The following is a 72,089-nucleotide window of genomic DNA, read 5'->3' as shown; positions in this document are numbered from 1 at the left end:
CAACAAACCGTATCTCACCCTGTAGAACATGGCAGGATGCAGTCCCAGAAGCAACGTTTCTTCAGGGGAAAGTGGTCCAGTTAAGTACAATGCATACCTTTCACTTTCATTAGAAAGACTTACTGTTCTTAATATATTACCAAAGTCAAGGTGCTGAAGACATCTGGAACGCGGGAATAAAATTAACCCTTTCATAGCTTCAGGTATTTTGTAACGCTTGCCAGGGAGGAGAGGTACGTTCAGAAACCAAGAGGATTTTTCTCAATTATGTTTCAGAAAGCAAACCCTGAAATGCTATCCACGAAACTAAAGTGAATGTGAGTGGGGCTTTCGCGAGGGCTAAACAGGGCATTGTACGTAAGAGACTTTTGACGCGTTTCTAATTCTAGACACGGGGAAAACAAAATACCACCGAGCGTTATCAGCACGCCTCACGAAGCGTCCAGCAGTTCCATACATTGCAGTTGTTTACAGAGCTTGCGAGGTAGATATTAGCTTCGCAAACAAGGAAGGAGAATCTCAGAGAGGTTCCGTAAACGCCACAAAGTGGTGATTCACTACAGAAGCAGGGCACCAACCTAGACCAGTGTGAGGAACACACTGGGACTTATCTGCCACCTGGCTGCCCAGAGATAAAAGTATTGTCATCTCTGTTATGGCTGCCATTGTCCACTTTTGCTCAAAGGATTCATGCTTACCCGGGTGTCCTGAGCTAGAAGAGAGGAATATAAATCTGTACGCGTCGTGTTCTGTCCTGCTTTTCTCCGGTTACAGGCGGCATCTAGTTTGGGGCCAGTACCCAGTGGCTTCTCAGTGGCTATTAACTGATTAGACATTGTCTATGCCATCTCCGAATGATTTGTGTCTCTACAATAGGACCTTTTATAACAGAGAAGAGAGGGATTGATACCCTGGACACTGCCTGGGCTGTGTTTGCCTCTTGGGGCAAATAATTTTCATTGGTGCCAGGAGCAGCTCTGATGTGGCTGCGCTGCCCTTATGTGGCCCGGGGCTTTGAGCTTGGAAGAAAAGGAGCAGCCTGGTCTTGGATGAAACAAGAGTGTACCAAAGGGGAGCCAGGGCGGCCATGTTGTTTGTCAGAAGAGACGACCACATGCGTATCGGTCTCTGGGTGATCGGCAAGCAAGAGGATACCCGTGGGAAAAGATCGAAGAGCCTCCGAGGCGATAAGCTACCGGACCAGTACACTGCACAGCGCTAGAAAGAAGAAGAGGACTTTCACTCACTCCCCTACAGTTTGGGAAAGCAGCCAGAAAGGCTGTACCATGAGGTGGAAAAGGGAGCTTTTGTGTTGGCTGTTTCTTGTAAGGTCAGAGTTTGGGGTCTGTCAGGTTGCAAGCTCCAGGGTGATACACAAGGACTTTTAAAGGACTTCGAGTGGGTCCTTTTGACGTGGTGTGTAGAGCAGTATCTGAAGCAGGCACCGTGCTTCTTGATTGAGGAAGACGCAGCAAACCAATTTTCTTAAAAAAACAAACAAACCGGATTTACTTATTTTACGTGTATGAGTGATTTTTCTGCATGAATGTTATGTGCCCCATGTGTATGTCTATGCCCAAGGAGGTCAGAAGGGAGTGTCAGCATCCCTGGAACTGGAGATGGTTGTGAACCACCATGGTGTGCTGGGAATCCAACCTGGGAGCTCTGTGCTCTGACCCAGGTAGCCTGTGGTTTCCTCTTAGTTTTAAGGAAATACAGATTTAAAAATTATTTTGTATAGTTTAAAAACATTAGTAGAGACATCAATTCAAAATATCTTGCCTGGAGATTGGTGTGTGTGTGTGTGTGTGTGTGTGTGTGTGTGTGTGTGTGTGTGTGTGTGTGTGTGTGTGTGTGTGTATATTTGTGTGTGTGTGGGATTGGGTCTGTGTGTGTGTGTGTGTGTGTGTGTGTGTGTGTGTGTGTGTGTGTGTGTGTGTGTGATTGGTGTGTGTGTGTGTGTGTGTGTGTGTGTGTGTGTGTAGTTGTAAGCAGTTCATATTTTCTACTTGAAACACTGGAAGTTTCTTTTAAGGGAGTTTAAGGGAAAAAATCACTTATTTTTTTGACTGGGAGATTTACCACCACAGGATTGTCACATTTGGTGATAAGCCACATGAATATGTCACTAACCTAAAAATACGTTGGCAGGTTTATTTTTTTTTCTTCATTTCTTTCATTCTTGTAGTTAAACTCTACTTTGGAACTATTTAACGAGAAGGTAACATTGGAAAAAGAAAACAGAGTCCTTTTTCTCCTAATGAAAACAGACAAACCGGGCACCAGTGAGAAATCAGCCGTTTGTCACCTCAAGGGTTCGCCTTTTACATGATTTTTGCACTGTTATTCTAGTTCCTACAAACGGTTCCGCTCCTTTTCATAACAGACACTTCCACCCTTGGCAAAGGAGAGGGAAGGGCACAGTAAGGAAATGTCAAAAGCCAAAAATCAAATGATCTATTGTGGTGTTTCCACCAGTTTGGATATACTGGTCGAAGCCTGAATGCACGAGGGTCACCCTGGGCTTGAGGTTTCCTGAAGTTGACTCCACATCCTCCCTCACGCTTACTGTAGACTTCAGTCTACACGCACTGAGGGTCTTCAGTCGAGACTGTGTTTGAGGGAACAGAGGAGAGCGTTGGGGATTTCGATAAAGATTACATGTAACCCTTCAGGTAAAACTGCCCGAGCCTCTCCTTCCTGACGCAGTCACACTGGGTTTCAGGAAACAGCAGGTCTTAATTAGCCCTCGAGTTTATAGTTTCACCTGAAAAAATACATTTAAAAAATCATATATAGTTGGCTGTCGAGATTTTTCAAGTCAATAAATTCTTGCTAATTAATCACATTAACGGTACTCCTTAAAAGTTGAAACAGAATCAGAAAACAAACGAAAATCCCCATAAATATCCTACATAAAGGCCTATTCACGGATCCTTTTTCAGATTTGAAGACTTTTACAAGTGTTTTTCCCTTCCTGACAGGACACACGCATGCATGAGCACAGCAGCACACACACACACACACACACACACACACACACACACACACACACACACACCGACTGTGTCACGCTCCATAGCTGTTATTATCTGCACAGGAAGGTGGTTCTGGGACAGATTTGATACCTCAGAATGCACCACTGTAACTACCTTAGTGCTTGACGTTTGTACTTGTGACTGTTTTAAGGGACAATCTATCTCAATCAAGCAGAGTGGCAGCAAAGTCACTTGTCTCTGAGTCCCCTCCCCAGAAAGTTACTATATGGTGGGGAAGATAGGATGTTCCACTGGGACTACAGGAGCTGAGGGGACGGCGGACTTTTTGCTCACCATCTTCTAAAAGACCCTAATTCTTAGTACACCCATGCCCCTCTCATTCTACTTGATACCTGGATCTGTCACAGAACACAATGTCCCAAAACAGGATTGTTTAAATCCACTTTAGAGACAAAACCAGACAGATCCAAATTTCCACCTCTCTCCATGGTGTGTGTCATGAGACTACTGTTCCCAATGGTGATCAAAATGGCTTCTCCTGAGCTAGAGAGATGGCCCGTTGGGTATAAGCACAAGCTGCACTTGTAGAGGACCCATGTACAGTTCCCAGCACCCAAGTCCCACAGTTTACAATCCTGTGTGACTCCAGCTCCAGGTGGGTCTGCTTCAGCCTGCATGTACCCACTGGACGGACAGACAGACAGACAGACAGACACACGCTGTAAACCATAGTTCTTCAATGTTTGTTTGTTGGTTGGCTTCCATTGTTGTGATTTAGAATTCTAGGTAGGAGCTGCCCCTCCCACGATGCCCACCTGAGACTTGGAATCTGACCCTGGAGTTTGAAGCAGAACTTCAGTGCGTCGCTCCTCCTCCACGGAGGAACTTCTTCTTGCAGTGGATGGCAACTAGCCCTGAAACCCACAGCTCGTCCACACGCAGAGGAAAGGAGACTTGGAAACCCTTCACCCTACATGATATGTCTCTATCACATCCCTCATTTCAAGGCTAAAATGTCTACCCAGAAGAGGAGGCAGAAAGAATCAGAGGCAATGGATGGCTTCAAACAAAGGATACGGTCCAGACAGAGCCGAGCAGGTGCACATAGGAAGTCACGGAGAGTGGATAGCATGCACAAGACCTGTACAAACTCAAGCTAGACAGACTCTCGGCACACAGGAGGGGGGGAGGTGGGCACGGCACACAGGAGGGGGAGGTGGGCATCGGCACACAGGAGGGGGATGGGCACGGCACACAGGAGGGGGATGGGCACGGCACACAGGAGGGAGGTGGGCACGGCACTTTTTGGGAGGGAGGTGGGCATCGGCACACAGGAGGGGGGATGGGCACGGCACACAGGAGGGGGGATGGGCACGGCACACAGGAGGGGAGGTGGGCACGGCACACAGGAGGGGAGGTGGGCATCGGCACACAGGAGGGGGATGGGCACGGCACACAGGAGGGAGGTGGGCACGGCACACAGGAGGGAGGTGGGCACGGCACACAGGAGGGGAGGTGGGCATCGGCACACAGGAGGGGAGGTGGGCATCGGCACACAGGAGGGGAGGTGGGCACGGCACACAGGAGGGGAGGTGCGCCCGATGTCCTGCTTACACCTAAGGAGCTGTTGGTATTTCATAGCTGCTGGGAGATGAACAGCGAATCTCCTTCAATGGCATGACCGCACTCCAGTAAGAGTAGCTAGCCAAGACAACCTGGACTCCATTGGTTTTGTTTTGTATTTATGGTGGGGGTGGAGGGAGACAGCACAAGAAGCTAGGTGGGTAAGGAGGGAGGAGAGTCTGGGAGGCATTGAGGGAGGAGAATGAATATGATCAAAATGTATTAGAAAGACTTCTCACACAGTGAAAAAAAATGTAAGAAACCTTAGCTGCCGTTTCTCTGTAGTGGTCGGCCATTTTTCTTGTAGGATTTCGGAATGCAGGTTCTTTTTCAAAAGGAAAAATGGATCAGTTCACCTCAGTTATTAGTTCTGACAAACAACCAATTTCCTATCATTGAAACAGGATAGCAAGAAAGAGCTTCAGAACAGTTCTGTTTGTCTCTGCGGCGTGAAGGATCAAAACCAGGACCTTGTTCGGGCTAAGCAAGCATTCAACTACTGAGCTACACCAGCAGCCCTTGTTTTTGGGACAGGCTCCCTCTATGTAGGTCAGTCTGGCTGCGAACTTCCTATGTACTCAAGACTGACCTGGAAATCTCCCCCTCTCTACCTACTGGGAGCTGGGATTAGAGCTGCGACGACCTCAGGTGGGTACATTTTCATTTCCAATGATAGTTCCATATATTATTATCAAGATGGCCTAACTTTAATTTTCCATTTCTGTAGGGAAAATGTTTATAAACATTGTGGTGGAAATACAGCATTTAAAAAAAAAATCCCCATGTAGGGATTTTAGGATTAAAGACCTTATAGTACATAAAAAAGAAAAATAAAACTGTATTTAGTTACAAACAATTGTCTTTGGCTATCTTTCATGAATTTGACTCTTCGCTGATGGAGGTTTAATTTTCTTTGTCTTCTTCTTTCCCTTCCTGGTGTACCGCCATAAACTAACTATACCGCTATCCACTTAAGGTATGATAAATTAAAAATGGTTCTTCACCTGGTCCCCTCTAAACCTCTGACTGTTCGATATGGGTAAAACATTACAATGAATTCTCTTCAACTTAGAAATTCAGAAAGTTCAATTCTTTGCTTACTCCGTCAACTTCCAGTGAGGGTCAACCACAAGTCAACATTTGACTATGTGCTGTTCATAAAAAAAATAATGGGCAGCAGTCACCATCTCTTGGGAGTCTTAGAGCATTGTGTGATCAGACTTGTAGGGGACTGGAATGGAGATGAGAAATACAAATATATTTCCCTTTATTCATCAGCGTGCTGCTCCTAATTGTCACGTAGATGGTTTCAAGAGGGAAAGCAAGCAGCACACAGCAGTTCCGGGTAGGATCCTAAGAAAGAGGGCTTTGGAGAGATGGAGCAGCGCTGGCTGTTCTTCTAGAGGGCACCTTCCCTGGTGGCTTACCACTGTCGTTCTGATTCTGTAGGACCCCATACCGTCTTTTCCCCTCTGCAGACACTGCATTCACATGATATATATCTATGCATGCAACCAAAACATCCCTACACCTAAGAGTAAACACATTTTTAAAAAAAATCTGAAAGAGGGAAAGAGAGAAGTAGGAAAGGCCTTTGGCCCTCCCCTATCTTGTAGAAGACACACAGGAAGTGAGTGATGACGTATAGATAAGATGCAGGGTAGGAAGGTCTGCATCACGGCTGGAGTGTGAGAACCTAGTGGGGACATCAGCTATTCAATGTCACAAGCAGGTGCAGAAAGGATAGAGACCAATACAGAGGCAGGTAAAGTGAGGTCCCTTCCATTGAGGGCTAGTCCAAAAAGAAGTGGGGGGCTGATTTAATTCCAGGAGACCGGCTTTGATGTTGTGTGAGTTGACAAGCTCCTTCTTGTACTAACCTCATCTAGGAGGCAGGGATTCAGCTGAGACAGTCTGGTAGGGGGTTCTACTTTGCTGTATTCCTTGCTCAAGAAAGGCTGAAAGAACCTAAGAGATTAAAAAAAAAAAAACCCTCTGAAGTGTTAGATTCAGTGTTTTTCTGCCCCCAAATTATTACAGTTGAGAAGAAAACAAAGCTTGGCATGGATTATGTGCACATTTTCTCCCCAAATATATTGTATAGGGTACAGATGTATTCAATTTTATGATGAAACAAAAATAGCTTTTGATGGTATGTTCTAGTCCTTCACTTCTGCCGATGACTGTTTTATTATTTCGCTTTATGTGAGAAGATAGGAAAAGATGTTGGAGTTTGCAATATATCCCTCAACGCCACAGGTGAGAAATTTGAGGTTTAGTGAAGTCAGATGGTTCCTCTTTATCTAGAAAATGGAGATAATAGTGTTGGGCTGAAATCTCATGGGCTTTATCTTATCTATGTATCTATCTATGTATCTATATCTATAATCAATCAATCTATCTATTATTTTTGAGGTTCAAATAACAATAGAGAGGGTCTAAGGAGATTTGACTTAGAATTTAAATTCAAATGAGGTGAGATTCTACTGTGAATGCCATCAAAGCAGCTAGGAGACCAGGAGGCCTGAGAGGTTACAGATAAATGCTTTACCATGTGAGAATATTTCTAGGAATGTTTTGATAAAATCCAGTTCACACGTTAAATGGACTCACGGTAACTGGCATGTAAGGAGCTATAACTGGATTCAGTGAATAGATTTTTTTTTTGTTATTGTTCTTGGAGAGAGAGAGAGAGAGAGAGAGAGAGAGAGAGAGAGAGAGAGAGAAAGGAAGGCTTCCAGTGTTGACCATTCTATTGGAGCTGTCTTTTCTTCATTTGAAGAACTTCAAGTGTGATAGGAATGTTATTAAATATTTTTTCTCAAAGTTCAGATTTACACTTTCCAGGTATCTTAAATATTATGAATGACTAAATGGTTGCACACATCTAAAGAATGTAATTTAATCTATACCTACGACTTTTGAAGATTAGAGGAAATAATGTTGCTAAATTATTCATAAGCTTGGTGAAGATCAAGACTACCTCTGGGCACTGCTGCCTTGGTCTAAGCCTTTCATGGATCAAGGGATAAAGCATCCTTCTCCTTTCTCCAACAGAGCGCTGAATCTGGTCACCTGTGGCATTGCAAACTTGATGTTAGATTCCTTCTATTTGTTGAAGGCATGCTAGTTACAGGACCTGCTCTTACTTCTTGAAGGAAATCTTTGATTATGGTTTTTCCCTCTGTGAGAAAGGTCTCCCTAGAGGTTTGGAGTAATCTCATATACCAAGGTCCAGGATGAACGCGTTCTCCTCGGTAAGCCTTCTATAAATATTCCATTTGAGAACAGCCTGATTCTATTCTTTTTCTTCACTACACTCTTTATTTTTTTTTCCACATGGAGAAGTTTAATGAGAGAAGAAGAATAGAGAAGAGGAAAGGCCGGCCATGAGCACGTGGAGGGAAGGGGTGGGGGTAGAGAGAAGGGACAGGGAAGAGAGGAAGAGCAGGGAAGAGAAGAGAACCCACTACACTCTTTATATGTCTTGCCATACTTTGCAATTATTTGAGGAATAATAGCTATAAGTAATACTACATTTAGAAGTGCCTGTGGGTATAAACCACTTTGGGAAATTTAGTATTGTCTTTAACATTGAGCTGGAGGATGACTTTTATTCTAGAAACTCCTATTTGCTTGTGTAGAACTTAGAGATACCACCACAGAACCCCTGAGAAACACACATAAGAGCAGACCCCTGGCTTGGCGACTCATGCTATAATCCAGTGCTCAGAAGGTGGAGATAGGGTGCCAGGAATTCATGACCAGCTATGACTACAAAGCAAGTCTGAGACCAATCTGTGGGACTAAGACCCTGTCTCAAAGAAACACACATACTCCCTGTCTCTATCTCTCTGTCTCTCTCTGCCTTTGCCTCTTTTTCATGAACAAATGCACACATGCATGCACATACACACATAACATAGCAAAAAAGCTATATTTTAGTATTTATAATAGCTAAACTATTTGATGTGTATCAGTTTCAGAACTTCACAAAACTGTTTCAAAAATTTTATTTTTCTTGAACTTAGGTATTATTAGAGAACAGGATTTGGTTTGTGTTTTATGTTTTTGGTTTTTTTTTTTTTTTTTTTGTGTGTGTGTGTGTGTGTGTGTGTGTGTGTGTGTGTGTGTGTGTTTAAGATAGGGTCTTACTACATAGCCCTGGCTAGCCTGAAATTTGCTGTAGAGACCAGGCTAGCCCACACAGATCTGCCTCCTGAGTGTAGAACTAAGAAAAGGCACCACCACACCCATATGAGAAAAGTTTTTATGGCACACATTTTCCAAGGAATTGGCATTTCTTTTATGTCTTGATACCCGTGTGATTTTCAGAAACAATCTATGTGTTCATTTTTTTTTTTTAAGGTCCAGAGTTTTCTATAGATCTATTAGATCAATTTTACAAGTTAATCTACTTGGCTGTGAGCCAGTCTCTCGCCTCTCACTACAGCAAACAGTAACTGTGTTGACTTGTCTTTCTTTCATCCTGTTCCTTCTCTGAAAGGTAATTTAAATATCTAACGTCCTAAAAGCAGTGTCCCTCTTCTCTCTGAATGACTTGGATGGGCTTGTGTCTGTTACTGAGGAGGGATCCGATTCTTTTCAGGATCTATACCTGAGATGCTCAGAGGCCCATGTGGAGAACACCTTCTTCCCCGACAGGCACTCTTAAATTTGGATCTTCATTTCTTCGTGTAGGGCTGCTCAGACCATGTAAAAGGCACTCGTATCTGAACCTTAGGCCTATATGAAAGCTGACCTCGGTTGCAGATTCTGGCTGGCTTTTCTTCCCACTCAGTGTTTTGCCGAAAACAACAACAGAAAAACAGGAACTGTAACTTTGTAGATGTTTTTGCCTTTCACTGGGTTTTTCTAATTTATGGTTTTGTTGTTGGACCAACTCCCCGGATCCTGACTTCGTGTAAAGAAGTTCTTAATTCCAAACTCTATATTTTGTTTTCCAAGGGTTGTATCACCAGGACTTCATTCCATCCTTAAAACTAAACCTTCAAGATTCATAGCTTTCCTAAAACTACATATATCTATATATTTATATCTCTGATTCTCTGTATTTCTGTATCTCTGTATTCTGTTTTTCTGTATCTATTTCTACCTATATCTAATCTATATCTATATCTATATCTTTATATCTTTATATTGCCCTATTGGTCTTAGGTTAGCTTCCCGGTTGCTCTCTGTTTGAATCCATGTGTATTTCATATATTATTCTGTCAAATAATGTACGCATGTCTCGGAGTCTGTATTAACACGCTTGACTTAATATTGGTGTGACATATTTCATTTATCTTCTTTACATTTACTCGTTTATTTCGGGTAACATGTGTACACATGTGAAGGAAACAAAGAGACAGAGAAAAGGATACAGAGACGGCCACTGATGCACTCCACAGCGCATGTGCTGGAGGTCAGAGGCCACGTGGGAATCGGTTCTGCCTACCGTGTGGGTTTTAGAGATTGAACTCGGATCTGCGGGCTTGATGGCAAGAGCCCTTATATACTGCACCGTGTTACCGGCCCCTCCATACAAAATTAAATTAGAGGATCCATGTATAGCACTTAGCTCATTGCCTGAAATATATGTAAATCTAGAAGACAGGGTTTTAAAAATACTGGACTGAAAGAAGCATTTGTCATGTTCTCTTAGCGACAAGGAGTTGTGTCTGTTTTTAAAATTTTTTTTCTTCCTAAAACCGTCTTGCTCTATTTTATGAGCCGAGTGCACAGTCAACATTCAGTTTCGCTTGTGATTTTTCTCCGTGCACGAGCAAATGTAGCCGTGCGTAAGTAAGGAGGAACAACTGCTTAACAAATTTCATCTCCCGGCGCCCAAGGACTAACGGAACCCGGAAAGGAAGAAGCTATTCGGAACAATACGAATATTTCTTGGCCCTGTCTCTCTTCAATCTAATTTTCTGTCCATTGAAAGCAGCTGTGCCTTTCTCACTCTGACAATTCTGAAATCAGGGTAACTGGTTCCTCATAGAGACTAGGATGCGCTGGCAGGAGCTGCCGCTGCCAGGAGCTGCTGAATGTTCAATGGTGCTTGATTATACAGGAGGTTAATGAGACCACTGTGATTATTTCCTTCTTGGTGAAACTGCCCCTTGTCTTATTACAAAACCGCTAATTATCCCTCAAACCAGAGATTCTTTAAATAAGCGCGAGAGGCAGCATTATGTAACCAGTGCAGGGCCTCTTTTTCTTTTGTAAGGTGGATGACTTAAAAAAAAAAAAAAATGAAGACGTAATTCTCAAACTGCATGATTATGCAGTTAAAATGCACAGCACACATTGGCTTCGACACCGTCCCTGTTGTGGGCGCCGCAGTGACCACGGTTGTTTTTAAAGTTTTGTTACCCTAAAAGGAAGTTCTGCCCTTTAGTGATCGCCCCGAGCTGAGTTTTGAAGGCTCGGACGTTCTGTGCAGGAACAGGATTGCGATACAGGCTGTGGTCTGTAGGAGGCGCCACGTGGACTTATCTCTGCGATTTGGCGTTCTTACAAAAAGCTTGACAACGCAGTTTCTCTTCCTTCCCTTCGTCTTCCGTCATGCGAGCGAGGCTGTAGAGTTTCTCTTATCCAGTCGCTCTGTAACCCAGGACAGCATCCTGGAAGCAGACCAGACCCTTCTAGATAATGAAGCTTCCGATGCCTTGATCTAGATTTTACAAACCACGGAACTGTGATAGACATTTTGTTTTTCCGCAAATGGTGGTGATTTGTTACAACAGCACAAATTAAGACAACTCCAATCGAAGCACTTTCTTATTTCTGGATTTATATTTGAATAGAATTATATAGTATGTGGTGCTCTTTAATTGCCTTTAAAAATGTGTGTGTGTGTGTGTGTGTGTGTGTGTGTGTGTGTGTGTGTATGCCACATGTGTGCAGTGCCCACAGAGACCAGAAGAGGGTATTGGAAGCTTTGGAACTGGAGTTACAGACTTTGGTGAATCAGCCCATGTAAGTACAGGGAACCCAACTTGGATCCTCTGAAAGACTAACAAATGCTGTAGCCGTGGAGGCATTGCTTCAGACTATAAAATTATCTTCTTTTATTCAGCATAATGTTTTCAAGATTTAATCAGACCACGTATTCGTATTTCATGGCCAGATGCCATCCTATTGTGTGATGATGCCACATTTAATCTATTTGTCAATTGACGGAAATTTGTTTCTGCATTCTGAATAGCATGATGTTGCAGTAACGATAATTCATGCAGCTTTTTTGGGGGGGTATGAAGATGAATATTTCCATTTCCCATGGGCAGAATTGTTAGAGCTTACAGTAACTCTGTGTTTAATGATTTGAGGAACTTTGCAGCATTTAGTTAAAATAATAAGAATATTTACAAGCTATACCTATTTTTAATTTTAAAAAGGGTTGTTTTCTTAACTTATGAATTTTTATAAAACCTAGCTGATAAGCATATATTTAATAACATTCCTAAGAACTCACACACACACACACACACACACACACACACACACATATATATATATATATTTACATACACACACCTAGCAGGGGATTTATTTGTTGGTCTTCTGGAATAGATATTCAAGACTAGCTGGAATATATAAATATTCTTTAATGTCAAAGAATTTAACCTTTGGAAGACCACACACACACACACACACACACACACACACACACACACACACACACACACAATTCTTTTACAAAATTGGCTGGCCACGGCAGGAGCTCTGCTGCCTCAGTTCCTGTGCAGACATTGTTCTTACCCAATCACACCAATCAGAAGCAAGTGATATAAACCTTGGTGTCTTAGTCAGGGTTTCTATTCCTGCACAAAACATCATGACCAAGAAGCAAGTCAGAGAGGAAAGGATTTATTCAGCTTACACTTCCACACTGCTGTTCATCACCAAAGGAATTCATGACAGGAGCTCACACAGGGCAGGAACCTGGAGGCAGGAGCTGATGCAGGGGCCATGGAGGCTGCTACTTACTGCCTTGCTTTCCCTGGCTTGCTTTCACCTGGGCCCTCCCAACTTGATCACTAATTGAGAAAATACCTTACAGCTGGATCTCATGGAGGCATTTCCTCAAGGGAGGCTCCTTTCTCTGTGATGACTCCAGCTTGTGTCATACTTGGCATTTCTGGTCAATTCTACTTCGAGTAGCTATTTCTTTCTTTGTTTTCCTAAGATGACATCTCCTGTGTCTCAGGCTGTCACTGAACTCTGCTGTGTAACTGAGACTGATCTAAATGTCCCTTTCCTTCCACCTCCACCCCCGGAGCCCTGGGATTACAGCTTTGTAGTACCACAGCCCGTCCATGTGAGCTGAGCACGAAACCCCTCATCCCACGCATGCTAGTCAAGTACTTAACCAGCAGGCTTACAGTTCCAACCCCGGATCACTGCACAGCGTGTAAGTATATGAGCTTGCATTCTACATCATTCTAGAACTTTTCTACAAATGAAGCTTAAGTCCATTTTAATGATTTTTTTCTGATTTCATATTTTATCTGTGCTTCAGAAAATGGGGTTCTCTTAGCAAGAACACTAAACCCCCAAGGCAGGACTGGGTACACGTAGACCCTCTCAGTCTCTCAGCTCCTCCTTTCAAACTAATACAGGTTTCATTAAATGAAGATTATACATACAAGGGGATTTATTTGTTGGTCTTCTGGAATATATATTCAAGACTAGCTGGAATATTGATTTTAATGTCAAAGAATTTAAACAGTTAAAATGTCACCCATGGGAATTGACATGTGAATTCCAACTCAACCACACAATGTACTAATATACGAACCATTTAACAATATGAAATTCTATACTTACGCTATGAAAGGCTTCCAAACCTTTGGATGACAAAGTATAAAATATTGTATGTAGCAGGTCACAATGTAGGGAGATACATGCATGAGACCCCACTAAAGTTAATGGAAAGTAATGGTATTTGTGGAGCAGAATGGTGTCTGGGACACAAGAGAAGAAGATATTTGAGACTGTGTACCAGATAGTTTCTCTCCATCTATTTCATTTAGCCTTTCTGTGTACATTAACCTTACTTACTTAATCTTACTGAATCTTACTGGTCTGTCTATGTCATTTCCCATGTAACACAACTTCTTGGCAATATTACTTCTAAAATTTAGACAATCACTATTAACTCCTTATGTTTAATCTTTGGTTATCAACTTCTCTGACCTTAGAGGTATACTCAGGAGATATACTCAGTGTGCATGTGTTGCGTGTGTGTGTGTGTGTGTGTGTGTGTGTGTGTGTGTGTGTGTGTGTTCCAGAGACTGTTAATGTGATGGGAACCCCCACCTCAAATATGGGTAGCTCTCTTCCGTGGCTTGGGTTCCATACTGAATAGGGTGCCATACCGGAGCTGGCGGGGCAGCAGCATTGATCTCTTTCGGCTTCCTGGTTGAAGGATGTGGTATACTAGCTGCTGCCCCTTCCTGTTTCCATGCCTCCCAGCCACTGTCCCCTCAAACTGAGCCAAGACAAACCTGTCTTCCTGAAGCTGCTTCTGTCTTGTATTTTGTCAGCGATGTGACTAATGCACCTTCCTCGCTGGAAGCATTTACTGGGTTTCAGAAACTCTGCCGAGGCTGCCGGCTTCACACTTGAGCTTACTGCACCGAGCACGCCTCTCTTGGAGAGGAACATACAGCAAGGGCTTAAACAAATCCACTTCCACTCAAGGATTTCTCTGCTATTTCTCTGGTTATTTAAGGAGTTGAACAAGGAAGCCGAAATTAACTGGCACCATATTTCTGATTTATTCCAGCAGGATTTATTTATTGACCTTTCAGTCTGGAGCCCTGGGAACCTGCCCCCCTCTAGCACCTTCTTAATCCTACTGTGGTTTCACACCAATGTAAGAGTTTTGCTAATGTTATATTCCTTAAAACTAAGTGGAAAACAACGTAGGAGAAGGTTCAAAACTTTGTTTCCGTTTCAAACCAGACAAATACTTGAATATTTGAGGCTGCTTAAAGAGGGCACCAGCTGTCTAAATCCAATCCAAAATGTGACCATTTAAAAAATTTTTTAAAGATGACATTTGAATTAAAAAGATTAAAGGACATGTAAAAGAGTCTCTGTTTAAGAAACGCAAATATACAGCTGCCATGTTTAAAACTAAAATGAAAGTAAATTGCAAGGATACATACAAATGTCAGTAACCAAAACTAAAGACACGCCTACAGCTTTCCTTTCGAGAGCTCTCACGAAGTATTTTATGCTCCCAACGTTTACAAAATGGGACATGGGCCAGAGAGATAGGTCAGTTGGTAAAGTGTTTGGCCTGCAGGTATGGAGAGTTTGGAGAAGTTTGAGCCCCTGAACTCATAAAGAAACCAGGCATGGTGGCTTATAAGCCCAGTCCTAGGAAGGCAGAGACAAGTGGTTTCCTGGAGCTCACTAGCTGGCCAATCTACCCTGCCCCACTCAGTTCTAGGTGACTGAGAGTCTCAAAAACAAAGATGGAGAGTTCCCAAGGAACAAAACCCATGCTGTCCTGTGGCCTCCAGAGGATTCACATGCATGATCCTGTGCACACAAATGAAAAAAGCGCGCACACACACACACACACACACACACACACACACACAAGATAAAATGTAAAGCATTAACCAACCACAGGGAGGACAACATCTGTCAGAAAATTAAATACTCCACACAGCCCAATTGTATTCTGAAATGTAAATAAATTCATGGTGGCTGTAACTGTTGTAGGCTACGGCAGAGGGGTGTGACCATATAAGGTGGTTTTGAAAACTACTTTGGAGCGTCTAGTGTTCTGTTCTTATGGACTTTCTTTGAATAATCGTGATTATTTGTCTCATCCCTGATTCTTTTATACATGACATTTAGGTGTTGACAGCAAAAGTTCAGGAAACTCAAACATTCCCATGGGGTCCTGACTGAGTCTTCCTCCTGATGAAAATAATTGCAGCAGAGTATAAAGTCTTGCATTAAATGCAGAGTCTTTCATTAAGGTGACTCATCCTAAGGAGAGTCAATTCAGGATATACTAATATTTTCCCACTAACAGATAACCCCAACTCCTGTAAGATAATAAATCAATCTCATCTCTTTAAAATAAAAAGATAGAAGTGATTTCTTCATTGCAGTTGATAACTTAAAAAAAAAAGTACACAGGAGAGAAATGAAGGAAACTACTTGGAACCTTCCTAATAGTTAACTGTTAACTGAAATATTAGGTTAATAAAGCACAAATTATAGAGATGGCGGGACAGCTCTGCACACAATGGAGCTTGCTGCCAAGCTGCTGCCTGAGTTCTAATTGAGTTCTGTAACTTACCTTCTAAACTCCAGATTGTGTGGCATGTATGTGTGGACACACTGGACACACATAAATAAATGTATTCGAAAACTTAAACACAAGTTATGAGTCAAACACTGATAAGCAGTGTAGCACATAGGAAATAGTCTTGTTCATCCAAACCCTGAACTCTCACCTTTGGATGCCATTCAAGATTATCGACAGAACAAGGAGGGTCAGAGAGGTATCACTGCCCCACAAGTAACTTATTCTGAGAAGACATGACCCTCAATTAGCCCACTGCAGCCTGTGGCAATGGCGATGTCAACTCTCAGAATTAGGCTAAGTTGCTTTTCCTTTGTAAAGAGAAGCCATTTCTGAGTTGCTCCTAACAACAAGTAGGAATTAAACTCTCAGCTCTGACGAAGGACGGCTTCCCAGGTGAGATATTCACATGAATGATGACTCTAAGGAATCAATGTTGTTTTTCTCTCTTACTCTTTTTCTCCTCCTTTTGGTATTTCAGCTGCGATGTAGTTCTTGGATACAGAGGGATTCCCCTAAACTATTTTAACCTTATTTTCTCTTTTAGTTTTAGACGTTTTTAATCAACAAATCATCATCAGCTCTGTCAGATCAACTACCAGCCCACCCAAAACATTCTTCATATTGGGTTGTAGGTTTTGATTTCGGTTTCCATCTGCGTTGACCTGTTCTTAGGTGCTCAGTCTCTTCAAGCCAGCCCCACCCCTGCTTCTATATCAGTAGGCTTCAGGATCAGAGTGCTAGGGTTCATGGTCTGGCCCCGTGATTTGCCACAGAATTAACCGGCTCCTACCTGCTGACAGCTGAACCTGCGAATTTCTGTCTACCTCACCCTGAGATGAGACAGAGTGCTGGAGGGGCTACAGTTGGGTCTTTCCTCTATTTCGTTTGGAAGGTTCTAGACTCCTGGAGCTGTGCATTTCCCTTCTCCCAGTTTCGTGGCTTGGAAACCCCCAACAAATTAGCCAGTGGAATGACAGTCTCTCTTGAGGCCAGTAGGAAAAGCAGATTCTAGAGGGCTTCGAAATGGCCACGTGCCCTTTCCTTGATGGAAAGACAAAGAGGTCTTCTCTGATGTTCACTGTGAGGAGATGACAGGGCACCTGGGGAAAAGGTGTTCAAAGCTGCAGACATCCCCAGAGCAAGGTTCCCAGGCGTGTTCTTTCTCAGGTGTGTCTACATGCCATGTCTAGCATGACATTACATGTCTAGCATGTCAATATCGTTCTCTCCAACTTCTGGGACGGTGAGGGGTAGCAGCGTGCCTTGTGCTCTCACTCCTCTGAATTTAAGAACAACTGCAAATTTTCAGGGGGTGGGGGCAGTTTGGGTATTTTTGTTGTCAACAGAATGGTTTTCAGCTTCTCAAGACAATTAGATAAATTAGATATGGGTTTGCTCCCTTAAAATAAACACATTGCCCATAACATCTGTTAAACCTTACCAGAGGTAGCTTGCACTATTTGGATTTTCTCAAAACCTAGACCCTGAACCATTTAGAGATATTTTTTGTTCCTATTATCTGATATATCTATTCGTCACTTTATTCTGCAAACCAGAAGTATCAAATCCTGCTTTTTTTTTTCCCCCCGTGAGACAGTCTAGGTTTCACAGAGCATGACTCTGCCTTGACTGTCCCTTCCAATAAACAATTGCTCACTGTGGGCCTGGAGTCTCCACCCAAGGTCAGTGACTAATTTGCAATTTCAAAAATAGCCTAAGCAAGCACAGAATGTTTGTGCAGTGAGATAGAACAATAAATCGCACTTTTAACCAAGTTATGTCTTCCTGAGTTACACAGTGAAACCCAATAAAGAGAATAAAACAGTATCGCTCCAAGCAATGGCAGATCCTACTCAATGGTGAACCTTGGCACTATCTCCTGCTTTTATTTTCTTCGCTGTAGGTTGTCCCTGTGCTGATCTCTCTGTGGACTCACGTCTTCATCCAACATACACTGCTATGCTTCTAGTGGCTTCCTCATGAAGTATGGAAGCTATGCTCAGCATTGATTTTATTCGATTGCTGAGTTCACCATTGAGTTCCTGGGTAACACACTATTGAGTTTCATCCTACTTCAAAAATATGTAATTACTATGGATCAACATTGACCAAACATAAATATTTTGTACCCCATTGATTCACAGTGGCAGAGACCGAATTACAATGGCTCAACAAATACTCTGGGAATGGCTGATGCTTAGTGGGCCAGTTCCTTACCTTCTCTCCATCCCCCTTAGCAGATTCTGCAATGCCTTCTACACCTGCTCAGTGTCATCATCTCTAGGAGAGTTTTCCTAACTTTTCCTGTGAATACGATCCCTCCCTGTCCCAGAAGTCTCTGCAAATATCACAGTAGCATTTACCTGGGCGCATGCTGTATCACTCATATGACCAGGTTCATCCAAGAATGAGAGCTGTGTTTATCACCCACCTTCGAGCAGTGTGAGCTTCTCCTTCTTGTAAGAACCATTTACTATGTCAAGGGATTTCACAGTCGAGAAGATATTAGTTTGGGAATGTGCCACCTGTGTTGCCTGCACTCCAAGTGATACTGTTAATATCCTCACCAATCCCACGCATGGGTCTTCTTTGAGCTTTTCTCTAGCTAAGGCATTGTAGGTGATCTATAAGGAGTTATACTTATTATACTTTCTGGAATTGGAAGAAAACAAATGCCAATTCTTTGATAGGCTATTTGTAAAAAAACTTTCCCCCTTCATCGCCACTTAAAGGTGCTACTAATTCACTTGCACTTTGCTCCTATCGAGTAGAAGTTTGAACTAAATGGCTTAATCTATGATATGACTTCAAACAGTAGTATGCACACACTTCTTAGCTCCCGGAGGGCAAGGAAGGTACAAGTTTATCTTGCATTACATAGTACATTAAACAGTATGGGAGTTAGAGCTGTTTCTAAAAGTATTCTTTTACGACAGGGCTGAATCATAGGGCTGTGGAGAGAGCTGTGTCTCCACGGCTCAGAGAGCAAAATGCAGAGTAGGGCAGGCATGCTTTTAATATCATCGAATCGTCTCAAACTCACGCTCTTTGCTTCCCTTTCTATGTGGGTGGACCAATCCAGCAAAGAGAGAGTTGTTGGCCCTCTCTAGTCCACTTGCCTTGGCAGTAGATCCAGTGTTAACTTATCCAATGGTCTGAAGACCAGACAGACTAGAGGTCACCTGCAAGTTATTAAGGATTTAGACAGGAAAAAGTGAGCTGTAAATTTTCAAGTAAGCACGCTGAGGTGGACTCAGGAAAAGCCCCCTCTTCCTGGAGAGCCATTTGAAGGATTTTTAATGACTCATTTTGGCCATTGCCTATGTGCATTCTGCCTTTGTAGACAGCTTGGGAGAATTTGCTTTGTGTATGTCTTTTTGTGACAGGGTCAATAAACCTCTTTCAGCACTTTGACACCTGGCTCATGGTCCTTCTCTCCAGGCTCAGATCTAACCTCCTTTAAGGGGACTCCGGATGCCTAATGTTTGGCTGTGGGTCTCCGCATCTGTTTTATCAGTAAATGGATGAAGCCTCTCTGATGTCAATTATCTACATATCTTTTTAAAAAAGACATCTGTATTTAAACTATATGACCACACTTGTACTTTACATATAGTTTTATTTTAACACAATATTGTGTATGTATAGTAACAGGGGAAAATATATAAATTTTACAATTATCAAACTGCTAGCTAAACTGAAATAACTCCCTTAAATCATAAAGAAGTTCTTATTTTTGAAATCATAATGGACAGTGTGCTTTATATTCCTTTAACTAGAGCCCATGCTTAATTATGAGGAATAAAATATATCTTATTTAACTTCAAGCTTGTGTTGTGGCTCACAAAATTATACCCAGAGTGGTGGCACTTTGAAGTACTCTGAATTAAAGGGGACCAGAATGCCTCAGAGCAAAGTTCTCCTCTGGGTGTCTCTACCCACTATCTTTCTCCTTACCTCCCTGAAGCAGATCACAGAATCCAGAAATACCCTACATTACCTCACAGAAATGAAAATCTCTCTTCCCCAAAGCAAGTCATAAAACCCAGAAATACTATTCTAAGCTTCCCCCACCATTCTGGTTGAAAAGAGCCATCCGACTTGATAGTTCTGATAGTAAGTCATAAGCCATGTTTCAGGGAAATTTTGCCCTTCACCTAGAAGAAAGGGATGCATGTGGTTTAAATGCAAAAGTTTCCTCCATCTGCTCCTGTGTTGGGATACTCGGTGCCCAGTTGATGGTGCTGCTTCGGGAGGTTGTGGAACTTTTAGGAGGTGAAGCTTCACTGGAGGAAGTGGCCACTGGGGAGAACACGTGAGCGGCCTCCACTTGCTGTTTGCTTTCTACTTTCTGAGTGAGGACGTGATGTAAGCAGCCAGCTTCCTGCTCCTTCCAACAATGCCTTCTTCACTATAATACAGGACTGCAAGTCCAGATGAGCCCCTTCTCCTGTAAGTTGCTTTTGTCAGAGTCTTTGATCACTGCATGACAAAGTATCCACAAAGTGCCGCACTGAAGGCAGGCCTTGGTGACTGTCCTTCTGAAAACTATTGCTATCAAATGGTGCATTTTGTCGCAAATTATCACATTTCTACATGACTGTTTATTCTTCATCAAAGCTAAGCAACAAAATAGACAGTTTCCCAAAGGTCTTTAAACGTTCATTTCTGCAAGCCCTCATATTATGTAAACTTTTGACGAAATAATTTGCTTATGCTTTTCTCTTCTGACCCTGTCTTTGACCATGAACTTTTCTGACTGAAAAAAAAAAGACATCCATCATGATTTTATCTTTATGCTCACAAACATTTGCTTAAAAAATCATTTTGTTGCAGAAATTCTTTACAGAATGTCTAATAAATAATTTGGTATATACATTTAAAATTCTAGGTAGCACAAAGAATTCAACTCCATTAGGATCTATAAGTTAAGACTTATTATTCCCTAGGAAGTTGTAACAAATTTCCCTGCTCTCTAGTTCTGTAACTGTTCTTAAGAAGATCTTTGAACACAATACAATCTTTTACTGTTTTATTCAGAAGTTCAAACCATTCTGTAAGGGATGGATCTATGTAACATTTAAATGTTCTGATGTGCACTCAAATATTACTATTTCTTTTTTTATTTTTTCCTCTTTTTTTTCGGAGCTAGGGACCGAACCCAGGGCCTTGCACTTGCTAGGCAAGCGCTCTACCACTGAGCTAAATCCCCAACCTTACTATTTCTTAAAATTTGCTCCAACAGTGAGTTTAATACATGTTGGAAAATAATACTAAGGATATTTATACACATGTTCTCCAAGGAAAAATTTAGAAATTTAAAATTATAATTTTTTTTTCTGTTGGACTTAAGCTTACTGGGCCACCAAGCCAGTTTCCTAAAGTAGTTTGCTAAGTGTTTGATGTTGTTTATGGTAACACTCAGAAAATTTTCTTTGAATTGGGAGCTGTAAATTATTTTTTCCTTAATATATAGGTTTCAATACTTAGAGACCCTAACCTGTTAAAAGAAGTTCACAAAAAGGCCAACTTAAGAAGGGAGAGGGGGAAAGAAATCAAAAAGAGAAAAGTGGTTCTTAGGAAATAGGGAGGAAGGATAGAAAAAAATCAAAAGGATCCAAAGGAGAAACAGAGCCGTGAGTATGGTCAGGGAAGGAAAAGGTTGCCCAGCTCTGCTTTTGGTGGTCCTCTGTGGTAACAGCCCTGGAGATCACAGACTTTGGTTCTTGCATATTAAAGACAGCATTGAAAGATTCTTGACCCTGCCCTGAATCACTGGCACTCAGGGCATGACCATTGTCACCACGGTAGGTTTTATCTCCTGGTTAAGTTCACTAGCTTCATCTCGTGGATGAGAATATGCATTAAACCTCAACATCTTTAAACTTTAAGTGGGAAATTACTCTGGAAGGTACTGTGAGATGTTCAACTGTTCCGCTGGTGATTTTTGAATTTCCTACATGTCAGGAATATTCTAAGTTTTTGAAAGTCAGTGAAAAGTGCCTACAGCATGCATGGCATTCACTTCTGCCCAGCGTTCCACTGTGTACTGTTGATCAGCTTTACCTCGGGAGATGTGAGGGAAGTGTTTGCTAACCACAATGCACCAATAAACCAACGATTCCACCCAAGTCCAGCACGGGAAGCCAGTGAGTTTATTGGAGGAAAGGTTACTTAGTAAATATGACTCAAAAGCGGCTGCATCACCAAGTTCCCACCCCACGGGGAAGATGACTCATGAAAGTTACATCACTGGAGACCCACCCTCAGTCATCCTCAGACCTTTGCAGACTCTAATATTTCCAAAGGCCAAGTGTAGCTAAGAGACAGGAGGCAGCAGCAAAGGGATCTCAGATAGGGGTATGCTTACACTCCCCCATACCCTCTATAAAGGAATGAATAACTTTGCTACTACTACCACTTGTTGTAATTTTTATTTTATCACTGATTATATTTGTTGTTCCTTCATTGCCATGACCGTGCAGCCAAGGGGTTCTTTAGGCTACCATAGCAATCTCTGCTTCATGATAGTGATTGCCATGCTAAGCCAGGGAAATATAAACAAACGAGCGTCTGTGTTATTACATCCGTATTACAAGTGTTGTACACATTCCATGAGCCTGCCTCCTTTCTCTTTATTCTTTGTCTTGAACGTGTGGGGAGTGCATGTGTGTATTCATGTGGATGTGTGAACAGATATGTTCAGGCCAGAGGTTGACAATGGATGCCGTCATAGAAGTTGATTCCATGACTTTACCAAAGTCACACAATTAGCTAAATGGTAGATCCATTAACGAGTTAGACCAAGAGGGAAAATAGCGCAATAGCTGAGGTGTGATGAGTACGGGAATACATAAATGAATGCTTGGCAGATACATATTCACACTTGCCTAACATGCTGTACATTTAATATAATTCATTTAGCCTTCACTATACAGGGAAACAATTATTGTCCTCAGGTTACGTGAGGAAATAAAGCACAGGATGATCCCATGACTTGCCCAACGTCATATAACTATTTATGGATGTGGATCCCAGGACCAAGAAGGGAAACCCTTAGAAGTCGTAAGGTCAGAATTGAGAGTGGCCACAGAAGCAGCACAGTCTTGGCGGGAAGTTGGCAGTCTCGGTCATGGACTTGAGATGTTTGAGGCAATGATTTAGTGATACATATAGGTCAAAGATTCAGTGGTCTGATGCCTCCGTTGTTGAACCTGCCAAATGGATTTAAAAAAATAAAATGAAATGAAACGGAAGCCTTCACTGAAAATAGTCCTTGAAAGGAGCACTGGATTTTTTTTTTTTTTATAAAAATACAACCGAGAATTAGTGCAAGTCGTTACTACAGCTAGGGAAAACTACACGTTTGTGTTTATTAAATTTTCTGGGGAGACCACATTTTAAAACTTTCAATTATGTGGTCTTAGGGTGCTAAATGTTTCCTCTCATCATTCTTTCTTGCCTAACCTCACTGTGTTGGCTCTGAAGTGAAATACAAAAACCTACTCATGCCATGTAAGCCCCTGAGTGGTTCCTCTCACCACTGATGTGGTTACGTGTCTGCTCTTCATGCAAAACCTTCCCCAAAGCCGCTCTGTCTCCAAGGACCCATTTGACGCTGACCTATTTTTTTTTCCTTTTTTTTTTTTTTATAAAGTTAGCTCATGCTAATTGTATAAAAGAGTGGGTTCCATTTTATTTCATACTTGCATATAATGTACTTTGAATATATTCATTCCCGCATTACTGTCTTGTCTCCTTCCTTCTGATGACCCTTAGAACCAGAGTAGAGACACTGGTCCACAGGGGTCTCTTTGTCCATCCTCATGGATCCTTCTCAACAGCCTTGTTGAATGGTTTCTACGTCGTTGATAAAGCCCAGGATTGCCACAGCTGTAGAAACATTGATGCCGTTGTCGCTGCTCTCTTGGCCGCAGTACCCGTCATACATGATGCCATTATAAAGTGAGCAGAGTTTTTTTGTGAGTCTTTTCTTAACCCCACCCCTCCCCACCACTCAAATCATCCATTTATTTCAAATTGTAATTCGTTACCTAAACCTTCCAGGGAGAATTGATCGGAGCTTGTATCAACATATTTACCATGTTGAGGATTGACACCGTTGATCTTGAGTCTTCCCATCTCAGAGTATGTCCTTTTAGGCGAAGGACGAGCCACTGAATGGACTTCACCTCTCCTTCCTGCTCAGTACTGTTAATAACATCAGTGGACTTCATGTTCTTAGGTACCTTGGTGATCACAGTTCCATGAATTCTCTTGATCATTCTTTCCAGAAAGTCTTGGAGTCCTTTTCCCTCTTGAGAAATGGCCCATTCACTTACTGTCTAATGATTAAACCTTTACCACATAAACATTTCCCAGAACAAACAGATCGCTAAATCTAGGCAAACTATCTCGGCCTCCAGCTGCTGAGCAAATTGCCCGCCCAGGATTTGAGAGAACAGAGGAAGTAGGTTGCTGTGGGAGCTGGAGGGTGTCCCAGGCAGGCATTTGGACAACCTCCAAAACACTGATCTCTTCCACCTCTGTCCCAGCTACATGATCACTGTTGGGCCCTCAAGGAAATTCATCCATGGCCTGATATTTGGAGTCACAAAGCAAATGGAGCATTTGATACCTCATTCTGGTCAAAGGTGGTACCCAGAATATGCCCATGATATGTGTGTGTGTGTGTGTGTGTGTGTGTGTGTGTGTGTGTGTGTGTGTGATGTTGAGTTTCTATCTGATCCCTCTCCACCTTAGATATTGAGGTAGGATCTCTCAATGTACCCAGAGCTTGCCATTTTAGCTACCTGGGTAGTCAGCATGCTCCAGGGATCCCCTCTCTGCTTCCTCTAGACTGGGAGTGCTGGCAGACTGCCAGATCAACCCAGCTTTTGTTTGGTTGTTTGATCTGAAGTCTGGTCCTTCTAATACTTGAGCCCCAAGTGCCTTACCCACTAAGCTGCAGCCCGTAGGTAATTTCAGTATTATTTTAATTGCATATTGGCATACTCGGAAGTTTTATTCCTTTTTTCCACATTTTACTTTAATTTTATTTTGTAACAAAGAGAGAAAATGGAACCTCAGGACAGAACTTCTGTCATACAGATGCCCCATCTACATAACAGCAGATTTCACCATGGACACTCTTTTTAAGATGAATTAGTTATTTACCTGACATCCTTAAAGCCTCTCTTCCCAGTCCTTCCTTTTCATCTTGCCTCCCCCAACCTCTTCTGATTCCTCACTCTTCAGAAAAGGGGAAGCCTCCATGGATATCACTGTGCTTACATACCAAGTTGGAGTAATCCTGGGTACATAGCCATCTTCTCCTACTGGGGGGGAAGAGCCTACTCAGTAGGGACAAAAGGGCTCTCAAAGCAGACAACAGCATTAGAGACAGCCCCTGCTCCCACCTGAGAAGTCTCACATGAAGACAAAATGGCTCTACAGTTACTATGTGCAGAGAGCATAAGACAGTCCCATGCGTGCCCTTTGATTGTTGGTTCAGTGTCTGTGGGATCCAATGTCCCTACTTTGGCTGATTCTGTAGGTTTTCTTGTGGTTTATATAATTCACATGGTTCTTACATTCCTACTTTCCCCCTTTTTGCAGGATTTCCTAAGCTATGTCTAATGTATTCCTGTGGGTCTCTGTATCTGTTTCCATCAGTTGCTAGGTAAAGTCTCTCAGATTCTGGAAAGAAGGTATATTCTTTTGTTTTAGGGTGAAATGTGCTATCGATAGCTGTTAAATCCATTTGGCTCATAACTTCTGTTAGTTTCACTGTGTCTCTGTTTTGTTTCTGTTTCCATGATCTGTCCATTGATGAGAGTGGGGTGCTGAAGTCTCCCGTTATTATTGTGTGAGGTGCAACGTGTGATTTGAACTTCAGTAAGGTTTCTTTTATGAATGGGTGTGCCCTTGCACTTGGAGCATAAATATTTAGGATTGAGAGTTCATCTTGGTGGATTTTTCCCTTTGATGAGTAAGAAGTGTCCTTCCTTATCTTTTTGATAACTCTTGGTTGAAAGTCAGTTTTATTTGACATTAGAATGGCTACTCCAGCTTGTTTCTTAGGACTATTTGCTTGGAAAATTGTTTTCCAGCTTTTTACTCTGAGATAATGTCTGTCTTTGTCACTTAGGTGCGTTTTCTATATGCAGCAAGATGCTGGATCCTGTTTACATATCCAGGCTGTTGTCTTTTTATTGGGGAATTGAGTCCTTTGATGTTAAGAGATATTAAGGAAAAGTGATTGTTGCTTCACTTCCCATTATTTTTGTTGTTAGAGGTGGAATGATGTTTGTATGGCTATCTTCTTTTGGGTTAGTTGAAAGAAGATTACTTTCTTGCTTTTTCTAGGGTGTAGTTTTCCTTTTTGTGTTGGAGTTTTCCAACCATTATCCTTTGTAGGGCTGGATTTGTGAAAAGATATTGTGTAAATTTGGTTTTATCATTGAATATCTTGGTTTCTCCATCTATGGTAATTGAGGGTTTTGCTTGGTATAGTAGCCTGGGCTGGCATTTGTGTTCTCTTAGGGTCTGTATGACATCTACCCAGGATCTTCTGGCTTTCATAGTGGTGAGAAGTTTGGTGTAATTCTGATAGGTCTGTCTTTATATGTTACTTGACCTTTTCCCCTTCCTGCTTTTTTCTTTGTTTGTTTTGTATATTTGTTGTTTTAATTATTATGTGACGGGAGGAATTTCTTTTCTGGTCCAATCTATTTGAAGTTCTGTAGGCTTCTTGTACATTCATGGGCATCTCTTTCTTTAGGTTAGAGAAGTTTTCTTCTATAATCTTGTTGAAGATATTTACTGGCACTTTAAGTTGAGAGTCTTCGCTCTCTTCTACACCTATTATCCTTAGGTTTGATCTTCTCATTGTGTCCTGGATTTCCTGGATGTTTTGGGTTAAGAGATTTTTGCATTTTGTATTTTCTTTGACTATTATTTCAATGTTTTCTATGGTATCTTCTGCATCTGAGAGTTTCTTTTCTATTTCTTTTATTCTGTTGGTAATGCTTGCATCTATGACTTCTGATGTCTTTCCTAGGTTTTCTGTTCCCAGTGTTGTCTCCCTTTGTGTCTCTCTTTATTGTTTCTATTTCCATTTTTAGATCCTGGGTGTTTTTTTTCAATTCCTTCATCTGTTTGGTTGTGTTTTCCTGTAATTTTTAAGGTACTTTTGTGTTTCCTTTTTAATGGTTTCTATCTGCTTATCTGTATTTCTTCAAGGGAGTTATTTATGTCCTTCTTAAAGTCCTTTATTATCATCATGAATGTGATTTTAAATCCGAATCTTACTTTCCCCATGTGTTGGGGTATCCAGGACTTGTTGTAGAGGGAGAACTGGGTTCTGACGATGCCAAGTAGCCTTGGTTTCTGTTGCTTAGGTTCTTGTGCTTGCCTCTGGCCATCTGGTTATCTCTGATCTTAGTTTGTATTGCTGTCTCTGACTGGAGTTTGTCTCTCCTGTGCACCTGTTATCTTATGTGCATCAGCACCCCTGGGAAACCACTTCTCTCCTGGCAGGATTTGGGAGTGGAAAACTGTGTCACAGGGTTAGCTCTGCAATGCTCATGAAGACAGGAAGAATTCTGTTCCCTGATGCTCTGGGGTTCCTGTGCCCCATGCCCTCTTGGCGAGTCCCTCTTTGGACAGTTATTGGAGCAAAAGTGGTGGTCCTACCTGTGACTTTAAGAGTGACAGTACTCCTGGGAGACCAGCTCTCTTTGTGCAGGATTTGGGTATGGAGGGCTGTGGTACAGCCTTAGCTTCAGGGCTCAGATGGAGACTGGAAGCTAAAATTTTGTTCTTGTACCTTTTGGGCATAATAACTCTTAAATTCCATAGAAGAAGCTGTTTAAAATACAGCCATAAGTACATTGTGCATTGTATTCTCTACTGTCCCTGTGATTGTACCTCGAGACACTTAAGACTACATTAAAAATGTTTCAAAGACTTGTTATCAGAGCAAAATATCACTACCTAAAACTGGTTTTTCTCAGACTTTTAAACCCTAAATTTGTTCCCAAATGTCAAATGATAGCCTCTAAAGGTATATCATTTTCATGGTTTTTGTGTCAGTTTTAAAAAAAATTAAAGCATGAGGCTGAGAGACAGCTCAGGGGGTAATAGCATGTGCTATGCAGGCATGTGGATTCGAGTCTGAATCCCTCTCACCCACCTAAAATGCCAGGGATAGCCCCATGGGCTATGGCTCCAGAGCTGTGGAATGATGATAGTCATATTTCAGGAGCTACCTGGCCTGAAATCTTCTTCTTCTTTCAAGTAATAGACTTCTCTTTCAGTAAAAGACCCTTTCCTAAGATAATATGTTTAAACATGACTGAGTAAGACATTGGAAATCTTTCATGCTTTGGCTTGTATACTCTTGGGTACACGCACTTGACTCTCATGCGTATTCAACACACACACACACACACACACACACACACACACACACACACACACCATCTAATTTGTTGATTAATTGAAAATTTCAAAAGAGTTTTTGGACTAGAAAAAAGCTCAGCAGGGGACTTGCTTAGCACTCGTAAAGACTTGGATACAGTCATCAGCACTGATTGAGTGCAACTTAAACTATTCCAGATAGCAAAAGGGAAACATAATAAAAAGAACTCCCAGTACACCTTGTGATTGGCCAGGTTGGCCTAGAACTGACAGAGATCCCCTTGCATCTACCTTCCAAGAGCTGGGATTGAAGGCACGTACACTACGCCTTGGCTCATCTTGTGATTTTTGTGCTCGGGCGTTTTGACAGTTTTGGTTTCCAAAATCGTGGAACCATTAGGTATATGGCTGTGAAACAAATACGGATGTCAGCACCTTCATTGGTAAATGCTCACTGCGGTCCTGGAATACATGCCAGTGCCAGGAGGAGGGACGAGAAGATTAAAGGAGCTGCAGAAACGACACGTTGGAGCTGAATTTCCTGTAGGAGGTGCATGCACGCACACAGAGAAGGATGTCAGCAAATGGTTTCAGACAGCCTTAAAAACCTAGCAAAGGAAGGTTTTACCCATCTGTCAGGCCTGAGAGTTTGGCCTCCTCATTTGCATGAGCTGTTTCGTTAATTTGCAAGTGACTGAAATGATGTCTGTGCACATGTTGGGTCAGAGTTCCTGTTCTGAAGGAGAGTTTTCATGTCAAAACGAGTGTCCCCAGGTTTATGAAGCCTTCCTGTAAGCTATGAAACTGTTCCAAGGGAATACACGTTTGTTGGTTTTATTTTTTTCATTAAATGATTCCACCACCCTCCCCATCCCCATTGAAAGAAAGTGAAGAAAAGAATTTATTTGGGTTGAGAAAAAAAATGAAATCCTAGCATGATGCTTGTGAAATATATGCTCAGCGTGACCACATGATTTTGGGTCTTTCATGGGCTTATCCCTCTGAGAAGCTTGAGGAACTTCAGCACAGTGCCTCACCCCACTTGGTCTGTAGCATTCTTAAGATATTAAGAGAAACAAAATTGTTAGAAGATCAGTTCTTGAATGAAATCTCTCATGGGATGAGAAAAATCTCTGGCTGTGAGGTCACCTTAATGCTGGGAAGTGCACCATGACTTGATTTATTCAGAAAATGCCATTGACAGCTCTACTATGTGTGGTGGTTTGAATAAGAATGGCTCCCATAAGCCCATATACTTAAATGCTGGTCATCAGGAAGTGACACCACTTGAGAAGGATTAGAAGGTGTGGCCTTGTTGGAGGAAATGTGTTACTAGGGGTGGGCTTTGGGGTTTCAAAAGCCCAAGCCAACCCAAGTGTCTTCCTGCTGCCTGCAGATCTATCTATACGGAGCTATACATTCTCAGCTACTTCTCCAACACCATGTCTGTCTGCATGCCACCATGCTCCCTCCCTTGATGACAATGGCCTAAAACTCTGAAGCTATAAAGAAAGCCCCCAATTAAAAGCTTTCTTTTATAAGAGGTGCTGTGGTCATGGTTCGTCTTCCCAGCAATAAAACATTAAGTAAGATACTATGAAAGAAAGGGGGAGGGGGGAAAACTACTATGGTAATTGGCAAAGGAACTGAATACTAATAGGAAATATTCCATATTCTATACTGCGAATAAAGTGATGGCTTCGTGATTTCTTATGATCACTCAGAACATCAGCATCCTTTTGCTCAGCTGTACTGTAGTGCTGTATTAAACAGGTGCCTGTCAGAAGGAAGAGATTCTCCTAATGGGATTTCTCACTTTACACCATCCTCTTATCACTAAATTCTCTTGATGTGTCTAGGAAAAAATGATTCAAGTACCTGCAGGGGCTGCCATGGTACTACTTTTGTACTGGACTCTGGTGGGAAGGAATTTGTCCAGATTCTGAATGCCCAAATCCAGGAAGAGAAACCTGCATTGGATCCCTCTGTGGTGTAGGTAGAAGAATCATTTTGTCAAAGACATGGTTGGTTGGCAAAGGAAATTTGAAGTTGTTGACCCAGACCGGAATGCGTGTGAACCTTCAGATTTTTGTGCCGTCTCTGTCAGAGCTTTTCTCTCTACCTAACATTGGTGCTAGTCTAAGCAGCTCGTTTTATCTCTTTTTCCTGAGTACCAGTTCTTAGTGAAGGCTTCACTTTTCTCTTGGTTCATCTCAACATACCTCCCTACAAGCCTAAACTAGGACGCAGTTGAGAGTAAACAAGCTATGACCATTAAACTCCGGCAATCTCTAAAGTTTTGCTGTAAGCAGGAACCTTTGAATCTAAGGGAAATGACTAAACACACTGTCCATCCTGATGAGTACTGCGGCTTGCTTTTGTTGTGCTAGGAGTAGGGTGAAGAATGAATGACGTTGGATTTCCCAAGTCTTCTCTCTATTGGATGTTTTAACTCTTCTGGTCTCTGTCAGAGCTGCCTCAGAGATGCCATCTAATCCTGTAAGCCACGAAAGCAATATTGCCAAAAATGAATCTAGAAATGATTGAAGTGACATATCAGAAAGGGAAAACATCATAATCACGACAATCAAGGCTATTACAATATTAAGGCGGACAACCCAGGAAAAGTCAGCATTCGGGGAGAAGACTGGTTAAAAGAAAACAGTAATACAAAAATGACTCTCAGAATGTGTTGGAAGATGGCAGAGTATGTTCAGAGAAATTTTATCTTCCGTGCTTCTGAAATGGCACAGAGGAAACACAAGAAAAGCACAGAGGTAGCCACTCAGGCAAATATCCAAGATGAAAAAGATTTCAAGGCATCAAACCTCTTGACTTTGAGTGGTTACATCCTGATCAGTTCATCCGTGTTGATCATCCTTGTTGCTGTACCCTAATACGTGGTGGGAGCGACACAAGGCAGGGAGGTTCACACTGTCTCACAGTTTAAGTGACACAGTCCATTATGGTGACAGGGGCAGCTCTAATCCTGGATTGGGAGCTCGAATACAGTAACCTTGTGAGGGTAGACAAGCATCAAACAAGGAACTATCTGTATCCTTTAAAAGCCCAGACCAGTGATTCACTAGCCAAGCCTCCCAAAACAATGCCACTAGCAAGGGACAACCTATTCAGACACATGAGTCCATGGATAACACTGCAGTGTGATCCCCACTTGAAATATCATTAAGGGGAAATTACTGAACACAACACTCAATGCTTAACACATGACACTGCAGGTTGTCATTTCCACCCCTGGAAGACACAGCTCTTACCGTTTCTGCTCGTTAGTGTAAGAGAGTACAGTCTCACACACCATTCACACAGTAGAAGGTCAAAATGCAAAAACCCAAAGTCTGGGTTCTATTGAGTGTGGACTGCTTTTGCATCATTGGAAAATCAACAAATCCTAAGCCCAGATGTTTTAAAGAGAGGTCAGTCTGTAGGGTAAAATGTGATCACAGGATGTAGAGCCAATCAAAGCATGAGGATGTTGCAGATGCCTCTTCCTCCACTCTCTCCCTGCAACTCCAACTAGGTCAGCGACTAATGCTACCATATGCTGCCACCACCCCTCCCCTTTGGAAAAGTCCCTCCTGTGATATCCTGTCACGAAATTACCCACGAGGTTGCTACTCTTTCCGTCGGCAGCAGTTGATCCTTCTGAGTGGTTTCTACCATCTGAGGTGGTGGTTTCGCTGGCACAGAAAAGCAAGAGACCATTAACAGCCATCCTCCAAGTTCATGATTCTTTCACGGGACGGAGTGCCAAAGGCAGAGTATAAAAATCCCTTCACAGAGTTCATTACCAGCCACATTTTCTCAGCTCCAATTTCATTCTTCTCTTCCAAGAAGCCTAAATCAGAGTAGATGTTGCTTTTGGAAATATGTTCCTAGACTAGTAAGAAATAGCAAAGTCTACCCCAAAATGTAATGTTTAAATCTACATTTTGTTTCATTCAGATAAAACAAAGATAGACGCTTTGTCAGTGTGTTAAGGGCACCTAACAGAGGAACATTCTGTATTTAGCAGTGAAAAAAAAATCTTTTTACCACTTTTTCTTTTTTCTGTGCTTGAATTATAATATCTAGGGTTCCGCCTTTGGAAGTCCTTTTTATAGGTTTGAAAGATCAAGAAGGAAAAAAAAATTCACCAGAAATTTTGATACGCAACCTGACAGGACACAGGCTTCAACCCACAAATATTCTGATTGAAAGATTTGTCTCCTGGAAAGTATCCATGCAGATAAAGTGCTTAGACAAGACAGGACGGAGCAGCAGAGCAGAAAACACTTGTGACAGTTTTCATGTGGTGCTGCACTTTTGTTCTTTGTATTAAATATTCTGAATAGTTTGGTTCTCTTTATTAACTGATAAAAGTAAGGCAGGCTAGGTTGTGTGTGTGTATCAGTGTGTGTGTGTGTGTGTGTGTGTGTGTGTGTGTGTGTGTGTGTGTGCAAATTCATTATTTCTGACCAGCAAAGTTGCAAAGCTTACTGAAGCATTCTAAAAAGAGAGCGGAAAAAAATCATACCCACAATGTATTCTTTGTAAACAGCCTAGGGAACACAAGGCTGGCCACAGAAATGGGAATACGTTCAGAAAATCACAGCCTTGCACCGGTGGGCCGTCATTTTCAGAAGCAAAGGCACAGTTACACTCAGTATGCCGATGCTCTCTCCTAGTTAGCCTCCTGTGAGAAGTGTATCACACCCCCCAGAGACCTCCTGTGGCTCCTCCTGTGCTCACAGAGAGCACAGCTTGAGGGTGTGGATTTCACTGTCAGCAAGTGTGAAAGCAGTGTGTGTGTGTGTGTGTGTGTGTGTGTGTGTGTGTGTGTGTGTGTGTGTGTGTTCAGTCTTTGCCTAGTGACAGGGCAGTCACTCATGGCTGGAGGCCCTTCATGGTGATCTAATGCTCTGCTCTCTCTGACTGATAAAATTCAAAGTCACTTTGAGAAAGGACCCTTGCACATTCATTTTCCACAAACCCATCCTGCCTGCTGAACCTAATCACACTGGAGCCTAGGCCATGGACTAGTGATGGCAGCATCACTCTCCTGTGTCCGACTTCTGCTTTCGTTCATTTGTTTGTTTGTTTGTTTGTTTGAATAGCAGTCTCATTTTGGGAGTAGACTTACTTTACTTACAGAATTGAAAATCCCGTGCTTTCTGGGTAGCATGGTTATTTTTATGCCTCTCTTCATTGATTGACTAGAGACAAGGTTTCAGCCTTTGGTTCAGGTTAGTCCGGTGCTAACTGTAAATAAATCAGGTGGGCTGTTAGCTCACTGTAATCCTCCTGCCTCAGCCTACCTGGTGCCAGAATGACAGGCATTCACTACCTTGTCCACTTATTCCATTACATAATAGAAATTAAGTCACGCCCAGTTGAATTAATGTTGTTAACTGTACAGCTACTATGTGACTGAGTTCTGTCTCAGTTCTGTCAGGAATCTGAGCTACAGTTCTCTGAGTTAGAGGCACTGCCCTCTCTGCACACTGGCGTTTCACTCTTTAGCCTTCAGACCCATGCTGGATTCCTCGCTTAGGCCGTGTCTCCTTGGTTCTCTCAAAGCTGTGCTTCAGAGAGCCTAACCGGAGAGAGTGAAGCCAGACGTTCACAGACATTTCGATTAACTTTGCCCCTTTTAAGCCACTCTTTGAGTAGCACAGAAAAGTCTTTGCGCCCTAATTCATCAAAACTGGATTGTGTGTCTGTGGAGGGATTCCACTGGGCGCAAAGGCTAATGTTTTAAAATGTTTAGATCATAACTTTTCTGTTATGATCTAACAGTTAGCTGTGATTGTTTTAACTATATACTGATTTTGAAAACTGAAGGAATTGTTATGCTGTGCGTGAGTGCGTGTGTCTCTGTGTTTGTGCCTGACTGAACCCAAGGCCCGCTGCGTGTGGACAAGTGCTCTACCGGGGAGCCACACCCAGATCCCCTCCCTCGCAACTTTATTGAGAAAGTGCAATATCTTTTATAAAACCTTCACTTCGAACTTCTAAGTTTGGAAGTCTGCAGCATCAACTGCACAGCTTTCTTTAAATGGAGCAGTGAGGTGCGATTCAGTGTTTATTTATTATTATTTTTCTTTACAAATGAGCATATAGACTCACAGGGACTCACAGAAAACACTGTTTCTACTATCAGCGACGACATCTTTATTACAAGTGTCTTACATATGTGAGACCATGTCTGGAACATTGTAATCAATTAATTTATTGTTTCCCTGAGTCTCTCTTATCTCAATAACCTCCAGTTCATTTATTTCCTGAAAATGACACAATTCTATTTCTTTATATCTGCAAAAATCTCCACTGTGTATTTATACTAAGTTTTTTTTAAGGTATTCATGTATTGACAGACATCTGGGCTAATTCCTTATTTTGACTACTGTGCACACTACAGTAATACACGTGGATGTTTGTGCATTGCTGTCATATAAAGCCACACTTTTAAAACCGTTCTTACTGGTTACACAGCACACATTTTCTTGATGTTGAACACATCCTGACTACTACCGATGGGCAGAGTATCATTTCCTCCTAGGTGGATAATATTCAAGAAATTATAGCACTTCAGTATTAGTCTGGGAAGTAGGTCAATACAGATGATGTAGTCATCGTGCCCAAATCAATGAGTTACACGTGGCTACTTGGGTGTGCTTCTATTTGTCACCAAGCCTAATGGTCTGAGTTCAATTCCCCAGACACAAGGAATAAGAACATCGACTCCTACAAGTTCCCCTCTAATCTCTGATACACACATATAACGGGATTAATAATTCATTTAACTCATTGACTAGGAGATAATGCCTCTGCAGATGTTTAATTCACCTACCTCGAAGTAATGCGCTAATATTTTCTCTTTCTGTTTTGCTGTTGTAATGTTGTGTGGTTCTTTTCCCCATTAAGTTTTTCAGCCTGGTTCCTCTCTAGGGAGGTCCCCTCTTTCCCTCTCTCTCTCTCTCTCTCTCTCTCTCTCTCTCTCTCTCTCTCTCTCTCTCTCTCTCTCTCTCTCTTCCTAAGGTGAGGTTGAACACCAATGGCTATGTAAAGAGAAAGCCACGAAGACATCTTGCTCTCTAAAGAGACAAGAGAAGCAGGCTGTCCTATACTCTGTCTTGGATCAGGGAAAGGCTTTAAGTTCTGGCTCTGTAAGCTGAAACTCGAGAGAGATGGGACTTGTTCAACAGGTCCCTCAGGAAAATCATATGCTCCTAGCCACAGCCAAGAGCTTTAGGTCCTTCCTTGGGAGCTAAGATGAGAGTTACTGTCTCATTAATTCTAGAAGCTTGGCTCTGTGTCCCAGCTGGTCCCTTCCCATCTCTTCTGTCCATTTGGAGCTGAGACAGGGGTGGGTGGGGGGGTAGGGGTGGAGAGATCAGGGTTCACTCAGGGCTCATTGGGTTTGGTTAGCTGGAAAAGGCATGTAAACTGGGGACAAGCATGACATAGACAGCAGCCTTACTATTTTGATCAAACCCATCATTTCGTTCCCTAAAACGGTGACGATTGATGTAGCATCTAGTTGAAACAGAGCCCACAGAGGGCACCTGACTTACTTCAAAGCCCTTGAGTTCCTGCTCCCAGCTAAGCTGATCACCAGACTGGTGGCCCTGATTGAGAGCAGCTGAGACACAAGGATTTCCAGGCTGGAGAGAGGAGAGAAAACATGATTAGAAAAACAGAGGTCAGCTATAAATCGCTTTGTTGGGGTGTTTTTTGGAAGGGAAATGGTGCTTCAGGAAGGTCATTGTCAGTGACGTGATAAAAGTGTGAAGAATAAGTCAGGAGAGCCGGTGAGTAGTGGCACCTGACCAGTATGTAGTCAGAGCACAAACAGCAAGGAGGGGCTGGCTTCTGCCTTTCATGAGCCCTGTCCCTTTCCAACATCTGCATGTGAAGTGAAACAGGAAGAGTTTGAACTTCTACAGGAGACTTTCAGCATGCGTTTGGTCAGTGCATTGTGCCTCTTGCACAGATGGTGCTCCTTAAGTGTGTAACTATGTCTCTAATCCCCTAAAACGAGATAAGCAGTAAGGATTCTAGCTCCGTGTTCTTTCTTCTGCCCACACGAATGATGGCTCATCTCTCCATTTGTGAAATAAGTAATTAATTTAGGGTAGCCTCCAAGGACCAGAGCACGTTGACAGCTTGTAGCTCTGCTTTTGAGAAACCAGAGCTTTTGTGGTTTCTCATCCAGTTTAAAGACGGAGTGACAGCTGTACAGTGCTCGGTGACATTATAGGTCATTTCTGAACCCTCGTGTGTCCTCCTTATGCTGGAAACTCCCAGATGCTTAACATCAAACTCCATGTTGCCCAAGTAGGTTGCCAACATCGTGATGCCTTTCAGTGGGTGATGTGGCTTTAGTGCCAAGTCGAGAGCAAGGTGTTGCTTGTGACTCATCTCCTTAAGACAGTTCAGTAACAGGCTCTCCTGAGTTAAAGTGATGCTTACCAACGGTCAGTTCACACAGCACAGCGCTGCTCGTTCCCTTAGGGCACATCACTAATCTTGCAACAATTAACAATTGTTGGTGCTAACTGCTTTGAAGCCTCTGTCTTCCCATAGGCCAAAGCAACAGACTTCGGAGTAGGATGACCGTACACATCAAGCATCGTTAGCATACCTGCCCAGAATGAATGTGTGGCTTGGTACAGTGAAGCACACCTCGTACCAGACATAAAGAAGGGGCTCTTAGGATTTGGGCATTTATTTGCTTGGCATCCTTGAGGAAGTCCGTACTCTCATTCATCTGATCCTCATGCTGTTTCTGAGCGCTGTCCTGGGGTAGATACTGTGTTAAAGGTTTCTGAATCCCTTTAGGATTTGTATATTTGTTAACTCATCAAATCCCCACAACAGGATCATTAGCAACCCTTTTGGGAAACTCAGAGCTCCATATTGCAGTCCCCCATCTCCATCTTCCCCTTGTCTTTAGAGTTAAGTGTGGTCTTCATGCTCTCAGAACGCTCCCTCAATGCCGAAGGCCCCTTTGTGAGGGGATGAAAAGGAAAAAGTTATGGTATTGGCTGTTCCATGTCTACCACAACTTGGAGACAGATAACAGCCTTTCAGTGTTTTGATAGTGATAATTCACTGATCGAATACTCTCGTCATTTCCACCAAAAGAAAAATTGGTTCTTACTCGTGAGGTCTGAAATTTATGTTGTTGGCAAAAACTAAGAAATTTGTTTTTCTCCCAAAGTTATTTTCTAGCTGAAATATAGGCAAATTATATCTAATATATACATAAATATGTAAGTATGTATCATCCAATTCCCGGAACTTGATCTGGTAAAAAGAAAAAGTAGAAAGAGAAGCAGGCGATTCCCACAGAAGGTTTTCCTCCAGACATTTTTATCCTGTAATCAAAATCAAACGAGACTTTCCAACTAGGAAAGGAATTCAGGTCAAGAATGGGAACTAGGGGTTTTGGAGCACAAGCGCATATATGGTTTAGTTAGAGCAGATATCAAAAGCGAACTCTCCTTGGTGCTCTATTTACCAGAAAGTCTTTTCAGCAGTTTCTGTAAGTCCCTTACCTTGTTGCCAACCAGCGATTCGAGGTTCAAAAGCAAGCAGAGAATGGAGCCATTATTTCTGTGACTTTTCATTAATTCTGGGCCTATGGTGACTGAACATCTTTCTTTCCAGAAGCTCAGAGGCATTGTTTACTGAGCTGCTATGCTAATTTGTACTTTGGAGCAAAGCTTGGGCTAGGACTTACTGCAGAGATGGTGCTAATGGATTGTGTTAAAGCTTGGCTTTATAGCTGGAGATTCCATGATTCTTCCTATGTGTTTGCATTTCATTGTTCCACGCTCTGATGATAACATATTCACCACATGTGACTTCTTCACCTTGAAGTCCAAAAGATACATCAACTTCACCAGGTCATATATGAATTCAATAGCACGCCCCCCCCATTTGATTTCTTTTGTATTTTATACCTTGATCTATTAAAATAATAATTGTTTACTCTTTGAAAGTTACACGCATTTAAACAAATGTATATTGATCATATCCATCTACCACTACCTCCCTCTTAAATGCCCATTACCCCCCCCATCTTCATTAATTATTCACGATCCATATAGAAATCCAAGCTGGAAACCACACCACTCCTTGGTTCTTCCTCCCCTCCAGCATTTATACTGAATGAGCGTCTCCTGACCATCCGTTCCACCTTCAAAATGCCTTTGAATCTGCTCGCTCCTCCAACCACTATCCCCATTTTCTCTCTCCTGGATCTTTGTCAGAGCTTCCTAATGGGTCTGCCTGTCTCCAGGGTAACTGCTTTCTATTCCACCCACTGATCTGTGCCAGGGTGTGCTTTCTGAATAGCAAATCTGATCTTGTCACTCACACAATTAAAATCCTGCAGTGGATCCCGGCCACTTACAGCATGGGAATTCAGGCTCCTGAGCTCGGCCTGAAAAGACTGTTTTAAAGTTGGCTTCTGCGTCTTCCACCTGCAACTCAAGGCTGTTAATTTCTCAGTTTGGCACCCTAGAATGTGCTATTGAGCTCCCGCGGCTTTCTGCGTGGGAGTGTCGGTGCCTAGAACAGCTTTCTGTCTTCCGTCCCCTAAACACCTACCCATTCCTTCTGGAAGGGCTTCTAGTGACACCTGTCCCAAGCAGCTTAGGTTCCCAGTCCCCTTTGTGTGTAGTCTCAATTAACAATGTCACATGCAACCTTGTATCTTTTTTTCTCTTTACTTCATTATATTTGAATCATGTTTTTTTGGGATATATTTCCCCCCAGCTTTCTGTGAATTCATTTGAGCATTGTCTTTGTATTCTCAGCCTCCAGCCAAGAGCCTGGCAGAGGAGAGGAACCCACTCCATGTTTGTTGAATATGAATGAGTACCGAGGCAGCTGGTTTCAGTAACAGCAGAACCACCCTGGGCATGCAGCTTAAAGTCCTTTGAGACTCTGTCCTCATTTGCAAAATCTGAAACTAAACAAGCACTGTCTTCCTGTGTGTTTTTAGAATTAAAGAAGATTCTGCATGCTCTGTAAACTGGTATACTCGTGTAAGAAAGTATAATTATCATGACTCATTACATGACAAATAAAGATTTATTTTTAGAAGTTTCGTGTGTGTCTGCGCGCGCGTGCACGTGTGAGCTCTTGCAAGTGCGTTTGTATAGGTGTCCGTCTATAAATGGAAGTGTCTCAGAGATTCTCAGAGGTCGTCAGGGGCCCTGAAGCTATAGTCAGCTATAGGCAACCAGACTGGGAGAGTAACAAGTGCTCTCAACTACTGAGCCATCTCTCCAGCACCCCCGGCCCCCACAATGTATTTTAAACCTATTTACAGTCTCATACAACCAACTGTGATACTGCACAGAACAGCCATATAATCTACCTTGCCTCTATTGGTCTCTGGTAAATGTACCAGGCAAAGTCTGGCCCAGCGTTCTTCCAAGGTCCTTCCTTGCTAGAGCAGGCAGAGCGTAGCAGGCTCACGTCTGGCTGCACATACACTCAGTGGTGCCTGCTTCTCTTACAGATTGTACTGTTCCATTTCACACATTTATCCTTCCTACATTTTCTTGTGATGTTCTTGACGTTTGTTCTCTTTGCCATCCAACACACTTGAGTCAAATTCCCAGACCAAATTCAGGATAAAGTAGACAGAATACCCAAATAATGAGTTTTCCAGCTTGTCCTGTTCCTGGTTCAGGGGGTAGTCCATGAGGTGCACCCCTGCCCAGGGCTCTTGAATCCTCCTTCGGGTTTTCCTTGATGGCCACTCGACTTGGGCCTGAGGCTCCAGAGTGTCCTGGAGATTCCCCAGGTCACTGCCATCCTTGACATTCATGTAGAGTTCTTAGTGGACACAGCCTCCTTGGTTTCTCAGTATCAAGTCTCTGAGATCTGGCAAGGGCATTCCTGACATTCAAGAGCATGTCACCTAGGCAAACACCAGTTTCTTTCCTTGACTCTCTTCCCTTCCCCTCCTCCCTGAGCTGCTGGCTGCCTGTCTTTTCCTATTGGAAATCCCATACAGGTTGTTGTTAAAGGATGGTAAACTGTTCCTGGTGATTCGCTCAGTGTCGTGTCCTGTGCCATGTATAGCATATGTGGTAAACACATTTCCTTACCTGAAACCTGCAAGGAGTTACTGTCAATGCCCCGTCTGAAGGGCAAAAGACACTGAGGCTTAGAGTGATTTCATGACTTAGAAGATGTATCAAAAAGCTTGAGTCTACTCATGTCCTTGGAGACATTCTGTCCCTGAAGCATCAAGATGCTACCTCTCTTTCTTTCATTTGCTCCCTTGCCTTCTTCTGAGGCCTTTACCCTTTCTCCAGTGGCATAGAGCTGTATCTGTCCTTTGACTCATGATTATCCTACACTCCATGGTAAATCACACTTACATACACTGTGCGACCTCCAGCTGCTTCAATCCTTACATTTCTTATAGTACCACATCAGGTTTCCTTCAGCCTTTGAAATATTGATTTTATATATATTGATTATATATATGTAATAATATATATATATATTATTTTGGGACTACCATCCCTAGTAAATGTGGCATTGGCAATTGAACCAAGGGCTTTGTGCATGTTGGGCAAGTACCCTACTGAATAAGCTATATCTGCAGCCTAGTTCCCCACTTTCTGCATGGTTTTAGGAATTTAAGCCAGGGCCTCACACATTCCAGACAAAACACTCAACCATTGAGCTACATAACCAGTCTAAAATTCTAAAGACTAAATTATGAACCATCCTTTATTTCAGACAGGAATTTTAATATGTTACTTTGTGCTCTATTAAATTAAATTTACCAAAGACAACTACTAGATCATCATGTTATTTTTGATTGAGCTAAGGCAATATATTTATCCATAAATGCAGAGACTAAATTTTTAAGGTAGAAAAAGAGCTCCTTCCCTAACATCCAGCAGGATAAACGACTGGACTGGAGAAGGTCGTGTTGAGGGAGGAAACCCAGACCCAGAAAGGCAAGCATCATATGTTCTCTCTCATCTGAGTTTCCTAGCTCCAGATCTTCAGATATATGTGTGGTTCTCAGAAGGAAGTTCCTCTTTGCAATGGGCAGGGAATCATCAGAAAACCACAGCCAACCAATTTGCAACTAGTCCCAATGGACACATCTAAGACCAACTCCTGCACCTAAGGCTCAGGAGTCCTTTCAGAAGAGAGGCAGAAAGGCGCTAAGACCCAGAAAATCAGAGAAATTGCTGCAAGATTGTGTCTCCAAGAAATGTCCGGAGTAACACGGAGAAGTGTCAGAAGCATGGCCACCTGAACTAAGCTGACTAAGGGTAACAACAATAGATGTGCTAATGTGGGAAGCTCATAAGAACTCAGTCCTACCAAAGACAAGAAGGCTAAATGGGAGAAGTACTTTTTCCTAGGAAGACCACACCCTTTGGCTATCCAAAACCAAATGGTCAAATGGTTAGCTTTGAAAATATATTCATACAAGTAACATTATGCAGAACCAGCAGGTCGTGTTTATGAATTTAGGATCTCTCCCCTCTCCCCCTCTCCCCCTCCCTCCCCCCCCTCTCCCCCTCTCCCCCTCTCCCCCTCCCCCTCTCCCCCTCCCCTCCCCCTCTCCCCTCTCCCCCCCCTCCCCTCTCCCCTCTCCCCCCTCTCCTGTTTTTTTCCTGTCCCTCTCCCTCTCTCTATGCTCCTCCTCTCCCCCATTCTACCACGACCACCATCACCACCACCAACTAAGAGCAAAAGGCCATGGGCCATGAGCTTGAAAGAGAGCAAGATGGATACATGAAAAATTTGAAAGGGAGCAAAGGGAAGCAGAAATGATAATTAATATAATCTCAAGAGATAAAAAAACTTAATTTTCAAAATGATAGGAAAACAACTTTAGCCCTCATAATGACATTTCCTCTTACCTTCTTCTCAGTTAATTAACTCAAAAGTTTTATTACCGTTGGGAATGGTCATAGTGTTTGCAGTCGCTCTTCCCCACAATCCCGTGAAACCGGAAAGAACAGACAAATGCACACTGCCTTTTAGAATAAAGTGGACTTGGATTCAGGCCTCATACTGAGCTTCCCATTCATGGCTTTCTGTACTATCACATCTCATCATGGATTGAGAAAACTGAAATAGGAAGATGGGGGAGCATAGATAACTTGAAATCAGACATTTATCTTGCACGTTCTTAAGCTGAATACATTTTACGTATATAAAGTAACTGAAAGCAGTAATTTTATTCCTTAAATTCAGCAACATGGCACAGAAAGCCGATAAATATTCTGTGTGAGAAAAAAAGGTATTATTATAAAATGCCTCCTAGACCCATGAATTTAACCCTATACATTTCTGTCTGTAGATGTTACTACAGGTACTTTCTTAATCCATAAATAGTACCTCAGGACAAGTGAAATTTATTGATCTGATAGGAAAATAATGGAACTCTATTTAGCAATTCAGCTCACTCCTGCTCTAAGGACCCTTCCAGTTCACCTGGACAAGGATTACCAGTGAGGCGATGCAAGATTCTTCCCATATACTGTACGTTCCTGGTAGTGCACACATGTGAAAACTCACCAGCTCGTGGCGCTGTTTTGGAGGGCTGTGAACTGTGGGAACACGTGGCCTTGCAAACAGAAGCAGCTCACCTGGATCCAGTCTAGCTCCTGTTTTCTCCTCAGGTACCACGAAGTGACCATTTGCCTGGTACCCACACCAACACAGGCTAAGACCTTACCTCAACTCAGCCACTTCTACCATCGCCCCTGCCTCACATCGTGGTTGGGATCCTCTGACATTCTGAACCTTTCAAAATAGACCCTTTTCTCTTAAGTTGTTTCTCCCAGGGATTTTGTCAGAGTGTCAAAAAAAAAATGCAAATAAGAAACTGAAATAAATTAGTAAACAAAAACAAGGACTGAATAATAAGAACAAAATAGTACAGGTGTGGTAGGACACACCTGTAATCCCAGCAGGCAAAGAGTTAAGTCGGGAGTATTGCCAGGAGTTCAAAGCCAATTTGGACTACATAGCAAATATTAGGCTGGCGAAGGCTACCTAGAAAGACAGAAAAATAAGCAGAAAACAAACAAACAAATCCTTAAACAGAAAAATAAAATAAAACAAAAGCGGCAACAACTTATGCACATGGAGAAATGACAGAGCAAGAAATGTAGTAGAGTTCCCAGTCTCCAGAGCACAATGGACTGCGTGTTTCTGTTATCTACCAAATAAAGGGGGAGGGGTAGATTCTACCTAGATCTACTATAATTCATCAGTTTATCAATCCAAAGATCTTTTTGAGAAACTACTTCAAGATTTAACATTACACTCTGACCACGGAGCTAAGTAGGCTAATCGTTTTTGCCTGTCCCTCCATTTTTCCGAGTCGAATCTCCCAGTTTCATGCCCAGCTCTGAAACAGAACACCGGATGTGCCCTCCCCTTCCTCTCAGCTCACCCCTCCATTGGCTCACACAGATCTCTCCCTACAACCTTCCTTCCCCTCACTCATCTCTTTATCCCAGTCCCTGGGATCACACAGGCGACTTCAGCCCGGGAAGCAGTGTGACCTCTCCTCACTCCAAGAATCCTAATAGATCCATACTTATCACCCTGCATAAAACTCAAATCCAAATGGATCAAAGGTCTCAAGATCAAAGTAGACACACTGAACTGTGCAGAAGAGGAAATGGAATAGCCTTGAATGGCACAGGAAAAGACCTTGTGAACTAAACACCATTAGCACAGACACTAAGATCAACAGTTAGTGATTGGCACCTCATGAAACTTACAAGCTTCTGTGCAACAAAGGACACTATCATTCAGACAAAGTGGCAACCTACAGAATGGGAAAAGATTTTACCAACTCCGCATTCTATAGAGGGCTAATATCCAAAATATATTAAGAACTCAAAAACTAGATATAAAAAATACAGCCCAATTTAAAAAATTTAGTACAGTTCTGAACAGAGAATTCTCAAGAGAGGAAATTCAAATGACCAAGAAGCAATTAAAGGAGTATTCAACATTCTTGGTGATCGGGGAGATGAGACTCAATTTACCTCAAGATCCAGCTATACCACTCTTAGACACATCCAGAGGATGGTTTATCTGACCACAAACAAACACACTTGCTCAACCATGCTCAACGCTGCTTTATTCATGGTAGCCAGAGATTGGAAGCAACCTAAATGTCCCTCAATAGATGAATGGATGAAAAAAAATGTACACTTGTACAATGGAGTATTACTCAGCCTTTTAAAAAATGGGGAAAAAAAGCATGAAATTCAGAGGTAAATGGGTGGAACTAGTTAAAAAAAATCATTCCATACAAATATCCTAGTTCTAGAAAGTCAAATATGGCATGCATTTCCTTTTGTGTGAGTTTTACTTGTCAGACCAATGATAACTAAGCTGCAATCCACAGAATCACAGATGTTAGGTATAGAATTAGGAACTAGTGGAGGAAGATGGATGAAGACGGGAGACTGGAACGGAAAGATTAAGTGGAGGGAAGTAGGGGAGGGGAGGATGAGGAAGGAAGGAAATAAAATTAAGGGCCATTTGAGGAGGCATATGGAAACCCAATCCTGTAGATGTCTCCTAAAACATATATCTATATGAGGGTGATCTACGTGAAGTTGCCAAATAATGGGGAGACAGAGCCTCATCTAGTTATCTCTTGTCACCAAATGAAGCTTCCAGTACTGGGATTGGATTGCATCTAAATAATCTGTTTGCCAAGGAATCCCATGGGAACCCCCAAACACCCCAAACTATTGCAGAGATTATTGGGAGCTCTCCACAATATGGTGTCAAGGAAAGACAACACCTACACTGATGTATTCAACATGGAGAAGCTGAGCTGGTGCCAACATAGAGCTATGTGCTAGCATCTTTTATAAAGGAAGAGACTCTATAAACTACCGAAGGAGAAAAGTAAACACCAGTCCAGCCACAATTCCCTTGCTACTCAATGGTGTCTTTCCTGCAAAATATGTTAGGACAACAGTGGCCCAGAGCTTATGGGAGTAATCAACCAATGAAGCCTGTGTGTGTTCTAATGACAGACAGAAAGAGGGTATAACTGGATGGTAGATCAGATGGGAAGGAACTGGGAGGAATAGAGAAGGGGGGACATAATCAAGATATATTATGTGGGGAAAAAAACTACTTTTGGTAAAAGAAAAAAAAGATTTAATATAAATCATCTATACTATGGCAATCCTATGTCTCATTTCACTTACAGTATACATTAGCATTGACTATATATTTATATTAGTTGAATAATCTTTCAGTGTGTATTATAACTGCTCTTATTCAACTGATTGTATAGATCAAGAAGCCAAATTCAAAGACTGATTTAATAAATAATTCCCACCCTTATGTCAATGTGTAACTGTGAGTTCATTTGGAACCTAATTTCATTTTTAATAATGTGCACATGTCATGTGTGTGCCTATGTGGGGGTCTGCTCGTGAGTGCAAATGCCCACAGAAGTCAGAAGAGGCTATACACCCCTAAAGCTGGATTGGCTGGTATTTGTGAGTGTCCGGTGCAGATGGTGGAGCCAAACTGAAAAGGCAATGCATTCTCTTAACTGGTGACCAGTCCCTCCAGCCCTAAAATAACTTTTGATGGTGTCAGTGTAACAAAGAAATTTAATTTAAGCCAGTAGAATATAATCACTATTTTTCTTTAGAAATATAATTTTGAAAACATTGTCTTAAAATTCACGCAAACCCATCTGTCCACCCTACCAAATGCACATTATCCTTCCATTTGTCGGTTTAAAAATTAACTCCAAACAGCTACTTTAAACCACGATTTTAAATCCTGGAGATATTAACAGGAGAGTAATGGTCATGACTTATCAGCCAACAAGGACAAGGTTGAGGCCATCTCAGTAACTTTATATGTTGCTTCTAACTTCTTAAATAACAGAGAATGTAGAGAACCCTACATTTAAAAGCACAAGGAAAGTCCTGACTAGAATTTGTGTTCTTGATAAGAGGCCACTTACATAAGTCTGCTCATTGCTTTGTCACCCTTAGTTTTTGACTTCCTGCGCATCTACATGTCATGGTCCCCTGAGGTTTCTGCACTCACATCGCAGGCGCCCTAATCCATTCACACTGCAACCTCTGCTACCGATGCTCCTGGTCTTGAGTGAACATACTTTACTCTGCTCAGTCATCTATGTAAAGTAAAATAATGTCTGTCTTCCAAAGGGGCCCAAACTCCAATCCCCAGCCTATGACTCCTGCACGGTAAGGGGAATATTTAAGTTTTAGGTCATACTAAAGTTGCTGATTGGCTGATCTTAAAATATTCTGGGTTACCCTAAAGGGCCAAATGTATTAAAAGGTCAATAAATGGAAAATTAAAATAAGTCAGAATGATTGATTGGAAGGACACAATCAACCTCTATTGACTTAAAAAAAAAACACCAGTCCAAGTTACACCAGAGCCTCCAAGAGAATCGCACTGCCAGCATTCTGGTTCTATCCCCAAAAGATCAGACCTTTGATCTATAGGTAAAATGAAATTTATGCTTCTTATAGCCATCAATTTCGGCAAATCAACTAAATCTACTTTTGGTGTCCCTGGGATGGCAATGTTCAATCTCCCTTATGCTCCTAGAGAACACAGGTATTTGACCTTAAGTTTTGGTGATTATTTCTCCCTAAACAGGAGGACATCCCTATGTTTCTACTACCGTTGCCTTTTCAAAGGATTGGTTATAATCTCATGCTGAAATATTTAGCCTGTGATGATACTCCAATTTTACTTTTCCATCTTGAATACAGATCTTCCAGACCACTACAAAGTGTGCTGAGTACAGAAGTCATTATCTACCTGGTTTCACAACCTGAAATTACTACTGGTTTTTTTTTTTTTGTTTGTTTGTTTGTTTTGTTTTGTTTTGTTTTCTTGTTTTGTTTTTTAACAATCGGTCCCAGTCAGTCAAGCATGATGTCTCTACATTATGCTTTTCAAAAATCTCTTGACATTTTTATAAAGTCTAGATTCTCTCATTCTCTGGCTTCAGCAGGTATGGACCACTAATGTTGAACGGTGACCTTGCTCATTCCAGTGGAGTGCTAGAGCTTCAAGGAAATCTAATATGTAACCAGATCACTGGCTTGGTGCATCATTTGCTATTCTGTCATAGGTAAGGACATTCTAAAACAAAAAAATGAGCATTGCCCTATATGCTGTCCTAACTCAGATACAGCACCGCCAGTATGAACAGCAACAGGAAAATATAGATCAGATGGCCTCTGAAGTCCTCAGGTACCTCAGGTTGCTTAGGCGCCTATCTCAGGGGCACCATTGTAATGATCATCTCAGCAGGAAGTCATATGGCATGTAGCACCCATCTCCTTACTAGACTTTTTGTTTTTGGTTTTTTTGGATTGGCTAGACTCTTGCCACATTTGTCTCTTGAACATAAAAGGACGGTGAAATTGGATTTAAGTCATCTGCAAGGTAGAAGTAGAACCTGGTAGGAGAGAAGAGGCAGGGAGCCTTGGATAGTAATGAGAACTGTACCATACAGCAGAAACAGAATGCCAGAGCTTGGGCGATGCCAAGTTACAAGTCGTCATTTGCTGTGCATAGAGAGTGAAGTAATCCAAGTAGCTAGAATTCTAAGGAAAAGCTTAAGGTATCCAAAGGACACCAAGGTCATTTGTCACTAAAGCAGTCATATCACATAGTTTAAAAAATGCTGGTCAATGGAACTCTCTGTTATGGAAAGAAATGAGTGACTTCATTCTCTCATATGTAATCCTGGAGATTGCTCTGTGGGGTAAGGGGGGATGGCTGAAACAGTATCTCAGAAGCCTGGCACTGAAAAAAAATGAAAATTTAAAATAGAGCCTCCCAAATGACTTTAAACATTACTCACTGGTAAAGTGGTTCTGGTTTTATTTTGCTTGTTTAAGCTTTGTGTTATCGGATTAGTGATTGTTTCTTGCTTGTGTGCTTTGTAGTGTTAGAAACACTAAGTATGCATCAGTGGCAGAACACCAAATAGCTTCTTATGAGTCTGCCTAGTGTGTCCGATCAGATCTCACGTCTGAAACAAGGTACACTATGCCCTTGACCATTACTGTATGTTTCTAAGATTCAGTGCCATTTCTATGTGTTAATAAAATGATATCCCTTATACAGAATTACCGAGGATTAAAATTTAAACTTGTCATAGAACTCAGAGCACACTAAGCTCTCACTAAACCTCCTCCTACTTTTTCTTATTTTAAAAAAATGGGCAAGAAATTACCGCAGGGAAAAGCAGAGAGCATGGTCATTCCTATTCAAAGATAAGTGCTATTAACATAGAATATTTTCAATATCCCTTTTAAATTATTGAAAGTATGTAACCATGTGTAATATTGGGAGTATATTCTATTCATGTAGTATTGATTTTTTTCTTTCGGAAAATGAGGTCATGTCTTGTAAAACTTCCTATAATTAATTTAAACAACCATTTGGTAGACATCTATCTTCCTTCGAGTGCTGCCAGTGGTGAGAGCTGTGGCCTGCTTTCAAGAGCACTGGACCCAGTGAGGGGAGGGGCCAGCTATGCACAGCTCCTAGACATCCATGTCCCTGGTGGCTGCCTACATTCTCTAGTGTTGATATGAGCACGGACATCGACACTGACCCCTGTAGCTACGTATTCACTGACTGAGCATGGCCCTCAGTGACAGCCTTGTCTTGGACCTCACCCTGGCCCAAGGTGGCTGGGCTGTCCACTCCTTATAGGCTACGCCTCTCCATCCTTTGAGTCTCCAGTCCCATCCCTCTTCATTAAGCTCAAGCTGCCTCAGTTCTCTTTCTCTATCATCTGAGCAGGACACACCCACACATTGTGGTGGCTCCTGCATAGCTAATGGCCCCTGGGTGACATCCTCCATCCTGTGTGCTGCATGTTTTGTGCAAGTGGGTGTCTATGGCCTGCTTGTGCAGTGTGCTGGATGGCAGGTGTGTGAGTGGGGCCACCGTCTGCAGGTCTCTGTCTTCCTCCTCCTGCACTGTGCTGCCTGGATGTCATTTGATTTGATCTTTATGAGTCTTAGGACTAAGACAGGCACCAAGGTAGGATGAACAAAGGACTGCTGTCTGCTCTGTCCGTGACTGATATAAGAACACCACCACCAATAAGCTGTGTTTCTTTGTCCATTGCTGGAGAGTCCATGGTTAATCTTTAATCCAAGCTTTGTTTGCAGGGTACATTTCACCACTGGCAGCACTTGGGTGAGCAGAAATGCACTTTGCCGAGGCAACACAGTGGAGCTGTGGCCAGGGCATGACAGCTAGCCTCAACAGCGTGAGTGTGGGAGACCTCTAGTCTGACATAGAGTGGTATGGCTGCAGAGGTGATTACCCCACGCATACACCATCTCCTCCAGTCTGGATCTCAGGAGAACCAGTCCTGCCCTTCACCAGCGGTGCTGGCCCTGGTCAAGGGAGAGCGGGTGAGCCAGCCCTGAGGACAGAGTGCAAGAGTTGACACTGCCTCCTGCAGTTGGTGGCCCACCTCAAAATCCCTGTGATGTGTAAACAGTTGACGTGCATGTAGGAACCAGTTCTGCTGATCCAGGGCTGCAACATCTCCAGGACACAGGGCAGCAAAAGGCTAACAGCGAGGAGTCCCACTGAGGCTGTAAATGCTGATATCACAGAAGCCAGAGATCTAGAGCCAGACTGATGAGTCATTGTGATGAGCACTTGCAGATGAAGATGTGTAGACAGAGGGGTGTACTACGGGACATGCTGACACACTACAGTTTCCATGATGGGGTTTTTATGCTTTTGTTGCTGTTGTTGCTGCTGCTGCTGCTGCTGGTGGTGGTGATGATGATGATGGTGGTGGTAGTTGTGGTGGTTCGTGTGTGTGTGTGTGTGTGTGTGTGTGTGTGTGTGTGTGTGTGTGTGTGTGTTTTATTTGGGAAGAGAGGTTGCAAGGGTGTAGGGCAGATACGAGGGTTCAGAGAGAGACGATCAGGACGGGAATGCATGATGTGAAACTTATAAGAAACCAATAAAAAGTTTTTGTTTTTGTTTTCTTAAAGTAACCATGGTTTTAAATATGGATGAAAATACTAAAAACTAGTTGTCTTCGGGTTTTACTGCTGTGAACAGACACCATGACCAAGGCAACTCTTTTTTTTTTTTTTTCCAGAGCTGAGGACAGAACCCAGGGCCTTGCACTTGCTAGGCAAGCGCTCTACCACTGAGCTAAATCTCCAACCCCTACCAAGGCAACTCTTATAAAGACAACATTTAATTGGATCTGGCTTACAGGTTCAGAGATCTAGTCTATTATCAACAAGGTTGGAGGATGGCAGCATCCAAGGAGACATGGGGCTAGAGGAACTGAGAGATCCACCTCTTGTTGCAGCTAGAAGACTGTTGGCTTCCAGAGAGCCAGGATGAGAGTGTTAAAGCCCACACTCACAATGACACACTTCCTCCAACAAGGCCACATTTCCTAATACTGCCATCCCCTGAGCCAAGCATATACAAACCATAACACTAGTATAGAGCATCAACTGCAAAATTGATGGCCCATCGGCAAGACTATGAACTATGAACTCACTGCTGAAACCACCTTCTCATGTGGGCATGATTTCTCTTGCTTAAAACTCTTTCAGAATTACTTTATTTAACTCAATTGTTTCTGCCCAAGTCATATGCTACTATGGGAAACCATGGTGACAGATAGGAAAAGGAGGCAAGGTGAAGGCTGTAACCTTAGAGAGCTGAGGGTGGGGAGACTGAAGAAGCTTAGAGCAGAGATAGAAAAGGACCCGCCCTAGCTTTAAACCTTGATGACATTCTGGTGTAAAGAAATCACCATAGGATAGGGAAGAACTGTGGGTTAGAGAAGAAGTTCCACCAAATCAGGTAGAATCAATCCTTCCTGGACATGGGTAAGCACAAATATGTAAGACAGAAGTAATGAATAGTCCTACAAAGCAAATGGGGTGCCCTCTGGTCTACGGGACCCCCCCGACTATGTGTCAAATATATTCAGGAGTTTCAAATATATGCTGCCCACATTAGTATACTGAAAATAAAGGGGGGTGGGGAGGTAGATGAGTTATTGCTGTACTTATGAACTGGGCTGACTGGGAAAAGTCATAGTCAGTTCCTCACCTACAGTGAAGCTCTTCATCACTGCTGACAGATCTGAGCGACACTGACCAGAGCAGTTGCCTTGTCCGGCTTGGGTTGGTTCTGTTCCCACTTCTACTGAGTCCCCAAAGGACTATTGCTCATGCAAAATTAGCTTTATTTCTATTCCTGTAAAGAAATATATTTGAGAAGTATCTAGTGTCTTTCAAAAAAACTTACCTCTTGGATGACAAGTCTGGTTGACTGACATTTGGGCCACGGTGGCACAAGAAAATTGTCAGCCCTTGGTACAACCCATACACCCGCCTACCTGATTCATCCACTGGGTTCAGCTTGGTACCAGTGCTTTTGTTTGATGTTCATTAAAATTCCTATCAGGGCACAAAATGCTGAACATCACCCAAAACAAAACAAACAAAAGCAAGCACCCTACTGAAAACCTCCCGAAAAACTTGGACGTAAAGACAAGCAAGGTTGCTTTACGAAGAAATGAAGCAAGCCATCTGTAGATTGCTTTTCTTTCCTTCTTAAACACTTTGTGGAATTTTTAAATTTGAAATTTTTGTGACATTTGGAAAACCCTGAGCACCGGAGGTTTTGTTTCTTCAACTCCTTCTCCGCTTTAAAAAGAAAAACTGAAAAGAAACTCAAAAGACTAGCAGACACTCAGTCTTTTGTGCATTTTCCACATGTTCAAAAGTAGTAGAAAAGATTGGCTTTGTTTCAAATTAAGTGTTTTTTTTTTTAAAGAGTCTCTATTCTGTGTGCAGGTTGGAGGCACATGGAAGGGTTAAAATAGGTATCTACGAAGACAAGGAGTCCGCATCAACTGCATGTTGCACTAATATGCAAATATTTTGGTCTTTATTTTCAAAAACTGCACATGCAAATTGATTCCAATTTCAGGAAATGCAATTATATCTTAAGGAAAAACCGCGAACTCCACTGAGACAGGGCTGTCATTTGATATACACTATTGGGTTTTATTTTATTCTTTATTGAATGCATATGGACTCGCTGGTTTTACTTTTTCTTGCGGTAGGGAAAGAGGTAGAGATTGAATAGGCTACACACCCCGCATTATTTTTAACAGACATTGTGTTACATTAGAGAAAGAATCCCTTTCAGTGACTGCAGCAGAGGCTTCTGGTTGTCTCCACACGGCTTGCTCTCACTCTCTTCTACGATAACAGAGAGTTTGATTTGGTGTTTGGCACAGCGCCACCGCCTCAGGACCACATTTCCCAAGCTCCCTTGCAAGGTGTGGTCTCACAGCAAGTTCTACACATATGGGCTCTGCTGCCAGCACACACACTGCTTCTCCTCCTTCCTCTCTGCAGCTCAGAGTTGAGCATGGTGGCTACCCAGCGTCCTGAACTGTGTGGGTGAAAAAGCTTCCTGCTGAAGGAGGCACAGCGATGCAGAGGCAGCATGTGTCACAGGTTGACTAGGTGACCAGTAGGCCATTCCATAACTACCTTAGCTCAGACTTCCATGCTAAAACAATGAGGACTTATCACGCCTGTGCTTTAGTCGTAGGGTATGTATTCTAGAAGACAAATCAAGGCTCCCAAGAGAAGGAATTTGGTGCCTAGAATTGGAGCTTTGGCTTTGACACACCCTGGAACATGGGTCCTGATGACTCAGGCCCAGACGTAAACATTTCTTGGTGTGCTGTGCTAAAATGTGTGGTTACGCTATTATGTCAGGGCCCAGTATAGACTCTGATTATTGATTAAGACATTTAGGAATGAGGCAATATGTTGTCTTATGTATTTTAGGTGAATCTACAAAAGCAACAAATTCAAGCAACCAGGTTGGTACCTGAGTGTGCTTGCAACAAAAATTGGCAAGAATCTAATAGAGCAGTGAGTTGCAGACTATCAGTCTCTACCTGTAGGGTGCACACAATGTACCACGTATCACTTTAGTATTTTGTCCGTTTAAAAAAACTAAATTCTTAAACAAATCACTGAAGTAAATCTTATTTTAATTTCACTTTACACAAGAAAATCCAAAGAAATTGTCAATTGCATAGCTAATACCTGGCATGTCTGGCATGAGCTGGACTCTCTGCTTCTAGAGTTTATATTCCTAAGTATTCTAGTAAACAGTGGGTAATTTGGGTCTTATGGAACTACGTCTCAGAGTAAAGGAACTGTAAGTAAAATATGCAAAGGGTCGAAATTCATGAATTGAAAAGCAACTTTCCCAAACAGCTACAGTCTTAGTGCTGTCTCCTATAACACATAAGCCAGCTGTGGTGAAGATGACAAGAACGTCGCATCCCCATGCCAGCTGTGTGCGTCAAATGGCTTTGAGTAGGTTAATCTACAGCAGGAGAGAAGAGAGAGAGAGAGTTCAGAGGCTAAACTGAAAGACTTCAGTTTTAAAACATGTGCTTCTACACAGCTTTTACCTATGGTCACAGACACATAGGACTGCCTAGGAACAGATGAAATAAAAGCCTACCAGGTCCTTGAAGAAACCGTTTCTACAAAACTAAATCCCATTGAATCTATGGATCATCCTGATGACTTCAGGTCATTGCTGGCCGAAGAAAGACTGTTTGGATTAGGCAAGTCCAACAAGCACATGGCCTTAAATGATTCAGAGGCTCTGTGAAGGATGAGGAACAGGGAGGATCTTTGGAAGCACTCCAGAGTAGGGTAAGCTAAGCACTCTCTATCGGCTCACAATCAGGAAGCCATTAGTATTCCCATCCAACAAGATGCGACTTAGAGAGAGTCCCATTGCCCACAACATTTTCACCAAATGGGAAGCCATGTTCAGATTGCCTTCTTCTTTGGCGTTTGGGGGACAGACAACTGAACACAAAGAGTCATATTTGTACTAATTAGAGATGATAGTCCAACAACTAAGAGGTCTGAAACTTCAATTTTAGATACTTTGTTCATGAGGCAGAACAGAGTAGCAGGGGCTTATGAAGAAATGTGCGTAAAGATATTCGGACCATCAAAATAATAGAAGGCAAACAGATATTACTTGTGGCCCTAAAATGCCTTCTCGCCCCTTGCTTCTAACGAAAACTGAGATTAAGATAAATAAAAACAAAGACTTCAGGTCCCAGCATAACTCACAGCTCAATGTGGCCATGTAACTGATCATATACAAGATAAAGGGTCCATTGCAGTAGGGTGAAAAATAGTCCTTCCATATCCATCCGCCCCCAGTATTCATGTGCTGGTCCTGGAACCTGTGAGCATCACAGGGACTTTGCTGGTGGGATTGAATAAGGCATTATATTGCACTATTCAGAAGGCCCATCCTATAAAAAATGCCACAAGTAGGTAAATTATAACGATAGAAGTTTGTATGGGTTGTCCCAAAGATTGGGAAGAATGTGGCACTGGCTAGATCTTTCCTGAGAAACCATCCTGTGCTGGGAGACAAAGAGGCGAGTGACCATTCTAAGCAGATGGCCACTCGCACTTAACTAGCCTTCTTCCAAGATAATGGATTGGATTCTTTTATGAGGATGGTTCCTTCCTAACTGAACCATTTCTTAAATCTTGGTGTTTCTCTCAATGGCATTTAAATTTTACCATGAGTTTGGAGAGGACGTTCACACCATAGAAGACCCTAAATATAACCACAAGTGTTCTTTGTAGAGGGAGCCTTGGCACACATAGAAGTGAGCAAAGCAGCCATAGAGAATGCATCCACACAATAATGAAGGCTCATCGCACCCAAGCTACAAGGGTGATGAAGCCACATTTTCTAGCAGCTATGGGAGAGGATAGTATTCATGCTTCGGGTCCAGTAAAATGGGTAACAGATTTCTAGTATTTGGAAGTATGAAAAAAAATACTAGAACTGTTGTTTCAACCCAGTACATTTGTGGCATTTGTCACAGTAGCTCTAGAAAACAGTGTCATGGGGAAGTTAGGGGGAAGGGCAATTTAGCTAAGTTGCCAGATGACTGTGAAGGCTCTCCCACAGCCTTGAACTTCCTTCATCGAGCTTCTCACTGTGAGAAAGAGATAGGCCTCTGGCTTCTCTCAGTCACAATGATTTGCAGTTTCTGCTATAAGTAGCCAAACCGAAGAACAACCAGGAATTATGTCATCTGACCCTCCATCTCCAAGCCATAATATGACTAAATCACACAGAACAAATAGATGTCTACCCTAGTAATAAAATTCAGTATCACTTTTTCCATACCGTCATAGGAAGTAGGTAGGTACGGAAAGACTTTCATCGCAGCTTGGCGCCACTCGCTTGTTTCCATGACTAGACTCCAGATACATGGAAATAATATTTTTACTGAAAAAGGCTTTATAAAGTCAGAGGAGTGCTTTCAGTGGTGTGAAAATAAGCACGCTACTATTCGTTGCATGTTTTAGAGGAAACAGGAATCTAGAGAGCTCTTGGATACACTGAAACGTAACTGAAAACCATCCAGTCTTTGACTGATATCCTTTTTTCTGATGATTAGTATTTCCTTTCAGTCGTCCACTCTGTTTATGCGCATGGGATTTGCTTTTATTCCAGACCCTAAGGTTAACTATCTGGAGCAAATTATTGATCTCCTTAGGTTTCTGTCTCCTTGTCTACGAGACAAGGCTTCCTCCTAGCCTCCCTGATCTGTGCGACAAGGTCATCAAACACGCCTGCCATAGGCTAAGGGCTTAATTAATCACTGAAGACTAATATTGGCTATGTCCATTCATTGGTTTGTAATTAGCAGATGACAGTTTGAAAAGTCCGGTTAAAGTTTTACAGTCATCCGTGCCTAGCAAAAGCCAGTAGGACTTTAATGCATTTGTTATATGCTCTATTTATATAATGTATTTGTTTTTATAAAGATATTTTCTTTACAAGTTTCCAGTCAAGATGAGAAGTTTATTTCTACACGATTTACAGCATCACACTTTCATTTTTGGAGGTGATTAATTAAATGAATAATTAGGAGCTGAAGACAGACAAGGACATGAATATGGAAGGTGAGCCACCAATGAAAGGGTTTTAAAAATGGAGCTTTGAGCAAGAGGGAGAAGCTGCTGCTTGGTAAGGAGGAAAACCGATGCATGTGGAAGGGAATGAGTGAACAGAGCAGAGTGGTTTGGGGGATGGCATTGCTGCACAGCACACATTGTGTAGCCCTTATCCTAGGGTTAGGTCTAGAAAGTCCCGTTCACACAGTGGCAGAATTCCAAAAGTGTTTTTCCCATCTCCAGCAGTGATATTTTTGCAGGCTTGGGCCCGTTATCAGGTTCCGGTGACTGCTAACAATGCAGAGGTCATAAAGATACTTAAATAGGCAAAAGGAGATGACAGGAGAGAAAACTATAGCACTGAGATTTTACTGCTTACGAGTTATACGTTTGCATTAATAGTGTATCTCATTTAAGCTGCACAAAATTATACTACACCCATCTGTATTAGAAGAGAAATATGAAATAAATTTCTCATCCAATATCAAATAATTATTATTTACATATTAAGTATTCTAATTAATGAGTATGCTATATTAAATTCTGTATGTCTTTCACTATATCATGCCAACAATAAACTGTTCCGGGCACCATTCTTCCTTCCTGAAGTATTTGTCTTTTTTTTTTCCCTGTTATTATCTTTGTATGAAAATGATGAGATCTGTGTCCTATCTGATACATTTTCAGAAATATGACAACTTCTCTAGACCTTCTGCTAGAAAGTGTCAGATGCTCTGTGCAATAATATTCCCTTGGGTGACTGTGTAAGACATTTGTGGGCTGGCTAGATGGCTCAGAACATATAGGTGCTGGGCATGCAAGCCTGGCAGTGGACCTGAGAAGGTTTGATCCCTAGAACCTGTGAAAAGGTGAAAAGAGAAAACCAATTCCACAAAGTTTTCATCTTTTTTAAAAAAGATTTATTTATTTATTTATTTATTTATTTATTTATTTAATGTGAGTACACTGTAGCTGTTTTTCAGACACACCAGAAGAGGGCTCCACTACAGGTGTGTTGTGAGTCACCGTGTGGTTGCTGGGAATTGAACTCAGGACCTTTAGGAAGAGCAGTCAGTGCTCTTAGCCGTTGAGCCACCTCTCCAGCACCCAAAGTTTTCATCTTAACTCAATATGTGCGTACTTTTACACGATGAAGAAAGAATTTAAAAGATCTCTACAGATTTCTCTATGAGTGACAGACAAGGACATTAAAATGGACGGTGAGCAGTGAAAGGAGCTTTGAACAAGATGGAGAAGCAGCTGCTTAGCAAGGAGGAAAACAGAAGGGAGTGAGCAGTATCATTTTTGTAGAGTAATGGTGATTGCCTAGTAGGCAGCAAATCCCAGTAAGGGTAAAAGTCACTAGATAAGTCCTATGAAGATTAGAATCCATGGCTTCAACTAGCCAGAGAAAAAGATTCCAGAATAAAGAGAAAACATCTACACAACACAGGAAGAGAAAAAGACATGGCATGTCATTTCCGGTCATTCTGGACAGTGTAGAAAGAGAATAGAATCACTGGAGAGGCGGTTGACTTACAAAGGTTATTTAGTTTTGAGCTCTGGTTAACTTGTTTGTGAACTCTGAGAAACGTCTCTAACCAAGGGATGTTCTTATTTATTTAAGTGTATAGTGTTTCCTAGTGCTGAACGACAAAGGTGGGGTGTTAGTGATGTAAATAGGAATTATCTCTAAACAGTGATGCATCGGCCATAGAGACTGTGGTGGTTTGAATGAGAGTGGTCCCCATGGGCTCATATGCTTAATGCTTGGTCTCAAGCTGGAATCATTTTGGAAGGATTAGAAGGTGTGGCCTTGTTGGAGGAGGTGTCACTGGAGATCAGCTTTCAAAAGCCCAGGCCAGGCCCAATCTGTCATTCTATGCTTGCTGCCAGTGGCTAAGAATGTAGAGATCTCAGCTACTGCTCCAGCACTCTGCCTGCCTTTGTGATTCCTGTCACAGCGATGGTGGACTAACCCTCCGAAACTGTAAGCAAGGCCCCCGTTAAATGCTTTCTTTTGTAAAAGTTGCTTTGGTCATGGTGTCTTTTCATAGCAATAGAACAGTGAGTAAGACACAACCCAGCTGTTGGAAGGAAATGAGAGTTGGTTGTCCCCAAGTCCACAACTTTGCTGCAGATGAATGAAGAAACAAGGATGGTCTAGTAAAGGGTTGGGCTCATTAGAGGACACATCTCAGTTGAGGGCACTTCTTGTTAACACGTACTCTCCAGGGAGATAAAAAGATGCCTCATGGTTTGAAGAAGGCAGACAGACTGTTACTGAAAAGAAGGGGAAAGAGACCCGCTCTCAGTCCAGCAAGCAGCTTGCACCCACAGCTGACTATGTAGTAGATGTCCCATGGGAACTTCTTCTCTGCCTTGCTGTGGGGACACAAACACTGTATTGTTCCTGGCCTGGTGGCAGGTGGTGGTGTGTCCTCTGCCAACCTGTGTCTTTTTACTTTGATAATAGTGTTCAAAATTCTTAATGACTGGTTGGATAAATGTCCTTGTTTTCTGGGTGCAGACACCAATCAAGAGACCTGTGATACCCTTGAATAATACCGGCTTCTGTTAACATAGACATCTATGAAAGATGCTATATAATCTCAGACTTCATAAAATTTTTTGAATCAATCTAAAGAAAAATACATTAGAGCTATATTGCTACATTAGTTAATGATTTTTAACCAAGGTCTACCTAACACAGTTTAATATTTATAATGATTTTAGCCAGATAATTTATACTTAATTAGCCTTATTTAACTTCTGCATTGTCTTATATGGTACTATCAAGACTTTCTTATCCAGAGTAAAATTATAATATGCTTTTTAAGTTACCATAATACAAAATCAGATATAGTATCTCTGGAAATGTAATAATTTATGCTTTAATTCAATATAATAAAATGAGAAACAGAAGTGCTTTTAGATGAATAATTTGAAATACATTTATACGTTCAACAAAATTGTTTTTGTCTTTAATATGTGGCTAAACTATATGTATACCAAAGAATTGTTTTGAAATAAATTTATGATTTATATTTAATTAGTACATGTGTTTAAGTGCATCTATCTATTAGAAATGTATAAAAATTAACTAGGTGAAAAGAGTTGTGAGTGGATGAGACTTAAGAACCCTGGTCTAGACTCTGACAAGGCAATGATGATTAGCCTTGTAATTGCAGGTGATGGCGATCAGCCATCTGATTCTAGTCGAGTCTTTGTTACATGGGGCTAAGTAGAGATATTTTAGCTTAGATATTTGTTATGGGCTGTCTTGTGCTCTGTAGGGTGTCTCTGGCCTCTACCTTGATAACAGCCACTTCCAGTTGTTACCACAGAAAATTGTCCCCAGAGCTTATCAAATACCCTAAAAGAACCTGCTTTTCAGAAAGGACCTTTGCTTTTAAAGGTATAAGCATTGGAGAACAGAAAATTTTAAACAGATGACTGGGACAAAAGAACTGGACAAAAGAAATTTGGACCAGTAGTTATATTACAAATATACCTGCTATTTACCTCACAGAAAAAGAGTTTAATGTTCGGTTATCCATACTTAAACACTCCAGTGTGGAATGTGTCTAGTGTTAACCGACACGTGTGTGTGTGTGTGTGTGTGTGTGTGTTTTAATGGAATAATTGTTTTCTCTTTGAAGCAAATTAATAAGTGGAAACTAATGAAAATCTGATAAGTTTCAGAAGGGTGGGTACTGAAATTTTACACAATTAGTTGTTTACATTGCATCCTTCTAAAAGATCTGATCTTCCCCGGTGTATGTTAATCATAGAATGCCATGCAGAATGTCATGTAGAAAATAACATGATATTTTATTGAGCATATACACAAACACCACATACAAAGGTGTATGTGTATCAACTCAAACATGATTCTTGAAGAACAGGAAAAGCAGTAAATTGCAAATAATTCAATTTCTGACACATCTTGGGTCTCTGAACTTTAAGGAAAGGGAGTCACTTATCTTGTATTTTTCCATGACTGATCTATGGTCAGTCAGATAGAAATGTCAGGGACTGTTGACAGAACAAGAATAATGAGCATACATTTACGGTCTTTGTCAATAGCCCAGGAGATCAATTGCCGTCTTGACCAAGACCAAGTATTTCCTTCGGTGAGTGAACTTTGAGAGAGGACGTTTCCAAGCACAATTTATATCCAGGTGTTGTACTGGCCTTTTTGACACTTTCTTAATTGCCTTTCTCCAGGCAAAGGAAATCTGAAAGTCTACACAGATCACTAAATGAGCTTTCTTCCTGTTAATGTTTACTAAGCAATGAACTGGCAGATGTGTTCACTCTAGTGGCCAGTAAACAGTTGGGGAATGATGGACTAGGTATTTGGGATGTTTGTCAGTCAACACTCAACTGCTCCAGTTGTAGATTAGTCACATAAGAAGGAACTTAAACCACTGGATGTTGAACATATATATATATATATATTTTAAATTTCACTGTAATAGTTAACTTCTGTATCTGAAATGTTGTATTCATGCTTTATTTGCACATTACTATTTTTCCAAACATACTTCTGATTGATGTCCCAAAGGTAGATATTTGAACCTGTGAATTATTCTGTGTTTAACACTTGGTTCTCTTAAATGAACTACAATGTTTTGTGTGTTCAGAAATTATTTTATTCCATTTAATTATCACATGTTTTGATAAATGAATGTAGATATATGAATTGAAAAACCAATATGATTAAATTCTTTAGAAAATATATTTAAGAAAATATTTCATTTACAAATATGATAAAATATTTCCTAGTAGTACATTGCTAGAGGCAAGTTAGAAAAAGCAGGTTATAAATTTTTGCTTATCAAATTGACAGAGAGAAATATGTTAAGAAACATGATACTGGAGATTCTAAAGTGTTTTATTTCCAGGAGAAAAAAATGATATGGATTCTTTGGGAAATAATCTGACAATATGAAAAAAGGTTCTTTCAGTTTTCCAAGACTGAGACAGATAATTCTAAGTCTGGGAATTTATCCAAAGAAAATCATCTTACATACAGAAAAGTTTTGTGTACAAAGATGTTCATTGTCTTATTTATATAAAATAAAAGAGAAAGGAGGCAACAGTATTGACCAGCAAAAATAAAATTAAATAACTTATGGTCCATTCACTCTAGGAATTTACATGTTGGTTTTTAATATACTAATTATTGGGACAATAAAAATTTCCTCATGTTATAATATTTAGAAAGAGAAGTACCATAGGAATTTTATAAACTATGCATCCAAATAATATAAAAATCATGCTTAGAAAAAGGCTAAACTATGAGGATGTAGTGTTTACTATATTTCTATAGTAAGGAGGTAAGTATTTTCAAATCTAATTTCTAAAAATTCTATATTTACCTTTAATCTTCTATACCAGAAATTAAAGTTTCATTTCCAAAGACATGAGCACACTTAAAAATGGTTAATCTGTAGTACTTCTTCATGTTATCGAGCTCTTAGGCTAGTAATGTTTTTCTTTCAAATGTGAAACTTCATAATGTCTAAAAATGACTAGAGCCACAGATCTTATGCACACCACTTTCCTAGTTAATCTAGCATCACCTGTCTTTGATAAAAGTAGCCAATCATTTGAATTATGATAAGCTTTTCTTGTAGCTCATTTTGATTCTTACATGCTATTGATCGATTTAATTTCCCATGTGTTATATTTAGTCTTACCTGTCAGAGTCTCGGCCTCCAAAATAATCAAGCTGATTTTCACTACTAGTTTTGTCTTCTTTCGTTATTTGCTTCATAGAGTTCCCACCTCTTAGTCAGAATTTTAAGAAGCTTTTATTCTTCTGTTTGGTAAACAAAAAAGGAATACTATACCCATGGCCCTTCCTTCTCTATCTTCCTGATGGTATACTAGGGCTGGGAGGTCATTATGAGAGGTACCAGAAGTACTGTCACCCTAATTGCCACCAGTCTCCAGCAATCACACAATCACTGGGCTATGTATGGACTTATGTGTATGCATGGATAGGGAGTAAGAGACATGGTAGATATCAGCAAAAACTTAAAGTGAAAACATGACGATGCCAAGTGTGTGCCTAGATTTTTCAATGCCTACCTTAATAAGGCTACTTCCTTTCTAGCCCACCACCCACTCAAGGTTGTGGAAAGGAAAGGTTAATAGGGCAAAGGAGAATATGGATCTGTTTAGAAATAGTTCTTTGGGGTGAATCCAATCCATGTTGTCGGGATATCAGCAGTTCAGTTCATGGGAATCAGCAGTGGTAGCTCTATCCACAGGCAAACACTATTCATGAATTAACAACAACATTTCCATCCAGAAGAAACCATGAGGAGCTACCAATAAACTGGAGTCCATGGAAGTGGCAAGATGCTACCAGAAGTCCACCAGAAGTTCTTTGGTGTATTTTTCTCTCTACAAAGTCATGACCAATGAAGATCAGCAAAGAGTGGCAAGGCAAACCAATGCCACACACAATACTCTTTCTAAACCTCATGTGTTCTCTCAAGCATCCACTCTAGCAAGCATCACATTTCTCAGCAAAATATCCTCCTATGTGTCTCTACTTCATCAAAAACCGTCTCTCATAAGACGGTTTCCAGGAAAACATCACATGACACAACTGAGTCTCCAAAGAAGCCAGAAATATTCACTTCAGCCAAGTATACACAAAATAGAAAGGAATTGCATCTAGATTATTTTAAGGACTGCACATTTTAAACTCTAAAAATTCACTGAATCAATAAACATTTTAATGAAAATCAGTAAGCAGGTTAATGAAGTGACTAGACTGTTCTCAAAAGAAATACAATTGGCCAATAATTGTTTGAAAAAAAATGTTTGCCATCCTGAGCCATCATAAAAATGCTAATTGAAACTGTTTTGAGAGTCAATCTCATCCCAGTCAGAAGGACTATCATCAAAGAAATGAGAAATGCTGTCAAGAATATAGGAAAATAGGAGTCCTCATACTGCAGGTGAGAGGACCAACAACTATGGCCCCAGTGTAAGTCAACATGGACGAACCACAAAAATATAGGTAATAGAACTACTATATGGCCCAACTACAATTCCCCTTGGAATAAATTCAAAGGACTCGAAATCCAAGTACCAAAGAGAAACTTTTTATATCCATGTTTTTTGTTGCCTTCTTCACAATAACTAGGATATGGAGTCAGCATAGATGTCCAACAATGGATGAATAGATAAAGTATTTTTAGTCATAAAGAAAAATGAAATCATGACATTTTTAGGAAAATGGATAGTACATCATGCTGAGAAGTAAGCCAGACACAGAAAGACAAATAAGACCTATTTTCTCCCCATGTAGAGAATCTAGACTTAAACGTGTATGTATACTGGGGAAGAGGGGGGTGGGCATATACACAAAGGGAAACATGAGAGGGAGGGAAGAAGATAACAGAGTGGGCAAGTGGGTAAAGGAAGAGTAACGGAATACACATGACATGAAAACAGGGGTGAGGGTTATATTCGAAGGGGAATAGAGCCAGCAAGAAAAAGGTAGAAGGAATTACAGAGGATAATGAAGGGAATGGCTTTTAAAAAAGTCATAATATTATGGATGTATTAAAATGCCAAAACAAAACTGTTTATGTTGACAGAAAAATAATTATAAAAATAGAAAATACATATTAAATTTTTTTAATTTATGAATCTTATTATTAAAAAACTTAACAACAACGACAACAAAAACACACATGAAAACTAGCCAGACCCAAAGTCTCTCAGATTTTGCATTTTCATTTTTATATTGATTTTACATAGTATTTAACTTAAAAAAATACTAATTCTAAGTAATAATGCTTGTGTTTCCTTGTTAAATACACTTACTTCTAACCGGTTAAGTATACTAACATGTGACATGTTGAATAAGAAAAGGAAAAAAAGGAGGATGAGGAAGATTGTAGGGAGTTGTTCTGATGCTAAGATCCTGTTTCCCGATTGGTTCTTGATCTATCAGTAAAGATGCCAAGAGGCAGGCTGGGAGAGGAAGGAGAGGAAGAGGAGTTTTCACCATGCTTTGGAAGGAGAAAAGGCCACCAGCGATGTGAGATCTAGGGTGGAGTGGCTGGGTATGGAGTAGAAACTAAACCTGAGGGCAGATTTAGTGCTTTGAGCTGGGACCAAATGTAACTGAGCAGATTTAGGGAGCTGAGCTAAGAGTATTGGTAAAGGCATGCCAGCAATTGAACCAAGAAGGCAGGTTGAAAATAAGCTATGTGTATGCGTCTTTCATCTGAGGATCCAAGGGAACCTGGGTGGTCTGGTAGCAAGGTCCACCCTTATCTTAAGGCAGGTAACACACTACAGAAGACAGGAGGCAAGGGCAACTTCAAAGTCATATGCCAAGTAATTGTGTATCATGTTTCAAACAGTTGAAGGTATCCAGGTGCTATTAGTTTTAGAAATATTTACTCTAGTCTTACTGTTTGAATGCAAACCTGTTTTATATTTTTCCTCAGAAGCATTAGCCACTTTTTCTTAAATACCATTAAGAATCTGAGTTTTCTTCTTGTAGAAGAGTTTTAATCCAGCAACATGGCTGCCCTGGCAAGGGATCACATCCAAAGCTATGATCTGGCTGGAATACAGACACAACCTTAGTACACACCTTTGATCCCAAACAGTGGCATCTAATTGAGGGACAGACAAAGTGATGAATCAGAGACAGAATGAGTCAGAGATAAGATATTCCCAGCTCGGAAAGAACCCAGATGCCCTTCAACAGAGGAATGGATACAGAAAATGTGGTACATAATCTACACAATGGAATATTACTCAGCTATCAAAAACAATGACTTTATGAAAGGAGGCAAATGGTTGGAACTGGAAAATATCATCCTGGGAGGAGCTAACCCAATCACAGAAAGACATACATGGTATGTACTCATTGATAAGTGGCTATTAGCCCAAATGCCGAATTACCTAGATGCCTAGAACAAATGAAACTCAAGACGGATGATCAAAAAGTGAATGCTTCACTCCTTCTTTAAAAGGGGAACAAGAATACCCTTGGCAGGGGAAGAGAGGCAAAGATTAAAACAGACACAGAAGGAACACCCATTCAGAGCCTGCCCCACATGTGGCCCATATATATACAGCCACCCAATTAGACAAGATGGATGAAGCAAAGAAGTGCAGAAGTGTAGATCGCTCTGAGAGACACAGCCAGAATACAGCAAATACAGAGGCGAATGCCAGCAGGAAACCACTGAACTGAGAATAGGACCCCCATTGAAGGAATCAGAGAAAGAGCTGGAAGAGCTTGAAGGGGCTTGACACCCCATATGTACAACAATGCCAAGCAACCAGAGCTTCCAGGGACTAAGCCACTACCTAAAGACTATACATGGACTGACCCTGGACTCTGACCTCATAGGTAGCAATGAATATCCTAGTAAGAGCACCAGTGGAAGGGGAAGCCCTGGGTCCTGCTAAGACTGAACCCCCAGTGAACTAGACTGTCGGGGGAGGGAGGTAATGGGGGAGGGTGGGGAGGAACACCCATAAGGAAGGGGGAGAGGGAAGGGGATGTTTGCCTGGAAACCGGGAAAAGGAATAACACTCAAAATGTACATAAGAAATACTCAAGTTAATAATAAAAAAAAAAAATTTAAAAAAAAAAAGATATTCCCAGCTCTCAAGAGAACAGACAGGGAATAGAGGTTTCTTAAGAGCAGTGAGGGAAGTCAGAAGAGGGGTGAATTGGTTTAATTTAGAGTAATTCAATTGAATTTAACTTATTGAATTCAATTCATGGAGTCTAGAGGCAATTTTTCCAAGGAAAGCAATTCAGTCAGAAGCCAAGAGAAGCCAATTTGAACCAGTCAGCTTGGACAGGAGTTTGAGCCGGAACAGCTGTTTGAACCAGCCAGCCTGGTTCTATTTTAAAAAGAGGTAGAGAGAGTGAATTTATTCAGCAGTATATCTTTTTTTTTTCTTCCTTGGATTTTTTAAATTTACATTTTAAATGTAATCCACTTTCTTGGTTTCTCCTCCAAACACACTATCCCATCCCACCTCCCCCTGCTCCCTCACCCACCCATCCACTCCCTCCACCTCCCCACCCTGACATTCCCCTACACTGGGGCATCAAGTCTTGATAGGACCAAGGGCCTCTCTTCCCATTGATGTCTGACAGGGCCATTCTCTGTTACAAATGCATCTGGAGCCATAGGTCCATCCCTGTGTTCTCTTGGGATGCTGGTTTAGTCCCTGGGAGCTCTGGGGGTCTGGTTGGTTGATATTGTTGTTGTTGTTATGGGGTTGCAAACCCATTCAGCTCTTTCAGTGTTTTCTTTAACTCCTCCAATGGGGACTTCATTCTCAGTTCAATGATGGGGTGTGTGAGCATCCACCTCTGCATTTGTCAGGGTCTGGCAGAGCCTTTCAGGAGACAGCTATCTAAGGGTTCTGTCAGAATTCACTTTTTGGCATCTGCAATAGTGTCTGGTTTGATGGTTGTATATGGAATGGATCCCCCAGGTGGGGTAGTTTCTTGATAGCCTTTCCTACAATCTCTGCTCCACATTTTGTCTCCATGTTTCCTCCCGTGAGTATTTTTGTTCCTTCTAAGAAGGATTGAAGCATCCACACTTTGGTCTTTCTTCCTCTTCTTGAGCTTCATGTGGTTTCTGAATTGTATCTTTTACACACTTCTGAGCTTTTGGGCTAATATCCACCTATCAGTGAGTGCATACATTGTGTGTTCTTTTGTGATTAGGTTAACTCACTCAGGATGATATTTTCTAGTTCCATCCATTTGCCTTAGAATGTCATGAAGTCGTTGTTTTTGATGACTGAGTAGTACTCCATTGTGTAAATGTATCACAGTTTCTATATACATTCCTCTATTGAAGGACATGTGAGTTCTTTCCAGCTTCTGACTACTATAAATAAGGCTGTTATAAACATAGTGGAGCATGTGTCCTTGTTATAGTTTGGAGCATCTTTTGGGTATGTGCCCAGAAGTGGTATACCTCAGGTAGTACTATGTCCAATTTTCTGAAGAACCACCAGACTGATTTCCAGAGTGGTTGTATCAGCTTGCAATCCCACCAACAATAGAAGAGTGTTCCTCTTTCTCTACATCCTCACCAGTATCTGCAGTTACCCGAGTTTTTTATCTTAACCATTGTGACTGGTGTGAGGTGGAATCTCAGAGTTCTATTGATTTGTATTTTCCTGATGACTAAGGATTTTGAACATTTCTTTAAGTGCTTCTCAGTCATTTGATATTCCTCCGTTGAGAATTCTTTGTTTAGCTCTGTAGCAAATTGATCCATTCTTATTGCCTTGTACAAAGCTCAAGTCCAAGTGCATCAAGGACTTCTACATAAAACCAGATACACTGAAACTAATAGAAGAAAAAGCAGGTAAGGGCCTCAAACACATGGGCACAGGGGAAAATTTCCTAAACAGAACACCAATGACTTATGCTCTAAGATCAACAATTGACAAGTTGGACCTCATAAAATTGCAAAGCTTCTGTAAGGCAAAGGACACTATCATTAGAACAAAATGGCAACCAACAGATTGAGAAAAGATCTTTACTAATCCTACATCTGATAGAGTGCTAATATCCAACATATACAAAGAACTGAAGAAGGTAGACTCCACAGAATCAAAAAACCATATTAAAAAATCAGCAGTACATCTTAGAGGCTGAGACATTAAAGGCCTAGGATAGCAGACAGAGGCTGGAAGCTGAAGCCTTCATGGCCCGGGCTTGCAAAAGATTATATTGTACAGAGGCTAGGAACTTCTATGCCTAGGCCTAGTGATAGTTAAATTGAATTGCTCTGGGTTCAGCCCAAGCCATAATCATAAAGCTTAGGTGTGAGTCTCATCTCATTCCTTCATCTGAGGAAATAAAAGTGACACATTTATACCTTACCCCTTTTCTAAAGTAGTCCTTACTTGGCGGGTTTCATGACCATGAGCTGGGTCCTGGGACAACTAATGTCCCTACATTTCCTCCTTTTTATTCCTTATACAGATCTTCTTTAAGACACCATTACTTATATCTAGCCAGATGTGTTCCTGTTATAGGTGTTTCATATTTTTCACATATGTATACACATACACACACACACACACACACACACGCACACACACACACACACGCACACGCACACACACACATATGCGCGCCCGCTACAAGGAAATTCTTACCTTCCTCCCAACAATCCAAATTCACCAACACATTCCTGTTACAAATCTCCACATGGATTTATTTGCTAGCAGTTTGCAGCTGTATCAAATTCTTTGATCAGCATTCTGAGAATGTCCAGAGGAAAAAAACCTATAATTGTCATCCTGAATTCGTGAAAGAGCATGCCTGTCAACCCATCCATGTATTTCATTTCCTTATATTTATGTTCCAGAATTCACTATTTTCCAAATTCTATACTTACTCTTTCATGCCTGGGCAATGTTCCCAGTAAATTATTTATTATGTTGCCCTCATAGAGTGTTTGCAAAGTATTTTCTTATCTTTACCCCATTTGTCTTTTATTTGTGGCTGGGGTGGATTCTACTGGTGGATCAGGAAATCAATGTGATTTAAAGTTTATTAGTTGTTTCCTTGCAAAACGTCTCTGTTGCTAGCATTAGATATTAGGCTTATGTTTTAATTAGTCAGTCAAATTCCTGACCTCCGGTCTATTTTGTCAACTCTTGACCTAGGTTTTCAGTTCCCTACAAGTTGATGGTTAGTTAGTTAGTGTGCATTTTACTCCAGATTAGTGCATCTTAAACAGTAAGCATCCTGCGCACCTGCTTGCCTTGTTAAAACAAGGAATTCTGGTTCATCCCAGGCATCCTGATTCAATAGGTCTTGAATTGAGGAGAGAACCGAGATTCTGTCAATCTGATAGGCTATTCCAAGCCCCAGATCTTACGGTGAGTTTCAGTACCACTCACCATCTGCCAGTTATTTCTCTCTTGCTGTGGCAAAACACTAAGACCAAGGAAATTTATAAAAGAAAACGTTTAATGGGCTTGCAGTTTCAGAGTGCCCATGATGTTGGAGGTAAGGGGTGGAGGCAGGAACAGAGGAGAGTTCACAAACAGAAAGCAAAGAACACACTGGCAAAGGCTCAAGTCTGTGAAACATTAAAGTCCATGCCCAGAGACACACCTCTGGCAACCATCTTCTCCCTCAGAAACAGTTCCATCGACTGGGGAACAAGTATTCAAACACATGAGCCTTTGGAAGCAATTCTCATTCAAATCATCACATTTTACTCCCTGTCTCTCATAGGCCTGTGGCCATGTCATAATGTCGATGCATTTAGTACAAACTCAAAGGTCTCCATAGTCTTTCAGTCTCAACATGGTTTTCAAAAGGGTACAGACATGTTTGTCTCTGCATCTACCATATATATGTGTTTCTTGTACATGTCCTTTGGTTTATCCTCCTCTTCCTCTTCCTCTTCCTCCCCCTCCTCTTCCTCCTCTCCTCATTCCATTCTGGTTTGTTTGTTTTTAGTGTATTTATTATATTATGATTGTTCTAAGTGCACGCTTGTATTCCAAGAGGGAGAAAAAGACAAGGTGTATATTTAGATGGCTAGGGAAATAGGGGTGGTCTGGGAGGAGTTGGAAGCAGGGAATTAATTTCATACAATTTGAATATGCTGTATGAAAAAAATCTACTTTTAATTAAAAGGGGGAAGTTCAAAGCTTAAAGTGTTTTCTGAAATTCAATGCAATCTCTTAATTGTTCTTGCCTATAAAAATCAAAAACAAATTACATACCTCCAACACAAAATAGTACAGAATACACATTATCATTTCAAAAGTGAGGAATTGGAGCATAGTAAGGAAAAGAGAAAACTGAGCAGAGGAACTTCAAATCCTGTAGCTCCAGGTCTGATGTTTCCCAGTAAGTGAATTACTTGGAAAGGACTAGGAAACGTGGACTTCTTAGAGGAGGCACATCAATGGAGGCGGGCTTTGAGGTTTCAAAAGACTTAGGCCATTTCCAATGTACTCTCTCTGCTTCCTGTTTGTGGATCGAGATGTGAGCTATCAGGTGTTTCTGTCACCATCCTAGGTCCACCATGTTCTATAAACACTTTCTTTTATACGTTTCCTTGGTTCATGTTACTAAGTGTGGTACTGTTGCTATGGCAAGCCTGACCATGATGATTTTTGGAGGAATGTGGACGACTTGGCGATAGGAAATCAGTTGAACACTGTGGGCCAGGTTTAATGGTTACTCCTAATAGAAGCATACAAGACAATCATGTCCAGTGAAGTGGAGAGTGCAGGGGCAGCTCAAGAAGTTTTGGAAGGGAACAGCATTAGTATCCGGGATAGAGAACCACTTTTGTGATAGCAAAGAACATGGATGCTTTCTGCCCTTGCCCTAAGAATCTGCCTAGAGCTAAATTAAAATGTAATGACCTCATTTCCTTCGTGGAGGAGATTACAAGACAAAGTAATTTTGATTGTTGTGTGGCTATTTGACATCCCTTTTATGCAGATCTACAATGACGATGAGTGAACAAGCAGGGGGGACATACAAAATGAAAAGTGAAATCACCAGGAAATGGATTCTCATAGACCAGATGCTGTAGTTGCCAAAGTTGTGAAATATTTGCCAAGGAGAGCTGGTGTCGGGGAGTGGGACCAGACTGAGAAAGAGAAGGGTGTTGCAGGCGGCAAAGCTTGGAGAACAGAGACATCCTAGGCTTTTGACCTCAGACGTGAAGTTATGGGATTTGGAGTTTGCCCTGCAGGGTTCAGTTTTGCTTCAGTTTTCTGGTATTTCCTCACGCTACCCCCATTCCTTCATTTTGAAATGTGTGTGTGTGTGTGTGTGTGTGTGTGTGTGTGTGTGTGTGTGTGTGGTATATGTGTATGTGTATATGTATAGATATAGATATAGAAATAGATATAGAGATATATTCTATGCCATTATATGTTGGAATTACAGAATTACATACCTTGGTATATTTGTTTATTTTTACCATCAGTTACAAGTAAAAGATTGCCTTGAGCCTCAGAAGAGACATTGCACTTTTAAAACAGTTTGGAGACTGTCAGAAACTCTGAGGGCTTTCACTGTTATGTGGCCATAGCCTGTGAAAAGCAGGGAGTGGAATGCCCTCCATAGGCTCATGTGCTTGAATACTTGGTCTCCGGTTGGTAGAACTGTTTGTGAGGGATTGGGAGGTGTGGCCTCATTGGGGAAGGTTGTCACTGGAGGTGTACTTTGAAGTTTCAAAGACTTGAGCCACTTCCAGCGTGCTCTCTCTGTCTGTGTGTCTTTCATGATCTCATCCTTGTCTGTCTGCATGTCTCTCTGTGTTTCTGCCTTCCGTTTACACAGTAAGATGTGAGCTCTCAGCTGTGCCTTTGCTCTGACATCATGCACTCTAACCCTCTGAAACCGTAATCCCAAATTAAACATTTTAAATAATAAATTACCTTGATCGTGTTGTCTTACCATAGGAACTAAAAAGTAATAAAGACAGAGACAGAATATCAGCTCTGGGCTCCTGTTGCCCACAAGGCAGTGATTGAGAAGCTCTGCTTGCAGAGTCCTTC

The sequence above is a fragment of the Rattus rattus genome, chromosome 12, assembly GCF_011064425.1.
Source record: "Rattus rattus isolate New Zealand chromosome 12, Rrattus_CSIRO_v1, whole genome shotgun sequence".
NCBI classification, from domain to species: Eukaryota; Metazoa; Chordata; class Mammalia; order Rodentia; family Muridae; genus Rattus; species Rattus rattus.
This window is presented reverse-complemented; position numbering follows the sequence as displayed.